The sequence below is a fragment of the Cryptomeria japonica genome, chromosome 4 (assembly GCF_030272615.1).
Source record: "Cryptomeria japonica chromosome 4, Sugi_1.0, whole genome shotgun sequence".
Taxonomy (NCBI): Eukaryota; Viridiplantae; Streptophyta; class Pinopsida; order Cupressales; family Cupressaceae; genus Cryptomeria; species Cryptomeria japonica.
Window position 1 is genome coordinate 768,521,975 of NC_081408.1, and position 72,089 is coordinate 768,594,063.

A 72,089-nucleotide genomic window follows, 5' to 3' on the forward strand; every position below is an offset into this window, starting at 1 on the left:
ACAATTTCCAATTCTCTTTCCAAAAGGATGAAAAAGAAGAGAAAGGAACTTATTAATGTTGGGACAGAATTTAGAAGACCTATGTTTTGTGTCTGAAAGCTACTAGCCTAGAGAGCATGGAAACAATTTGAAGTCATGGGAGAGAGTTTCAATTCTATCTCCAGAAATTATGTCTAGTACTCTTGTATTGAATTTTTAAATCCTTCTAAGTTTAAATGTTCACGAGGAAACTCTAAAATTTTAATAAAATACATAAATAAAAACCAATTTTGTTTTCGTCGGAATACTTTTGAAAATCACATCATTTTGTAGCTGCTTGTAGTAAGGCAACCTACTGAATTGTCTGGGATAAATTTTTAGTCCCTTTCGAAGGTGGTCATCCATGCCTTGATGACCTTCAGTATCATCAATTACATCATCAGTAAACAAAACACAATAGAAAAATTCAAATTCCAAACATAAACCATTAGATGGAATGACATTACCTTGACGATTAATTCTATTATATTCCAACTTCCATAAGTGAGGAGTCATTCTTCATGGCTTTGATGTAGTTTCTTCTTTCCCATTGAAAAGATGTTTTTCAGTATTCTGATACTTATGATTTTTGTGAAGGAAGTGTCTATACTCATCAAACACTTGCTTTCCTAAACTTTTTGAATGACGGGATTTCATCTGTGGACCACAAACTGGACATGCAAATTTTCCCTTTGTTTGAAGACCTACAAGATAATGCATAATTCTATTAAATCTGTTAATTTTTATAATTATAATTATCATGCGCAACTTGAACACTATAACGTACCACAAAAATGTGTTAGCCCTGCGGCATCATGTATTGTCCATACAAGCATTGCATTGAATTGAAATTGTCTTTGTCCTATTGGTCTAGAGATGTCATACATGGTCACACCATTCCATAACTCTAGCAACTCATCGATAAGAGGCTCAATATATGCATTCATATCTTTAACTTTGTCCTTGCCTAGTGGAATGAACAAAAACATTACATAATTATTATGACCATTTTATTGCAATATTTATAATTAAATGTAGATGGCTATTAAATGATAAAATACTTGGAACAATCATTTCCAACATTATGTGCTCCCTCTTTGTTGACATCCATGGAGGAATATTATTGTTGATAACAAAAATAGGCCACACCGAGTAAACAGATCTCAACTCTCCAAATGGATTGACATCGTCCGCTGCCAATGAAAGCCTGAGATTACGAGGTTCTTCTTTAAAGTGTGGCCACTTTTCCTCTATGTCCATAAATGCTGAACCATCCACAGGCATTTGAATAATGTCATCTCGACTTCTATTGCATGCATGGTAATCCATAAATTGTGCCAAGCTAGTGCACCTGAATAATTGTTGCATACGTGGAATAATGGGAATATAACGAAGAACCTTGCGAGGAACCTTTTTTGTTATTTGATCTGTTCAATATCTACTAATATGACATTCAAGGCATTCTATTCCAAATTCATGTTGTTTATGATATATAATATGATCATTGGGACAAGCATCTATTGTTTGATACTCCATTCCAATATCTTTCATAATGGCAGATAATTCTCAGTATGAGCGAGGTAGAAAATTTGATGGTTGTAAGAAAAACTCACCTATCAATCTACAGCAAAAAAAAGAAGTTTGAGGTGTTAATATAAAGAATATTAATGGTACATGATTCACCATTTATTAACTATAATGACATGTATGACAAACCTTAACATACGTGAGATTATTATGTTGGATAAACCATTCATAACCTTCAAGTTCACAACCAACAATACAGTAGAGAGAAGAGTTGTTTGGGAGCCTTTGTAAGGGGGCTCATATGCCTTCTCAAGAAGAGGTAAATCATGAACATCAAGGTCATCCTAATCATCATGATCAGTTGTGCCAGTACTAAATGTGTCATGGATCAATGTATTTGTACCATCATCTTCAATTGTGTTTTCCGGTGCATGATCGTCATCTTCCATGGGATCATTATCTTTAGCTTCGATATTCACACCTCCATGTTCCTCCACTTCGAAAACCATATTCTTTGGGTTGTGTTGGTCCATATCATGTGCCCTGGGGTGCTCGACCTATATAAAAATAATCAACATAAATAAACCATGATCATGATCTCATTATCAAGTGATTTCTTATGTATATAAATTGTTAAAATGATATAATGAACAACTTACCAGTGGATGATAATCATGTCCCCCTTCAATGTGACCATGTTGCCTACAATGTTTCTTAGCTATTTTGATTAGAAGTCTTCTAGTCTTTAAGCCCTTACAAATTTTGCAGGGACAATAACATTTCCCATCACCTTTTCTTTTCAAGTTAGACCATAATCTAGCAATTGTCTCCTTATTTTGTTCTTCGCTGATATTATCTGACATGGTCTTTCTTCACAGGCAAAAAAATCAGGCTATGGAAACTTCAATGCAAAAGCTTCACAAAAATTGCAAATCAAACCAAAACCATTTAACTCTTCTTTTTCATCTTAAAACATTGAACTTAATAGAGAACATATTTAATGTAGCTAAATGTGTGAATTTCTAAGCATTGTGTCTGCAAATTCTTACTAAAAGTTTGCTTGTTGCAGACTTTCTAAGAGACATTTTTGAGTATTCTAAGCCTTGGTTCTTGTATTTTCACTGGTGATAAGTTGAAAACTTTATGGCAGACCTGTAGCCAATCGATCTAATTTTGACAAGTTATACACCAAGAAAACATGCATCTAGAACTAGCATTGTTTGCAGGTCACCCCTACCCTATGCCATGGGTATATGACTACCCAGAACTCCAGTTTAAGAATCAATCTTGGAAATGATCGGTATATGACTACCCAAAACTCCAATTTAAGCATCAAGTTACATCATTATTGACCTTACTTTGGGATGCTATGTATGAGATTGGAACCTTTTGTAAGGTGTGGTCAATGTGCTATCATAAATGCAAAGCCAAAACCATTTTGATGGGATCATGATCCCACTAATACTATTTTTCCTTGTTAATTTTGCACCCACAAAAATGATAGAACCAGATATAATATGCCATCAATGCCCATATACCGACAATGCTCAAGATGAGCCACTTAGAGGTAGAGTTTAACCACTTTCCATATAGGTAGATTATCTCTAACCTCATTTTCCCTATAGGTAACTGATTAGGTTCATTTCAGAGTCTTATTTCCAAATATGTACCTCTATGTTAGCTTTTTGCTTTATTATTTGCCTGTTTATGCTTAATCTTGTCAATTTTGCATAATTTTACTTAGTTCTTGCATCTTCAATGAAATTATATCTAATCATATCCAGTCACATCAAAATGGAACAATTAATCATATTGCTAGCCTCTCCTAGAGGAATTAAATTGAACCAAATTGACTATTCCCCAATAAAATGTTTTGAAATGGTGAATGTATAAGTTTGTAGTTTACTTTCCTAGACTAGGACCCCATTTCATCAACATTTCACTATGAAAGCATAAATATTTTTTCTTGAAGAGAACATCTTACAGATTATGCTTCAATGTATAACACATTTTCATAATCAATCATTTGACTTCACATGGATAAAAGAATTCACATATTCTAAATCATGATCTAATGATTTGAACAACTCATATGCAACTATATGGCATGCAAAGTATTTATTTTAACATACACTTATTCATCCACATTGCAAGGATAACAATACAAGGCTCACATATTGGTCTAAGAGGATGCCATGGTCTCACAAAGTAACCAAGAACCATATGAAATGATGGTCTTGAATCCACACACAACTAGGGAGGATCCATACGATTATGTATGACTTCCCCCTTGTTTGTTTAATGGGATTAGCCTCCAAGACATAGCCATCAATAATCACTAAGAATGTACAAGTGGATCGTAGCTACCCATACAACAAACACTTACCCCTATCCTCAAATTTTCCCAATGTTTGATTCCTTATATACACTCATCCAAGGTTATCTACGTCGATCTTCGTGAGGAATCACATCACAACAAAGAAGGCAACATTTAAAAATAGCAAGAGTTTCACTAAACTACCAAAGATCATAAATATTGAAAGAAAGAAAGAATAGTACCAATAATAAGTCAAATAAATGTGTTCAATTCCAATAGCAAATCAAACATAGCCACAATAACTACACAATAGAGAAAACTCACAATAGTGATTAAACTAATTCAAACAAGATAAAATAAAATTGTTGGCCCATGCAACAAAGATGAGAGATCATCAATAATTGAAGGAAACTTCACAATCCTTAAAAGTGCACATTACATAACTATACGACTAGAAATTGTGGCTAAATAGAGTGCAGATTCATCATGACTCCAATAATAGTCCCCCATGTGTGCATTTGTGGCATGAACACAAAAACTCCCACATGGCATGGTCATGTACCTAATGGAGAAGACATGCCTAGGCTACATGCCCAAAAAACATGACTATAATAATAGTCCCTCATGCATGCATTTGTGGCCTGCACACTACAAATCCTAACATATCATGGCAATACACCTCATAGAGAAGACACACCTAGGGCCACATTGCACATAGCAACGTGCCTCACAAAGAAGACATGCATAGGGCACATGCCACATAGCAATGTGTCTTATGGAAAAATGTGCATGCATGTTGCACACCAAAGCTATATGTATACATCATGAGGCACATTCATATGTTATCAAACACAACCTATTGTATCTAACATGAGTTCCTCTCTACATGTGTGCAAATCTTCCAACACTAATCGCCACTAAGAATGAATAATATAAAATGCATCTTCAAATATTTGTGTGTGTGTGTGTGGAATTGTGTCTTTGAACCCAAATCGCTACCATCAACAACACGTAACCATCACCTACACTATATCAAAACATAAGTATGGTGTGACATCATATCTATTTGCATAATGTCAAAACACATGCAAACATGAAAATCATCATAGCATGACAAAAATCAATCTCCACATGTTGGAACAAAGATATAAATAAGATAATAGGGTAAGAGGAAACCCGTACCAAGAACCACATACCAACTATCGGCAATGCCATCAAGACAAATGTAGGATAGGATACCACTATGAGCCATCCAATGGTCCATTCTATGAGGAGAACTAGGGGATACTATCTTTGAAAGGTGTGGTCAATAGAGATAATCCCTACTAATGCCACAATATGTCACCATAGCTTCTTTAGTTTTCCATTCTTCTACTTAATACCACATTTATTGAGTTCCTCAACAGCGAGGTTGGTTCTCAATAGGATGCACAAACATGTAAACACACAAGCATGGTTTCATCATACTTGTACAACAATACAAATTCATTTTTCTAGTTAATTACTTAGTGTAAAAATAACTCTATTACATAACATAGGGCAATAATCACCATAAGTTTTCAAATAAACTGCCCAAACACCAATTGGAGTTACCCTTTCTAAGGTACAAACATAGTTTATTTATAACTTCAAAATTAAAATAATCACAATACATCCAAATAAGTTCAATAGTGCATGGAAATAGACAACATGATCCATAATTAAACCCATAAATTACCCTAATTGGATATGCTAATAAAATGGTGTCTCAAATAATAGAGATTATGTTGGACCTATAATAGAGATCTAGACTTTGTTTCATCATACACAAGCATGGTTTCATCATACTTGTATCCAAATACACCATCCATAGATAGGTACTCAGTACCACAATCTCATGGGTACCCTTTTAGCTGAATTTACCCTATATTTAGGTGAATCTACCCTTGTATCATTCCTTGATCTAGTATGTCATTCCACCAATCAATAATATTTCCATATTCTTGGGAGAATACACTATCCCTTAGGTGAATATGCCATATCCTTAAATGAATCCTCCTTGTCATCATTCTAAGTCCTCTTTTTGTTAAGTCTTATCCCTTCATCTTTAGGAAAATCCACCTATCCTTATGTGAATCCACTTTCTCTTAGGTGAATCTATTTCACATAAATCATTTATCTTATCCATCTTTCTTACGCAAATGGTATATTTTTCCTATCCTTAGATGACTACACTCCCATTTAGGTGAATCTATCTAGTTTTAGTCTCCTTCCATTATTTTGTCCAAATTTGTATCCTCTAGTTTACATGAATCTACTTGTTCTTAGGAAAATCAACCCTATCATTCTAAGGAAAATTCACCTTGTCATCATCCTTAATCATCTACCTTTCAAGTGTATAGTCCCTCCATCCTTGGGAGAATCTAACATATTATTGGGAAAATCCACTCCCTCTTAGGTGAATCCACCTTTTCCACCTTCTCATTAATCTATTATTTGTTCTAAGAAGGACACAAAAGTGGATAGAAAACAATAGAGGAGATAGTACTCAAACAAGTACTAAGGAATTGCATTAGTGACATGTCACAAATGTGAGTTATACATGTTCCAAATTGATTGATTCTCATGAAGGAACTAAGTTATCTACAATAAACAACCACCCAAGAAACCCATTTGCTTTAGGCAAACTATCTTCTTAGTAGTAGCTTAATTCTTGAGACACTTGATTTAGATATTATCTTGTCAATGGTGTTAAAAAGAGTAATTAGTCACAAACCAACCACACTCTTCATTTGTATATTTAAGAATTAGTTTGGTCAAACCTTGATTGTAACAAACATAACCAAATCCTCCATGATAAAGTTAACAACAAATATATTATTGCATAACCAAATCTTTGTGGTGGGTGTGTTCAACAAATATATTATTTTGTGAATTGCTTTTGTCCAAAATGTAGGAACTTTATCTACATATCCATGAAGGTATGATTAGGTCTCTATACAACACTATTTTGTTGATGCATATATGTAGTGGTTAGTTGTTTTCTTTTAGTTGTGGATAAACCATTTTGAGTGAATTTCTAATTTACTTGAGCATTTTGCATTTAGAGAACAACTGGATGACCATTCAACAAGGGGTTTAAACTCTTTGAACTTCACAAATGCTTGAGATTTTCTTGTCAAGCAATGTACCCACATCTTAAAGACATCAAATTATGAAAGATAATAGTCCCAAATCTGTAAATGACTGTAACAACATAGTGAATAAGGGAAATCCATAGATACATTAATGAGTAGCCCTAGATCAATACAAAGAGAGCACATGCATGCTAAGGGAGCATTGAACAAGCCTTTTTCAGGATAATATAATGGTAGTAAAAGAAATCAATAAAGAGCATAAGTTCATCAAGAACAATTCTTAGCCACAAAGATCTAAGGTAATCATAGAGGAGCTGATAATAAGTGAGTTCAAGAAGACACACTCAAGCCTTCATCACATTCCATAAAAAGAAAATCATTATTCCATATAATTGGAAGGAAATGATATATTGCAAAGATTACTATGAAGGTCTAAAATAGTAAAAGAGATGAGACTAATCTTTTATTTCTACTTACAACAGTGAATTGGTTGAGATATACTCATAGACAAAGTGAATGACATGTATGAGAACAACCTCAATAAAGGTAAAAAGGACAATAAATAGTAGTGATAGATGACAATGCATTGAATGTGCCAAGAAAAAGACAGTGGAAGCCATGGAGAAATCACTATCAAAACAAAGCCATTAAATAAAACTATGTTGGTGCAGCTTGAGAAGCACAGTAGAACAATGAAAAAAGAACACTACTTGGTCCTTGAAAAGCATGTAGTCGCAATGATTGAAAACCATAATGACAACATAGAGGGCATGAATGTTTGGAGTATTTCCATTCTTAAGAATCTCATGATAGTCCATTATTAGGATAGGTGAAGTGCACTATGAAAGTGTCTTAAAAAGCTAATATAGCCATAAGTGATAGTTCCAATGCTTTGAGTTCAAATCCTCATGAAATATAGTCATGTTTATCTCAATGCAACATTTGCTAGCATCCTCCCTGCATGTGCCAAAATAGGAGCTTTGGAACAAGGTATGGACATCCATCAAAGCATAATCGAAGGGGGTTTTTTGTCAGAAATTAGTTGCAAATGCTCCAATAACAAAAATCGCAAAATGGGGTAGCATACACACGGCATGTGAACTGTATGACAGAATACCTCAAAGAGATGTCATTTCATGGAATTTTAAGATCGCAGGATATGCACAAAATGGATTAATTCGCAAAAAAAAACCATTTGCCCTTGATTGTGAAAAAAAATTAGTTGCCCTTCATTGAAAAACAAAGAGTTCCTTTGATTGCAAAAAAAACCTTACCTTGCTTGTGCAGAGATCGCTCCGGTGGGGGGGGCAAGGAGGCAAGATGGTCGCCACTTGCTTCGGTTTGCTTTCAAAATGAAAATGCGTTGTGTTTTTTTTTATAAATAAAATGCCTGAGGTCATCAGAATTCCAATGAACACGAGCATTTTTTTTAAAAAAAATCAAATTTTCACACAATGCTCCTTGTCCGTCAGAATTTGACCCCAAATGTATTAGTGTGATGATGCACATTTACATGCTATATGTGAGCTTACATGCTTACATATACTTTGAACAACATATTTTTATTGTATCATTATTCATTTTCTCCATCCTCTGATTCATTTCATACTATGTATGCAACCAATTGAGGGGAAGTGCACATATTGTTACTAATTCTTTTTATGGTTGAGATCTCACATAATGACTTGCACTTGACAAAGACTCATCTTGAACTTGTACTAGATAAAGAGTCATCATTACATCCATATGGAAATTGATCTCATTGTCCACTCACATCATATAAATATTTGTTGCATTTTCATATTACTTAGTGGTTGATCACATTACATATTCATATTATTTGGAAATGTATCACACTATCACATTGCATAAAAATTGATCAAAACGCCACATTGCATTGCATAGAATGTTCATCACATTGCTTACATCATATAGAAGACTATTATAGTACCACGTAGATGAAATTTCTATTGCACAAACATACACAAATTCATATCATATTGCCACATCACACAATATATTTTTATCACTTTTCATACAAGACAATTTTTAACCTACCTTCTCATTTTTATTGATATTTTTGTCAAAAACAAAATTTTAATTAATATAAAGAACAAAGAATAGAGATCAAACATTCCAAAATAGGGAATATGAAATGATATGATTGCATAATGAAAAAACAATTAGGGTCACCAAGTAATTACACACTAATGTTTAATTATTATTTACTTGATGTTTTTAAACTATTAAATCCATGGTGATTTTTATCATTCTTGATAGCAATATTCTTGAATGGATTTTATTTCTTCATTCATATTCTAACTTTTAACTTGTTTGTTAATGACAGGAAATGCTAAGGCATCTTCGTCTACCACTAGATTACATTTTAACTAGGTGCTTCATTTTTATCTATACCGTCAACTGTTAATACATGAGATTAAACCTCTTTAAAAAATATTGAATCTTCATCGTAGAAGTAGTACATAGAGAATACAATAGGGAAAACTCACTGACATGACATGCAGGCACATATTTTAAAGGCAATAGCTATTCTGGATCCAAAACGACATGCCATGCCATGATGCAGCTCCAAAATCACATGCCCTTCCATGATGCCATGAGACATGTTCTCGGACCTACCATCGGGATGGCGTGGAGGTATGTTGCAATTTTGCGGTTGACGAAAAATATTTGAACATAGCTAATTTGAAAATGCCCTCACCGATTTGAAACACCCGCGCTAATTTGGAACGCCCACCTCAATTTGTAAATGTGTCCAAAAATTTGAAATGCCCACCTCAATGATCATTTTTCCAAAATAGTTGCGTTCAACGAGAGATAGAGAAATAATATGGAGGTGGAGGTTTTGGTTGAATGAAATTGAAGTTATGTGCCAGTGGAAGACGTTGAGCTTGTTGTAGCTCATGGCCCTGATGGTCCTCATAATTTATTCTGTCAAAAAGATTAAAATCGGTATTTAAACTATAGGTCATGAGTATCATAGGAAGAAACCCATTATCTGGATTGTGTGAACGTTTCCAGTACTGAGAGCAGATCTCTTTTTTCGATAGCGAGCTACCTATTCATCATGGCTTGTAGGATCTTATTGAGCTATTTTAACGGTGTGGAAGAAACAGGCATGGATTGTGTAGCATCGAATGAGTGGATGGGATACCAAGGGATTTTCTAGATGATGGTTTTGTAGTAGGAGACTATGTTTGCAAGGCTTGTATGATTGGGAAATAAGATTTGAAATGCCAAAGACAATGGAATCATTAATTGGCCTTTATTTTTCATTTTAGAGAGATGGGCTTTGGCCATACGTAGATATTATCAAATGCCGCAGTCATGCATGCAACGAGAGAGGAGCTCTTCAACATTTTTACTAAAATAATGAAGGTATGTCAATAATGTATTCAAAGAGGACTTAAGAGAATAATATGTTCAAAGAGTACTTCGAGCCTATTTTTTGATTTTTTTTTCTAAATGTGATAAAGCCATTTTGGCATTTTATGTTGTTGGCGGAAAGAATAGTCATGCATTAGATCATTGCACATAAATTAAATCATCACAAAAATCATGTATGAGCTAATTCTGGGCAACTCTTATGAGGAAAGGGCTACAAAACATCATTAATATGAGCACAACATTAATGTTGGTAGTCTTCTGATAACATATCCTTGTATAGGATATTGAAACATTAGAGCTATACTACGTTATTCTCTTAAGTTTCCAGTATTGAGAGTAGATCAAAATCCTCACCAATGATTCAGTCAACCAAGTTGCAGAGCAGTTCTAGAAAAATAATTTATCCCCAATTCAAGTAATATGCCTAAAATCTCATTTTTATAATTGACATTGTAACTATGCAGAATTTGATTTCGGCCTCTATTAGAGTTGTGATATGTTTCTGTACTAATAACATGGGAAATTTGAACTGAATATTGCAAACCGGTCCTTGCAAGCCTCCAACGTCGTGCGGCTTTGTGTATGTGAACCCCACTTATTGGACTTACCATCAACCCACCATAAATGTCTTACACTAGCACATAAACCACTATTGTAAACAGCTGGTTAGTTTCCCATATATACATATCAAACATTAATGGTGGGTCTCTATATAAGTTCTTCTTGTCTAAAAAGTTTGTACTAGATCATAACTTCTTTAATAATTGTTATAGTTTGGACTAAAGTAATTGTTTTAAATGCAGATTCAGAAACACTATGGATCTCTTAAACTAACCCTTACATGGGCTTGGGCTCTACCTATATGTAAATATTCTAGAGTTCTTTGTTCTATTCCAAGTGAGAAGGTCCACATTGAAAAGAAAATAAGGGTTATTTTCAGAGCGAGTTGAAAATGGAGGGCAGTCCCAGACTGAAAGTAGGGAACAGGTGGAATATCGTGATGAGCTGATCACTGAAATACTTTTGAGGGTTTCAACTAGAGATGTGTTGAATATTTCCACAGTGCATAAGAGATGGTGCACACTCATTTTTGACCCATCATTTGCACATACCCATTACAAGAATTCTCCCCCAGAATCAATGTTTTATGTCATTCACAAACCAACTAGAAAATAGTTGACAGAAACCTAGCAGTTCCACTCTTACAATTCTGAAACGGGTAATCTTTCTATTGTTACTTTATCTTGGGAGGGCTTAGACATTAAATTTCTACATGAGAATTTTTAGTTATTTACCACATAAAATGGGTTGATGTGCTTGTCGATCTCCGTGAGTTGTGGGCGTACAACCTTGTGACAAAGTTTTTGAGAAAATTATCAATGCATTCTGAAGGGGATGTAGGCTTCATAATAGTAAGTCAAATTTGTTATAAGAAGAACACACTAAGATTTGTAATGGTAGGCCTTTTGTTCGGTGATGATAACCTATATACCTTGGTGTTTGATTTTCAATCAAATTTGTATAATATGGATTTGAGAAAAAAGACAACATTACTATTCTATGCTAGGTGTCAATTTTAGTATGTGCAAGACTTCATTGACAAAGAGCAACATGAATCTCATAGCCATGGTTGCTGCTTTCATTAAGGATAATGAATCCTTATCTGTCACCCAATTGGAGATGATGGCAAAGTTACATAGTATTGTTAATGCATTTAAGTGGTATAACATCCTTTAGGCTTAAAAGTTTTATAGCCCCTATTCTAGAGTGGCTTTCATTATTTTTTACTATTGTGAAATACAAGATTATTACGAATATTATCGTGTTATAATCACCTTTGGATATTTTCTTGTTTTATATTCTTGCTATGGATTATGCTTAGGCTATGTTTCACAATTGATGTCAAGTTTTATAATCCAAGAGGCTCTATTATTAGTATGCTTTATGATCAGGTTGAGTTGGATCATTATGCTTGATTATAATTAAATTCATGATCCATTATTAGAAAGTAGAGAATAAGAGAAGCGAAGAAAATTATGGAGTTTGATTTCAGATAGTGTTAGGAAAAAAACTTATAGTCAAAACTAAAAGTTGTGTATAGGGAAGAGAAAATAATCATGGAGTTTGATCTAAAATGTTGTAGAGGAAAAATATTTACAGTATCAATTCTAGAACTTATGTAAAAATATGCTATGTAATGTGAATATCATGTGTAAAGTTTTTCTATTACAACCCCTAGGGATCCACCCTCTCCTCTCTGCTACTGCATACCACTAGCTGGTACCCTGCTGCTGCTAACACCAGGATCACCACCTTCCCACCTCAGAGCCTCGGCTCTCTATCCTTGCCTCTGTCCATGTCCCTATCCCTATGTGGGGGAATCAACCTCTACCTCCTCTATGCGAGGTGCCTGCTCTGCTGGATCCATAAATCTCGGGAATAGATGCTGCTGGAACCAATCATTGTACTAGGGCAACACCCCTGCATCTGCAATATCATCTAAATAATCCCATCCGAGCCACTTTAACCTAGTCACCTCCTGCATGCTCAAGGCATATGATAGCCTAGGTCCCCATCCCCGCCTCTCCTCATCTGCATAATGCGTGTATGTAGTAAACTCCTAGAAGATCCCCTGTGATCTACCATATTGCCTCATCACGCGAGTAACAACAAAACGCTCGACCACTGGCGCTGATCTACTGATAAGAGGCCTAGTCATGAATAGGTCTTTGCGCACAACTCTCCAATCATCCCAAGTCTCCAAACCCCTGTAGGGTCTCCATATGACAACTATAAGATCGTCCAGCTATCACCTCCAGTAATTGGGCTTGCCCAGATGAGGCTGCGTAATATATCCATAATATCTGTAAACGATGGGTTGTTGTGGATCCCTCGCATCATCGACAATCAGTTTGCATACTAGGAGATGCTCCCAAGTCCATACCTATAAAATCAACACCCCGACAGCCATACTCTTCCCCTCCTGGTAGAAGATCTCATGCATCTCACGATACATGTGTGCTAGTATACATGAACCCCATCCTAATCTCTGGGGGTGGTCAACAAGTCTCTCCAACATCCTGCCCCATCCACATAAAAACCCCTGATGTCCTCTGTCTGGCATAAGAAAACAGTCAATGAAACCTACCAAGATGCAAGCCAGTGGAAAGTCCTCATCATGAAATACCTGCCTTAGAGCTAGAAGGTCAGGACACTGTGCTGAATCATAATCTACCTTATCCCCAACAAAAGGGATATGAAGAATCCTATATACATCCTCGGGAGTGATGGTCATCTCCCTAACTGGCAAATGAAATGTATTATGCTCTGAATGAAACCTCTCAACTAATGCAGTGAGCATACCATGATTCACATGGATATCAGGCAACCCGAGAAGATGAGTCTGCATGCATCAATATGTGCCCGGTCTACATCTGATAACTGATGAACTAATGTCATCGTAGGTGGATATACACATCAGAATAATACATGGGGAAATTGAACTTGCAAAAATCAAACAATGACGCACCAGAAAACATTTCAAATTAGACTATAAAGGAAGCAAAACATCATGCAAATCTAACTACATCAACTGCAAAATCAAAATTTCAAGTTTGCACCTTCAAAAATGCTCATTTTTTTTCAAACGACAAAACATCACAGAGGCAGCAACTCGTACGAGTCAAGAATTGGTCTTATATGACAAAACAGTCTGATATGACACAAGACTAGCCCTAAAATGACAAAATGGGCTCTTTTGAAGGTTCTCATATGACAGAAGGGTGTATGCAGGATGACAAAATTAGTGACTTTAAATGATAAAACAAACTTCATCAGTTTGTTGTACGAGATAAGATCCTACCTCACACGACAAAATGAGAAATCTCGACTTCAACATGCCAAAAAATGAAAAATTCAACAAAAAAATTCAATTTTGAAATAAATAATAGGCTCAAGATTGATCACTTACCGTTGGCTCATAGTTTCACAGTTGATTACATCATCTTTGGCACTCGAATTGATGCTCATGTGTGGGAACCACCATTTTTCTTCACAGATGGCTTTTTGAATTTTCAAACTTGGAGGTTTAAAATGAATTTAAATTGACACCTTTACCCCATATATAGCCAAAAACCTAATTTTTTAACTTGCTCCGATGGACATGAAAATTGTACCCTTAGCTAATTTGCTCATCCTGATTCCATTTTTGGGATCGAAATCAAAATCCGAGATCATTTTGCTAGTCAATTTCCAAATTTGGAACACTTAGTGCTTTTCATTAAAGCTCACTCTTTCTCCAATTTGTGCTCAATTTCTAATGAATCAACGCTCAATCTCAATTTTATTTCTCTGAATCACTTTCGTGCTCAAATCAATATCATTGCTAAAGCAATTGCCTATAATCATGTACCCTCACCATCTTTCGATTTCGCTCCCGAGGGGGCATACTTATGACCTCAAAGTCAAGAATTTCTTTCAATCTTCAAGTCGAGTAGCTAACCTTCATCAAATCAATCGCTAGGGGCATATCAATTTTATTGCTTCATATCAAGCTAACATTGTCTTTGTCTGAATCAGTCTCTTAACATCATAGTTTTCATCAAGATGATTATTCACTTAAACTCAATCAAGGGTTTAAAGAGTATCTTTGATCACACACTCAATATAAGAAGGTGTTCAGTTTCATCGCATTGAATCAAGCTGGACAATTTATCTTCGCTCATCGTATCTTGATCAATCAAGTTCAAGATCAGTTTTTCTCTTCACTCACTATGTCTAGTTCAATCAAGTTCTAGATCAGAAAGATTTGCTTCTTGATCAATCAAGTTCAAGTTCAGTATCTTTGCTCTCTATCATTCCTAGTTCAATCAAGTTCGGGATCGGTTTCGCTTTAATTAGCTCTATTCAATTTCATCACTTCAAAACAAGCTAAACACCTCGCTCTTCATCTAGTTCATGATCAATCAAGTTCAGAACTAGTATCTCCTAGACATCAACTATTCTTTGAACCAACGCACTGCTCGCACATTAATTCAAAAAGGGGCAAATGCAATACCCTAAAAATGGTCATCTAAACCATGGGCCCCTAATCTCGACAACATCACCATGGTCATAACCAAAGGCAATTAAATCAATCTTGAGCACACAATTAATTTCTAAAATCATCAATGTCACATGGCAAATTAATCAATAACTCAATATTAATTAAATATTTATTTAATTAATTAAATCATTCCAAGTAAATCATTTTTAAACAATTATCCTATTTATTTTATTGAATATCCTAGCATATTTAATTAAATAAATCAATTTTCCATTAAATCTTCAAAAAAAGAAACAAATCAAGAAAGAGGAATTGGAAATTATGAGCACAAATCTTCAAAAAAGGAAACAAATCAAAAAAGAAATTAATTGACAAAAATGAATTAAAAATTGAGAAAAGAAATCAATTGGAGATAATCTTGAAAAACAAATTAAAAATTGATAAATAAAGAAATCAATTAAAACAATTAAATATTAAAAATGAATGAAATAGAGAATAAACTAGTTGTTTCCTGATTTTATCTTAATTTTAGTTCAATTTCCTTTAAAACTGAGAAAAGCATCCAATCACACAAATTCACCTAGAGAAAGGCATCGATCTTAGCCTTTGGTTTCTTTCTGAATTTTCTATAAATTCAGGCTCTCATCTCTCATTCAAAGATCCTAGAGAATATATTGTTATTATGTTGTTTTTGCTCTAGGTTCATTGAGATATTGCATATTAATTATTTCATATTGCTTGAATCATTTAGCTTAAATATTTACATATTTCTTAAACCATGTTAGATTAATCTTGCATATCTAGCTTAAATATTGTATCCATTTAGCTCAAATTCATGCTCATATAGATTTAAAAATCCTTTGTTTAGGTGTTGTCTAGTCACTGGATAGGCTAGCAATCTGAGAGCAATCTAAACTTGCATCTACTAGAAGGCAATTGGTCGCTTTGTAATGGTTTATTATTCATTGATTATTGATTTACTAACCATGCATCTAATGACTTAATTGAAGTGTTGTGTCTTGCACCTTATAGGCTTATTCCACTTTTCACACACACAATATGTTTGGAAGGTGTTACATACTTCCTTTAGTAGATATCGCAAGATTCAAGTTTTAGAAATTGCACATTTCAAAGCTATTTGAAATTTTAATGAAGGAAATTAATAACCTTGCTGAATTTGATGATAAAATGAAGAGTTTCAAGTAGATGAGATCTGAAAAAAATGCAAATCTTTTAACTTTCAGAAGTTCCTAAATTTTGAGTTTTCTTCCAAACATTGCTGGAAAAATTATTCTTTTTGTTGACTTGATAGACCATTTTGTAATAAGCCAGTCATGAACTCGAAAAATGAACTCAAAAAGTAAATAAGCACATAATTAGCTCACCTAAACATACTAAATCTACTCAGAAAATGAACTCAAAATATGAACTCAGAAAGTAAATAAGCATATAATGAACTTTATTGAGATTTGTTATTTTTGACTTACCTTCGTGTTATGCATGCATTCTTCTTTCTCATGCGGACTTCATCATAATTTAGATCTTGGATATATTGTAGTCTTCGAACATTATAGGTTATTGACAGGATGTCGTATAACATGAGGGTAACCACAAGATAACATTGCAGATTATTGACTATATTTCGTATAACATGAAAGTTATTACATGATAACCTAATAGATTATTGACTGTATTTCATATAACACGAAGGTACATGAAGGTTTTTTACATGATAATAGGACATATTTTTTACAAGATTTCGTAATACATGAACGTTATTAGGAAATAATATGACTCCAAAAAGTGGTCATAAAATTCATGTTATTGACTTTCGATATTTTTTTGAAAAATCAAAGTCGCAGCTAGTTCTGGTGATCACGATCAACGATATGTCTTTTTTGAGTGATCTCAATTGCGGAAATTTTTGCTCATCCCTCCAACCTGCAACGTCATTGTCTTTCCTTCTTTTAACCCATGAGGTGGCGGGGAAGTCACTTTTGCACATGCCCTATTATATACTAGATTTACATATAACATGATGGTTATAACAAGATAACCTAATAGATTATTGACAGGATGTCGCATAACATGAAGGTAACCACAAGATAATGTTGTAGATTATTGAATGAATTTCATATAACACGAAGGTTATTACTGGATAACATGATAGATTATTGACCATATTTTGTATAACATGAAGGTTATTACCGGACAAACATGATAGATTATTGACCATATTTTGTATAACATGAAGGTTTTTTACATGATAACATGACAGATTATTGACCATATTTCGTATAACATGAAGGTTATTACCAAACAAACATGATAGATTATTGACCATATTTCATGTATAATAAGAAGGTTTTTTACATGATAACATGATAGAGAGGGGGAGGCATGTTTAGAGATAGAGAGATAGATGAAGATTGAGATAGAAACAAAGATAGAGGGAGAGAGGAAGAGGGACAAAATAGATGCAGAGAGGCATTGGGAGAGATAAATATAGAGAGTGAGAGAGAGAGAGTGAGAGAGAGAGAGAGAGAGAGAGAGAGAGAGAGAGAGAGAGGAGTAAGAGGGAGATAATGAGAGTAATAGAGATATAAATATATAAAGCAAGAGAGATGGGGAAAATGAGAGAGAGAGAGAGAGATATAGATAGAGGGAGCAATAATGAGAGAGAAAGGTGACGAAGACAAGTAACAAAGAGAGGAACAAAAAGATAGAGAGAGGTGGAAAGGAGATTTATAGAGAGATAGAATGGTTATTGTTGGCAATTTTTGTGCCAACCCTTGCAAGGATCAATACTGATATTTTAGTGTGACTAACATTTCCTATTAGTCAATACTCGAGGCACCCTTGTCTGTATAGGGGTGCCCAGGGCATCCTTTCCTTCCTTAACAAAGACATAATTAAATATGTCAATGCACTTCACCCTAATTGGTAAATTACATTCGGAACCCTATATAGGAGCATCCTTTCAATTTATTTTCACATCACATCATCCATACTCATCCATTCCATATCCATCCAGAAGCAACAACAAGCATCTTAAATCATTCAAGGAAGCATTTGATACCACCATATCCTTCCAATATTTCCAAGCATCATGGAGCAGTAAACTACATCAATCTTTATGCAAGCATGTATTTATGATTGAGTCTCTTATGTTTTGTCATGTTATTGCATCATCAACCATTATCAATTGCAACATATTTGAGGTATATCATTCCACATTTACTTTAGTATTTCCATTTACAATTTTAATTCAGTTTAAGGGTCAATTTAAACTTGGGGTTTGACTTAGGCAAACCCCTATCAACAACACCATTTCCCCTCTTTTTGTGTGCAAGCAACAAATCCAGAAGCTACAAATGAAGATTCTGACTAACGTGATTGTGACTAACATGGTGTGTTATGTGCATTCGTTGTTTCGACACTTCACAGAATAGCTCATTCTGAGGCTCCGTGAAACTATGATTGAGACTAACACGATGTGTTATGGGCATTCGCAGTTTTGCCATTTGACTGGTCATTTCATTCTCTTGCACTGTGAAACCACGATTGTGACTAACACGGTCTATTATGTGCGTTAACAGTTTCGACACTTCATAGGTCAACTCATTCTTGGGCTCCGCAAAACTGCAATTTTGACTAACACGATGTGTTATGGGCGTTCACAATTTCGCCACTTGACTAGTCAGTTCATTCTCTCGCACCATGAAAATGGGATTGTGACTAACACGGTGTGTTATGCACGTTCACAGTTTCAACACTTCACAAGTTAGCTCATTCTCGGGCTCCACGAAACAACAATTGCAACTAACATGATGTGTTATGGGTGTTCGCAGTTTTGCCACTTGACTGGTCAGTTCATTCTCTTGCATCGCAAAACTATGATTGCGACTAACATGGTGTGTTATGCACATTCGTTGTTTTGACACTTCATAGGTCAACTCATTCTCGAGCTCCATGAAATTGCGATTGAGACTAACACGATGTGTTATGGGCATTCGCAGTTTCGCCACTTGACTAGTCAGTTCATTCTCTCACACTGTAAAAATGTGATTGCGACTAAAATGGTGTGTTATGCACATTAACAGTTTTGATACTTCACAGGTCAGCTCATTCTTGGGCTTCACAAAACTGTGGTCGCGACTAACATGATGTGTTATGGGCGTTCGCAGTTTTGCCACTTGACTAGTTAGTTCATTCTCTCGCAGCGCGAAATTGCGATTGCGACTAACACGGTGTGTTATGCGTGTTCATGGTTTCAACACTTCATAGGTCTCGGGCTCCATGAAACTGCAATTGCGACTAACATGATGTGTTATGGGTGTTCGTAGTTTCGCCACTTGAATGGTCAGTTCATTCTCTCGCATTGCGAAACTACACTTGCGACTAACACAATGTGTTATGCACATTTGCTGTTTGGACACTTTACAAGTCAGCTCATTTTCAGGCTCCATGAAACTGTGATTCAGACTAACATGATGTGTTATGGGCATTTGCAATTTCACAACTTGACTGGTCAATTCATTCTCTCACAACACAAAATTGCGGTTGCGACTAACATGGTGTGTTATGTGCATTCGCAATTTTGACACTTCACAGGTCAGCTCATTCTTGGGCTCCGTGAAACTGTGATTGAGACTAACACGATGTGTTATGGGCATTCACAGTTTTGCCACTTGACTGGTCAATTCATTCTCTCGCACCACGCAACTACGATTGTGAATAACACGGTGTGTTATGCATGTTCGCAGTCTCAACACTTCACAGGTCAACTCATTCTCGGGCTCCATGAAACTGTGATTAATTATGTTGATAGGTTTAAATTAATTAAATATTGATTTAATTAATTTTAGTTGTCTACAATTAGTTTTTTTTCTCATTTTCCTTTCTTTGAATATCATTCATGAAACTTAAAATAAATCATAATCTACAAAATCATCCTAAATCATAGTCTTTAGTAGTACTAAACTATGAAGTTGGTATATTTTTAGAGTTAGACTTAAAAGAATTTTTTTCTAAAGATTAAATTTTAAAATTATTCAAATATATTAAAAATCCTTGAAGTAGAGTAAAGAACCAAATCTTAGCAATATCTATTGATCATGATCAACGATCTCTAATTTTTAAAAATTTCATGTTATTTGACGAACGGTCAATAATCTGTCATTAGTGGTATGATAAATTTCATGTTATATTAATAGGGTCAATAATCTGCTATGTTTCCATGTTAAAACCTGCGTGTTATATGTCATTGTCTTTCCTTCTTTTAACCCACAGGGTGGCAGGGAAGTCACTTTTGAACATGCCCCATTACATACTAGATCTAGGTATAACATGATGGTTATAACGAGATAACATGATAGGTTATTGATAGGGTGTCATATAACATGAAGGTAATCACAAGATAACATTGTATATTATTGATCAGATTTTGTATAACACGAAGGTTTTTATAGGATAACGTGTTAGATTATCAGGATAAGTTCTTATTAGGGATTGCAACAAGCTTGAATTTCACATCCCTTTTGATTCTAGTTATTGGGACTGTTGACACTTTTGTGCCAACCTTAGCAGTTATCAGATCAAGGATTTCAATGTGGCTAACACGTCATGTTAGTTAAATATCAATAACACATCGTGTTATTAATCTCAACAAAACGAAGTTGCTTCATCATATTCTTACCAGAAAGTCATATAACATGAGGGTTATATGATGTGTCAATAACACGTCATTTTATTGATTGAGATGTGTTATTGACCATATTAATATAACATAAAAGTTATCATACCACTAAACGACAGATTATTGATTGTTCGTCGAATAGCCGAAAAAGTCAATAACACAAAATTTTGAAAAATTACAGATCCTTGATCTTGATCAAAAAATATTGTTAAGACTTGGTTATTTACTCTACTTAAAGGATTTTTAATATATTTGAATAATTTTAAAATTTAATCTTTAGAAACAAATTTAATACTTAGGGATTAACTAAGAAAGAAAACACAAACAAGAGGAGGATAACGAGGACCCAAATCAAACTTTGTTACCACAAAACTAATGCCTTATATCAAAATAATTATGGTCTCTCCCTCCCTCTTTGTCTCCCCCTTCCTTACCCTCATATATATCTTCCTCCCCTACTCTCTCATACTCTGTCATACTCTCTCTCTCCCCTCTCTCCATTGTCTAGGTCATCACCTCTTCCTCCTAGCCTCTCTCTCCCTCTCTTGCCTTTCTAGGTACTTTATCATTTCTTTCCCCATGATTTCACTCCCTACTATATCTTTATCTTTATCTTTATCATGGAATTAGGTGGAGAGAAACCTAGAAAGGAAAGAGGGAGAGAGAGAGGCTAGGAGGAAGAGGTGGTGACCTAGACAATGGAGAGAGGGGAGAGAGAGAGTATGGGAGAGTAGGAGAGGAAGATATATATGAGGGAAAGGAAGGGGGAGATAAAGAGGGAGGGAGATACCATGGTTCATGGAGAGAGAGGTGAGAGAGAGGGAGAGAGAGAGGAAGATGGAGAGATAGAGGGAGGAATCAATACAACCACTACCCTCAACCCTATGTTCCCTAAACTATGTACCATCAATCTTGTACCTTATACCATAAATCTTATATCCTACAGCCTATTATCTAAAGACTATATCAAGGAGGGAGAGGCAATTACCTAGATATGAGAGGGAGAGAGAAGAGGAGAGAGGGAAGAATAAAGAGAAAGAGATATCTAAGAAGAGAGGGAGAGGTGGGTAGGGAGTGACTGAGAGACCTAGAGAGAGGTGAGTTAGATAGGTGAGGGAGAGAGAGAAGAAAATAAGAGAGAAAAATAGGTATGGAGAGAGGTTGGGAAGGATAGGTAATGATCAAGAGAACAAAGAGAGAGTGGAGAGAAACAATAGGAGGAGAAGAGAGATGGAGGGAAGGAGGTAGTGGTCTATGTGTTGACATCAATGCCAAAGGGGGAGATTGTTGGAATTATTGATTTCACTTTTCCCATGTGATCCAAAGAAGAAAATTGACTAATATTCTGCTGGAAACATGCATTCTCCACCTAAGCTATTGTAGAGCTAAGAAAGATGAACCATTATTACAATATAAAAAGCAGTGCCAATACTGCTTACAAAAATTTCAGAACTCCCCTTGAGACAAACATTTATGTTCAATGAAGAAAAAAAATAAAACAGTATGCTCCCCTTGATCCATAGACATAAAAATATTGAGATTCAATCATAAATAACAGAGGCATAACTAGCACACATTTGAATTGAGGTTCCTTTTGGAGGGACTAGGGTCTTGGGCACCCTAGTCCACTCAAACTAGGGTTTTGGACACCCTAGTCCACTCAAACTAGGGTTTTGGGCACCATAGTCCTCTCAAACATCGACAAGAGAAAGGGATGGTATAGTATCAAGATCCAGAACATAGGATCTAGTCTCAAAATTAGTATATGACAATAGTAGGATAGGATTGTTGGCAGTGAGCCAGCGTCCCTCACAGGATTTGTGACATGGTTTAATCACCTCCTATGGATTCTACAAGTCTAGTGGTTGTATCGGGCATTGAAAGGTCGATCTTTTGGTACAACGACAACCACACTTGTAATGTAAGTGGTATCGGAGCTTGGTCATAGGTTCAAATCCCCTCTGTGAGTGACACGGGCCTACGACAAGTGATGCTGGGGGGATTGTTGGCAATGAGCCAGCATCCCTCGTTGGATTCATGACATGGTTTAACCGCCTCCTATGGATTCTACAAGTCTAGCGGTTGTATTGGGCATTGAAAGGTCGACCTTTTGGTGCAACGGAAACCACACTTGTAACAAGGATATGGCCCAAATATACTTAAAATGATCCAAGAGAATGCATACTAAAGTAGGGACCCAAATAGAGTGCGGATCTTGTAAAGGATTACAGTTTACAACACTACAGAATGATAGTAACATAACATAAAGAAGTCTAATTAAACACTCAAATCAAGAATTCTAATGATAGTAACTTAGGGATTAGCTAAGAAAGAAAACACAAACAAGAGGAGGATAATGAGGACCCCAGTCAATCTTTGTTACCACAAAACTAATGCCTTACATCAAAATAATTATAAAATTTAGATCTCACAATCTAATTGACTCATCAAGAACCAAGGAAAACTAGAACATTTAAATATAAGATAACATTTGACAATAGATTTGAGTAGAAATAACTTGGGATTCATCATTCTTTTTGGAAATATGGGGCGTGTATGCAAGGAATACCATGTTTGTTTTGAGTAGTATATGGTGAGCTTGAAAAGTGAATAGAATAACATTGTTATCTTATTAATTTTGATAAGGAAAATACTAGCTAGAGAAAGTCCACATAGAAGAATAAGAACTTGATGAATTCAACCAAAATTAATACTGATACTTAAAATATGTTCAATCAAGCACTTTAATGAATTATGTACTAGAAAAGTTATAATAGAAATATGGTTTGTGAATAAGACTTGTACTTGTAAAAGCATATAAAATATATAAAATGTGTCTCAATGTTTTATCAAGTACAAGGTTATATTAGAAACATTCTCTATTCAAAACCTTATTGATGGGTGTTCAGGGTCACTCTTAAGTTACAAATAAATTATAGGCCTAAGAGGAGAAAATTTATTAAGTTACAATTGGATGTGTTTGTCCCTAATAACATTTGTTGGGTGATAATGATTGGATATGTTTATTCTTAATCATATTTGTTTAATATGATTGGATGTGTTTGTGTCAATCATAATTACTATGAATAGAAGTGTGTCCTATTCAAAAGTAATGATAGATAGAAGTGTTTGCTCCCATCCAAAATTTGTGTATGACCTCAAATAGATGTGTTTATCCCTATGCTAGGTTATATGATTATATGTGTTATTCCCTATCCTTGGATGAATTCCAATAAGGTCAATCCTATTAAGGAAGCGTAGTGAGGGTAGATGCACTATTGCTTGTCACTAGTAGTGTATTTTTTATGAACTAATGGATGTTTCATCAAGCATTGTTAGTCCACTTATCCCCATTGGAGAATGATGTAATAAGGGAGGTATTGGGAATATCACATCATTTCCATTGGTTTGTTGGTTTGTCATAAAAATATTTTTTGAGGAGTGCTTTCTTGTATTATGATTTTTTAAACAACTCATCTATTTTCTTATAGTATAGGAGATAACAATTGAATAATTGAATAGAAGTACAAGATTATTTTATGTATAAAAAATTATTTTTGACTTCTATAAACTCAACCCAAAATCTTAAACATACTAGCTTTTAAAGTTTATATTCCACAAAATTATTAGTTTGAATATCAAAACCTCATAACAGAAAATCAATTAGTTTAAATCAATCATAATATAACCTAATTGATTTAACCTAGTTGATATTATCCTAATTGATATTAACCTTATTGATTTAACTGAATTGATTTTAACTTAATTGATATTAACTTAATATCAATCATATTAAGTTAATATCAATTTAATTAAGTCAATATCAATTAAGTTTTATCAATTAGGTTAAATCAATTAGGTTAATAACAACTAGGTTAAATCAATTAGATTAAATATATAAGTTTGATCTATAGAATAATTGATTATTATTCAAATTGATATCAATTATTTTGTTCATCACGATTGGATGCAAAAAAATTATTGTGGAAAGTTAATGTGTATGAAGAGTTGTTTTTTTAATTATTAAGTTAATATCAATTAGGTCAAATCAATCATATATAACCTAATTGATTTATTTTTAACTAACCTAATTGATTTTAACTTAATTGATATTAGATTAATTGATATTAACTTCACATCAATTCCGTTAATTAATTGATATTACAAACAATGCAGGAACATTGGATCACAGTGTTGTTTTAGAACCAGAATAGACGTGTCCTATTTTAAAGGCTGAAAGTTGAACCAAAGTGCTTTAAGAAAAGATGACTTTCTTTGTCTGTCCTATTTTCATGATGTAGTTGAGGACCATTTTGGCCTTTCTGACCTGCTCTTCCATGCAATTTCCATGGTGTGCGGAACTTTGTGGTATGTACAATAATTTAATAGGAGAAATCTTTAAATAGAATAGACTCTGATGTGAACGTCGGAATGGCTCATAATAATTTTTAGCCTGCCATTCCATGCATTTTCCATGATGTGGGACATTTATGCATGCTAAGTACAATCATTTGATTGGAGAAATAAATCTTTAAACAGAATAGACTGTGATATGAACGTCCACAATGGAAAAGCTTTAAATAGTTATGTGAAGGTACACAATAGCTCATAATAGTCAAAGTTTGTGGAAAATGCTAGTTACAGACAAGTGACATACATCTGGGAAAATGCTAGTTACAGACAAGTGACATACATCTTGCCATGTGAGTACAGGAAAAGAAAAATAAAGTCTTTGGCCTTTTTTGTCTGTCTAATTTTCAGCAATGGCTATGCAGCGGACAGAATGGCCCGCCCCATGCCATGCATCCCACCATCACCCGTACGGTGACTTCTGCGAAAAGGATGGATCCCCGTGCGTTATTTCCTTCAATCCTACGGGAACTATGCCCTTCCCCACTCTCGTGACATTTTTCATTTTTTTGACTCTCTTTTTTTTATTAAGTCTTTTTTTGACCAAGTCCGTGGGGGTGGATGAAAGTTTTTTTTTTAAATGTATGATTATATTTTAAATTGAAATCATTTATTTATAATTTTTTATTTATTATATTTTTTCTATTTTTTAAGTTATATTTGTAAAATAATAAATATAATAAATTTATATTTAATTATATATTTATTTATTAATGCATTCTACTTTTATTACTTAATTAGTAAATTTGAACAAAAATGTTATAGTTTGAATTTAAGTTTTTATGTGTTTTCTTTTATGTTTGATTTTATTTAAAAACTTTAAATACATTATTAATTATTAATTTATTATAAGTTATTATTTCAAACAAATTAATAAATAAAAAATTATTAAAAATATTAAAAAAAATTATTTTAATTTAAAAAAACTAGATATATAATTAACTATTAATTTATTATATTTATTATTTTACAAATATAACTTAAAAAATAGATAAAATCTAATAAATAAAAACTCTAAATACATTATTAATTATTAATTTATTATAACTTATTATTTAAAACAAATTTAAACATATAGCTTATTATTTTTTAAAAATAGATATATAATTAACTATTAATTTATTATATTTATTATTATTCTACTTTTATTACTTATTTAGCAAATTTGAACAAAAAAGCTATAATTTGAATTTAAGTTTTTATGTGTTTTCTTTTATGTTTGATTTTATTTAAAAACTTTAAATACATTATTAATTATTAATTTATTATAACTTATTATTTCAAACAAATTTAAACATATAGTTTATTATTTAAAAAAATTAGATATATAATTAACTATTAACTTATTATATTTATTATTATTCTACTTTTATTATTTATTTAGCAAATTTGAACAAAAATGCTATAGTTTGAATTTAAGTTTTTATTTATTTTCTTCTATGTTTGATTTTATTTAAAAAATTTAAATACATTATTAATTATTAATTTAATTATAACATTATTTCAAACAAATTAATAAATAAAAAATAGAAAAAAATTAAAATAAATATAGATTAAATATTAAAATAATAGATTTTATTTAAAAACTTTAAATAGAATTAGGATTATTTATAAAATTAAATAAATTGAGAGCTAGCGAACTTTCGGCGGTCTGTCCTTCTTCGCTGATGTGGATTAAAGTTCCCCTGAGGTGGCGGTCATTAGAGGAGGTCTCCCTCCTCCGCAGGGTTTGAGTTTTTCTTCCTTGCATTTCTTTCTTTCGCTGCATTTATTTCTGCTTGTTGCTTGCATTTAATTTCCTCCTTGGCCGAACGTGCATAGCCTTTATGGAGGTTGAAACAGATGGCTCGCCCCAATTTTCTCCCCTGCCGCTTGGTCCCCTGCCTTCCACTCCGCCCAAACAGTCTTTCTGCGAGGTTGCTGGTGGGGGCGCTACTTCGGTGGCGCAAGATGCGAGGTTCGTGGCAATGGACGGGAGCGATGGAGCCAATCCAGAAGGTAAGAACCCTGGGGATGGCTCCACTTCTTTCTCCATTTCTCCGAACGAATCTATGGCTAGTGCTATTGCTAGTGAGAAATCTAGGCTCAAGGACACTGCAATCTTCTTTGCCTGCATTGACATTGATAAATGCCCACCAAGAAAATTTATGGATGACTAGTTTTACAATTTCTGGAATATTAAACTAGGTTTTCATATTTCCTTTTGTAGACAATTGCAGAAAGGTTTCATTATATTTTTCAATTTGCATGATACCCAGGTCGAAATTCTGAAAAAGGTCTATTGGAACATGGGTAAAACCTCATTCTGTGCCCTAGGTTGGTCCCCTGAAGCTAATGCTAAAGAAATATTAGCTCTGTCTTGCCCCAGGTGGCTTGTGTTGAAGAACGTCCCTCCCTTCTTATGGAAATTTATCCTGCAAATGGTTGAACTGCTGGGTAGATTCATCTGGATGGATGACTCACCTCGGCTTGTGCCGCACCTAGATGCTAGGATTCTCCTATCTGTTAAGCCTGGGATCGATCTGCCCAATATCCTTAGATTTAATATTGAGGACGAATCCTTCCCGTGCCCTCTGGAATTCCTAGGAGGCGTAAACGCGTGCTTTCTATGCAAGAAGGATGGCCATATCCCGAAAAATTGCCCCATTATTTCTAAGAGATCTACAAACACGAAAAAAAACCAAGCTAATGGATCTAACCCCAAGCCCCCTAATGTGGACTCCTCCTTCGCTCCTGAACAGGGAATACCCATTTCAGTGGCATGCCTCTCTGCCCCTCCCCCCCCCCCTTGTTCCTCCTATTGCTTCCGCTAACCCAACCCTGGAGGAGTATATAGAAGAGGGCTTCCATATGGTCTCCTCCAGAATCAAGAAGTGCAGACGGTATGTGAAATCATCTATCTTTGATGGACCTATAGTAGATCATGTTCACTCTAAACAGCAGGACCCCACTTCGACTCCCACCTCTACCTCTAAGGATCGCTCTTCTGACTTTAAAAACTGCTTTGATGCCCTTGCTATGATCAGTAATGACACTGTGATAGTCGATGAAGCTGTGCCCTCCCTGAGGGATAACCCTCTCTACGTTGACCTTGGAGCCTCAGCTCTCACTGGCTCCCATAGCATCACTACTGATCATTGTGAGAGCACTCCCTCGATTGTACTCAGGGAGCTTGGCAGTGATGATGTGCTCCATGTTATCGCTGCCGACTCTGGTGTTGATCAAAACTCTTCTTTTGTTCCCACACATGTGCCCTAGATCGACATGAATGCTGCCCCCCCACTATCTTAGCCCCCAATGACACTCCCATTGGGATTACTGCATAGGGTGAGAATGAATCTGGGGATGACATTGATGCCCCAAATAGTAACAACACTAAAGCTAACAGGCGGGGTCGACCCGTGGGTTCCAAAATAAATCCACCTCGAGTAAGAAAAAAGATGGCAAGGTGACGCCTGCCAATGGTAGTAGCCTTCATGCTGCTAAGGATATGTAACTCCCCACCATTGTTAGCCATGAAGTGCATCTCATGGAATGTAAGAGGGTTGGAAGCCCCTGACAGAAAATATGTTGTTAAACGTTTCCTTGACTCTCATAAGGAGATTGATCTTCTAATGTTGCAAGAAATAAAATCTATTAACTTCACTCTTGAAATGAACCTAAACTACATTTGGAAAAATTCTATAAAGGTTTGCTCAAAGCACTGCAAAGGTAGGGGTGGTGTTGGGCTGCTTATCAGTTCTAGATTAGGCAATCGGATCATTGATAAAGGTTGTTCCCCTTGCAACAGGGCTGTCTGGGCCACCCTTAGCATTGACAACACCCTCTTTGGAGTCTGTTCTATATATGCTTTGAATGACTATAAAGATAGAATTACCTTATGGGAATGGCTCACTTCCTTACCTGACATTCCTTGGATCCTAGGAGGGGACTTTAACATGGTTGAAGATTGTGAAGATAAAATGGGGGGCAACCCCTTCGAGTGGAAAGGCCTAGAGAAGTCTTCCTGGGACAGAATGAAAGCCTCTAAAAACCTACTTGATCCCTTGCTTGGAAATAAGGCTGAATCCAAAGGTCTTTGGAACACATGGTGCAACTACCAAAAAGGTGGGCATAGGATTTACTGTTGGCTTGACTACTTTTATGCTGATAAAGATACCTTCTCCTTTACCCCTTCCGACCAATGCAACCCTATTGTTGTCTGCCCCTTCACCCTTTCTGACCACCATCCCATTTCTGTTGAAATCAAACTTTCTGGCTCCCTCCCTGTTGTGAAGAGGAGGAAATTCATCCTTAACTGTGATTTGCTTCGTGACTCCGATACCCTCATGGCTATTAGACTCATCAGCCTTTTTAATAAAACCCATAATCACTCGGCCTCTCAGATTGACAAATGGAATCTTAATGTTAGCTCCTGGCAAAAGCTCCTTCAAACTATTGGACAACAAAGGGCCAAGGATTATAGATTTGAAGAAAAATCTCTCATCTCTGAGCTGACCCGAATGGAGAATGACCTCCAAGCTAACCCCTCCTGCCCATCTCTTGCCACTCTGGTGGCCAATGCCAGAATTGCTCTCCGCTCCCACCAACATGTCAAAATCAAAGGTGCTAAGATCAGAGCCCGTACCCATTGGCTACAACATGGGGACAAGGGCTCCAAGTTTTTCTTTAATCTCCTAAAGTTTAAGCATGCGAGAGAGAGGATTGGTAGACTTAACATTAATGGGATTGAAGTTACTAACCCTGGGGATATTATGGAGGCCTTTACCCACTTTTACCAATCCCTCTTCACCTCTGAAGATTCTGCTTTTGCTAGAGAGAACAGGTGTAAGTGTAGAGCTATCATCCCTAATATGATCTCTGAAGAAGAATCCACCTAGATTAAATGTCCTCTTACCCTTGAGGATATTCAATCTGCTATCAATTCTCTTCTCCCCGACAAGGCCCCGGGGCCTAATGGGCTCCCCATCGAGTTCTACAAGGCTAATAGTGAGTGGATCTCCCGTGATCTGCTGGACTTGTACAAAGAGGCTATCTCTAAGGGCTCCCTAGGTTCCTGTATTAATAGGGGCATCATAAAACTCATCCCTAAGGATGGGGACAAGGCTCTCATTAAAAATTGGCGCCCTATTACTCTCCTCAATGTCTCCTATAAAATGTTGGCTAAAATTCTTGCTACTCGGCTGGAAAAACTACTTCCGAGGTTTATCTACCCTACCCAAACTGGGTTTATCAAGGGAAGATACATCCTTGAGAATCTCATCACTAGTTGGGAAGCCATGGAGTGGGCTAGGACATCTAACCAGGATGCTGCCATGTTCCTCTTCGATTATGAGAAGGCCTACGATAGGGTGGAGTGGGAGTTTATCATCATGATGCTTGAATCCTTCGGCTTCCTGGGTGAATTTTGTCAAATTGTTAAAGTGCTTCTACATGATGCCTCTGCTCAAATCGATATTAATGGATCCCTTTCTACCCCTATCGTGTTATCCCGATCCATTAGGCAAGGGTGTCCCCTTGCTCCCTCCCTGTTCGTCATTGCTTCCGATGCCCTCTTTTAGCTTCTCAGAGATAACACTATCTCCCCTAAGGTGGAAGGTATTAGGCTCCCTGATAACAATGAGCTTCTAAACATTCTGTTCGCTGATGACACTGCTCTCTTCCTCAATCTTTCCAAGCTTAACTTGGATAATCTGAACTTGAAGACTCAGTTCTTTAGCTCCATCTCTGGAGCCAAGATCTCCCAGACCAAGTCCACCTTCCTTAGCTAGAGCACTCAACCTCCTGACTGGTTTGATAGGTCTAACTACCAATGGGGAGGTCCCAGCAAAATTGTTCGATACCTTAGTGCTCCCTTCTCTATCTCCTCGTCGCTCAAAGATATGTGGCTCTGGGTCAAAGGGAAAATCAACCAAAAGCTCAATAAATGGAACAATAGGTTCCTCTCGCTGGCTGGTAGAATGCAAGTCTGCCAAAAAATCCTCTCTACCTATAGTATTTACTACTCTTCCACCTAGATGTTTAGCAACTACCAGATCCTGGAAATCCAAAAGGGCATCAGACAATTCCTCTAGTCTGATGGCAAAGGAAATAGTAAGGCCCATTCTGTTAAATGGAATTGGTGCCATGTTAAAAAGGAGCTTGGGGGCCTAGGCCTTAAAGATCTCAAAACTCAGGGCATTGCCCTTGCGACTAAATGGATTTTTCATGCCCTTGACGGGCATGAACCTTGGAAAGTGCTTGTCAGGAATAATATCGAGAGGGTTGTCCCTCAGAAGGCTAAGTCTTGGAAAGGTCTGCCTCTTACTGACCTGGTGGCTGGAAGCTTCCCCGTGTCCGTCCAGGGCTCATGTGTGTTCAGATCCATCTGGAAGGCTTGGGAACATGTCAGAGGGTTCTTGGTCAACACCAGTGTCAACAACGTTGATCATATTCATGGTGAAAGATCCCTTTGGTGGAACTTGACCCATGCTGGTAAACCCCTGGCTTTGATCAGGGGGTGCTCGGCTAGATCTTGGGCCAGCAAAGGGATCAAACTCCTGGCCGATATTCTTGAGCATGGTTCCCTTATATCATGGGAGGATCTCAGTGCTAAGTTCAATATCCCCCCCGCCCAAAAAAGAACGTATTACCTAATCATGCATGCCTGTACATTGCTCGGCCTCCCTAAGGATTGTGATATAGACTCTCATAGGTTCCTGGCTTTTGGATGGGCGGATGGCACTCTTCTAACCAAAATCAAAGCCCAAAATATCTACTCTCTCCTGGCTTCTGATACTTCTATTATTTCTCATGTGAATAAGATCTGGTATACTAACCTCTCTGTTTTGCAGTGGAAGAAAAACTTTAGCAGGTTATGGAAAAACGCTATTGATCCCAAAGTCAAGTGCTTTAAATGGTTGCTCACTCTTAACAGGCTCCCTATAAGGAGGAACTACGACTCACATGATATTTGCTCCATATGTAAGATGCCTAAGACTGGCAAGCATATCCTCTTTGAGTGCTCTATTGCTAGGGAAGTATGGCTGATGTTTGGTGTTTCCTCTCCCCACTTGATTAATATTATGGAAATTATTTCTGGTTATATTCAGGGACTGAAGAAAGATGCTAATATTTTCTGGTTTATTTTATCTGCATACATCCTATGGTTCATCTGGAAAATTAGAAATGCTGATAGATTTTGTGGCCAGTCCAGGGCTCTTACTGAGTCTTTTCGAAGACTCACATTTCATAATATTGCCACGCAGGTCTCGATCGTGCTGAATGTGGAAAGGAACAAACTCAGAAGATTCCTGTGGGATGATCATGCTACCATGTTTGTCTTTGAGCTTAAATGCAGCCTTGACTGGAGGTGCAATCTTGATGACCTTTCCTCTTTTGAGCATGCTTTGCGAATGTTGAACAATGAAATCAGGGAAAACGGGCAGCCGTCCTTTGAGCAATTGGAGATGTTGAGTCAGATCTAGAGCCATAAGAACATCGTTTGGATGGAGGGACCCCAGGGATGGACCACCTGGGTGGATTACTATGATAACATTCTCAACTAGTGCCTTTCTCTATAGTTTATCTTCTGTGGTTCCTTTTTGCTTTACTATCCGCTACTAATTATTTTTGGTTTTAAATAAACTCGGGGCAAGCCCGTGGTGGTGTCTGCTGTTCCTTTTTTGCTGGTGAGGCTCTGCCTCTGTATTTTTGCTCCCTCTATCTTTAATATAAAAAAAAAAACTTTAAATACATTATTAATTATTAATTTATTATAACTTATCATTTCAAACAAATTAATAAATTAAAATAGAAAAAATATTAAAACAAATATAACTTAAATATTAAAATAATAAGTTATTAAATATAAATTTATTATATTTATTATTTTACAAATATAACTTAAAAAATAGGAAAAATATAATAAATAAAAAACTTTAAATACATTATTAATTATTAATTTATTATTTTACAAATATAAAAAAACAAATAAATAATAAATAAATATTAAAATAAATTATTTCAATTTAAAAATATATTCATACATTTAAAAAATGTCATGGAAGTGGGGAAGGAAATTTGGGCACAGTTCCCGTAAGATTGAAGGAAATAATGACATGGGGATCCGTCCTTTTCGCAGAAGTCACCGTACGAGGATGGTGGGATGCATGGTATGGGGCGGGCCATTCTGTCCGCTGCATAGCCATTGCCTGAGGAACTTGTGGTAAGTACAATAATTTAATAGGGGAAAGCTTTAAATAGAATAGACTGTAATGTGAACGTCAACGATGGCTCATTATAGTTTTTAACCTGCCATTCCATGTATTTAATATGGTGCTGGACATTTAAGCTAAGTACAATAATTTTATAGAAGAAAGCTTTAAATAGTAATTTGAACGTCCACAATGCTGAATAATAGTCCAAGCTCGTGGAAAAGACAAGTGACATACAGCTTGCACTAAGAAGGAACTGCCATGTGACACGCAAGTTGTAGACTTATTATTTGCTGCTCATCTTTTGACGTGTAACGGGGGAGAGTGAAATGTTAACAAAATTTGTTCAGAAAAATAGATTTGATTTGGCTGAAGACTGTTTGATAGGTACGCAAATTATTATAAATTTGCAACTTTAATCACTAATTATTCTTCTGCAGCCTGTTTGACTGTGCAGCTGTAATCCATTATCGAAGTCAGGTTTTTATATTTTATTAACAAGGTTTCTGTGCTCACCTTTGCACGCCCTGAAGAAGCAATTATTATAAATTGCAACTTTATTCAATATTAAAAAATTACTAAAAAGTTATTGGCATAAAAGTGGTCGAGTATCAAATATACCGTTGAACCGCAAGCACAATGTAGGCCACCCTTAAACATCACACACTAAGGTGTGGGCCCATCCCCTTTGCCACCATCCGTTCCTATTTGTTCCGTTTCCGTTAGCATTCAAGTTCAAATATTGCTCCCGCACAGTAAGTACGGTTGCTTTCGGTACGTGTTTGGTGACAGTCTGGGGCAGCTTTTATTTCCCAGCTTGTACCAAAATGGGAGCTCTGGCATCAAGGAAAGGCGATTGTGGTGAGCTGTTACAGTTGGAAATGCTCTGGTAAACGTATGTAAAATGTGGAAGCATAGACAACACACTTAACTATATATTTCCATTTTCATATTATTGATGATTTCTCACCTTTTATTTAGATAAATATTATTTTTTAACTAAACAAATAAATATGATGTTCTAGAAAAGAGAATATATCTTGAGAGGGTGTCATATTTTGAATTTTTTAATTATTAAAGAAAAGTGTCATTTTTTAAAATATAACTTAATATTTTTATTTAAAATTTAAATAAAAACATAAAATGCATTAAAAAATTATGCCACTTTCATGTGCTTCAAGTTTAAAAGTGAGATCAAAAGCTAGTGCTATTCATTTTCTTTATCACGATGTGCCTCGAATTTCACCTAGTTGTATGTCCTTAATTTTATATCAAGTTTTAGTTAATGTAACTCTAGTTCCTTAAATGATAACAATTGAGGTATTATACATTTTTAACATACTAATTTATAAAAAATAACAAATTCCCTTACTCGTATAAAGGGCTTGTTGCAATTGAATAGTTGGTTAAATAAATAATTTTATTGGTCACATCACATGTCAAATTAAAGATAATAAATGCCTAATGCATGCTAATTTTATGTAATTAAGTTTATGGAGCCTAATCACCCTTAATTGTGCACTATATTGAACCATTTAATAAACTAGTTTAATGAAACATAAATGTAGGGATGATAGAAACATAATGTGTGCAACTTTGATTTAATTGGGTTTATGATTGACCTGGCATATTTATTATGAAAATATTCCTAGTAAGCTTTATAACCAGTTATAGATTGTCTCTAAGTTGATGAAAAATGATTTTATAAACTTATAAATAATAATAGTGATCAACTATAGTGACTATAACATGTTAATATGTAATGCATTCTTAAGATACTTCATTTAACTATACAAATAATTTAAATATTCCATAAGAAATAGCGAGAAGTCACATGTGAGTGAATTGGAACAACAAATTATGAACCAATTTTGAGGGTTTGGTAAATCATTATTAGCATAATCACCATGAATTTAATCAAAATTTTAATTGAGAAATAAACTAGCAATTGTTAGGGAAAATTCCAAGAAAAGGTGCACAAAAAGGCAAGAAGAATCTTTCTAATTTGAACGGCTCCAAAGGAAGAACAACACTTATATAAAAAGAATACATGAATATCATGAGTGGCAAATAGGAAAGAAAAGAATGTCCATATTTTTTTAATAATGTCCATGAAAATAGTTCTTGAAATAGGACTAAGGAATCTTTCATCTTTTGAGAAAGGAAATCAACGTTAAGAGGAGCAAGTGAGGCTAAGAAAAATTATCAATAATTCTATTCCATCAATCAAGATCTTCATCTAATAATTTGTGCCTAGAGAATGAAATTCATCTTTCAATTGGGTTGCTCAAATTATAAATTTTATTGGCTCCTATCTTGCAAAAGAAAAATGAAAAATTAAATTGAAAATCAAATAGGGGATTCTTATACACTAAAATTCCTCTCAAGAGGATTCTTTCTAGAAGATTTCCCTAATAAAATGAAAAGGGACAATGCCCTTAATGGAGAACCAAGGATGTCAACTGGTGTAGGCCTCTTCTTGAAAAATGGTCAATTGTTTTGATTTGTTAGATCTTAAAATCCAATAAATTTCAATATATTTAGAATTTAGAGTCTTCTTCAAGAATAGTGGTAATACACAATCTTGGAGTAGATTGACATTTCACTTAACAAAATTGAAATCTTAGATGAATTAATTGTGTAGGGAGATTCAAATATTTATGCAAGGGTATGTATAAGGAGAGATTTTGTCCAAAAGCTAATCAAATGTAGAATGTAATATAGGTAGCTATAATTAGTTTATAGGAATTTAGGTAAAACCAATCTTTTGTAGGCATTATAAATTAAAAATTCATTACACTTAAAAGGATAGATAGAATATCCAATGATTTTTTTTTATGAAATGATATAGAAAAGAATTAGCCAAGCCTAAGGAATCAAAAATCAACACAACACAAATATTAAAGGAAATGATGAGATCACAAATACCCTACAAAAACTATTCGATCCATGAAATAGTGTCATCAAATCAAGTAGAATTGGGATTGTTAAAAGTTGGTTTCCTATTCTTCTTTGGATAATAAAGATGAAAATTTCCCTTTTTTCATATATATGGAAGAATGAAATTGTTTTTCTCTTTCTTTATTGGTGGAGAACAAGAGTTATCATAAGAGCCAAGGACTGAGGGGTATCCATTGTGCCAGATTCACCCAAGGAACGATCTTTGACCTCATCCCTTTTCAAGACGTAGGAGCCATGCACTTAGCAAGACTTGATTCTTGTTGGGTTCATTAAGAACCATTCAAATTCACCAATAGATCAAGGAGCCATTGACTATAGCTAATAAATTCAATCCTTATTTTCATAAGAAACATCTATTTAATGTAATCGAGTCGGAGTTGCAAGGATAGCGTCCACTTTCTTCTTAAGTTGATCAAATTGCTTCACTAGTATATTGAAGATTTAGAAGCATGAGGGGAATATTTATGTTTACTTGATGCATGTAAATTGTTCGTTTTGGAAGCCTTGTAATTTAATTAATTTGTGTTTTTGCTACCATCCCATTCTTCAAGATTTTTTATGAAGGATTTATAAGAAAACCAAATTGAAGTTGTGGAAACCCCACAAAGGAAAGTTCAATTTAATTTCTGAGCGAAATTTGAACTATAATATTGTTTGATTGTTGTGAAATAGTAATTTAGGTTATATATGACTGGGTTGAGTGGTAAAAAACAATCCTTATGATAAGAAAGAGAACGTGCATTGTTATTTACAAATGAACAAAATTGTCCTTTAGAGCTATTGGGCAGGTGATGATGGAAGCACATGAGAGAGTGTGTGTTTTGCACAAGAAGTAATGGAGCAAGTGGGTATTCAGGTTTTTAAGAAAATCTCCATGGTCTCATTTAGAAATGTGGATAATACACTATTGTTTTAAGAGTATCTTTCAAAATTGTAAAGTATTGCAAAGCTATTGATAACCTCAAAAACTATATGCCATTGAACTTGATATTAGAACTCAGTTGTTGGAACTTCCCATGGCTTGTCCAATGCAATCTTTTATAGAACTTGGTAAACATAAATGAAATCGTTTGTTAATATTCCGTTCAGGGCATTCCATGAGAAGATTTTTCTTAGAGGCATTTTGTCAAACAGTTCAGGTGCCTTTCCTATGCTTTTAGATTTTGCATATCCTGCAATCATGGCCTTCTGTCAAACAGTTCATCTGCCTTGTCTATGCTTGCACATTCTGCATGGATGTTTAAAAGGGCAGCTACAAGATCTGAAAAAATTCCTTTGATGGATGTCCATCCCCTGTTCCAAAGCTCCCATTTTCGCGGAGGCTGAGAAGATGCTGGCAAAGGTTGCGGTGTCTAGCTTTACACCTGCCCATCACATTTGGTTGAAATCGTCTAATTCCTTTTCAAGGAAGGAATCTTCTCGATACCCTGCAATCACAGCATTCCATGAGACCATATTTTTTCGAGGCATTCGGTAAAACCGTTCACGTACCTCGTCTATGCTTCCACATTTTGATTGAATCTCTACCATAGCGTTTCCAACTATGATATCTGACAATCATCGGGCTGTGCTATGCTGGGCTGTAGAAATCCTTAGGCGGGAAATAATGTTTGAATTCAAACATTAACGGTGCTGAACGGGAATAGACGGAACGGATTTGGGAGAAGGTATGGGCCCACACCAGCCACCTAAGCAGTCAAAGCTTAGTGTGTGCTGGTTAAGCCATCCCCACAAGGTACACCGATAACACGGTTTGTTGTTGATGTTAAGGCATCCAATCCATTAAATGTGGGTGATAAAGCTCCGGGCCCCGACGGTTTTCCAGCTTTCTTTTATTAGACCTTTTGGAGTGTCATTGGCAAGGATGTGTGGGAGGAGTCTAGAGAAGATGCTTATGTTCTGAAGGAAGTGAATCGTACTTTAATTGTTCTGATTTTTAATTTTTTTTAAGAGAACAGTCCAATCTTTTGAGGATTTTAGATTTTCTTTTTGGTGTATTTCTTTGTATAAGATTATTGCAAAGGTGATGATCGGATAAATGAAACAGATTAAATTGTGCAATCTTATTTCTGAAGAATAGAGTGGATTTGTGCCACAAAGATCTATTCTTGAAGGCATCATTATCGCCAATGAAGCTGTTCATACAATCCGGATTGCCAATGTTTGAGAGAATGCTTAGTTAAGTTAGATATAAAAAAGCTTATGACATGATGAATAGGAATTTGCTTTTGCAAGTGATGGGACAAATTTGGATTTTGTTCAGACTGTGTGGCTTGGGTCAAAAGTTGTATTTCTTCCCCATATTCTCGTGCTAGTCAATAGCAACCCGTAGGGTTACTTTCATTCTTTATTTTGGGTAGATTCATTTTAGAAGATGAATCAGAGGATAAATGGAAGGGAGTGAAGATTGCAATAGGCATGGATGTCACTACTCATCAACAATTTGTAGATGATATAATTCTCTTTGGGGAAGGATATCTCGAGGCAGCAAGTTAATTGGATCTTTTTCTTTAAGACCAACTTATGTAAGCAAAAGGAGATACCCAGAGTATTGGGTATTAAATCGAGTATTCTTTTGGGAGATTTCTTGGTACCCCCTTTTTTAGGGCTTGTAGATCAAATCTCTAGAGAAAACTGGTAGATAGTTGCGTGGGGAAGTTGGAAGACTGGAAAAGCAAGTGGTTGATGGTTGCAGACAAGCTTTTGATGCCCAAAACTGTGTTTCATGATTGATTAATTGTATGGAAGTTTGTCTTGTACTTATGCATCTTGAACAGTTTGTGAATATTGATTTGTTTCTATTTTTTAATTGAAGCAAAGATAAAAGCACAAATCAAAGAGCAGCAAACAAGCTGCCAAGGAAAGAAAAATATCAAATAACCAGTCCCAGAAACTAACTACAAAGAGCAGATTAGAATCTGCTAACCACGCCCCCAAAAAAAGAATATATGATATAATTTTGAGGCTGTTGTAATGCTACAATATTGATTTGCTTCTTGATTGCTAGAGTAGTATCTTTTGTTGATTACTAGCAAGCTATTTGGGCATAATACTGATTTTGATTGTCCACTTCCACATTGTTCTGATTGTTATATAGATAACAATTTCGGCTAGATAGCCAAGTGAATATGGCCTTGAGAAAGCATCCAAGGAGATTGGCAACCGTGAAGGAAGCGAAAGACAATCTGCGCGAGGCTTCGCAAATGGGCAATGAGGATCTCGTTGAAAATCTGCTGAATGATGGAGCCGATCCTTTTGACCCAGACCGTGAAGGAAAGACAGCCCTACACTACGCTGCCGAGGGCGCAGACGACGATATTGCTTGCCGAATTATTGAAAAATTACTGTTTGATAAAAAGAAAGGAAGAATCAACTGGGAGAACGCATCAGCAGCTGATAAGTACGGAAGAAACGTGCTTCATGTTGCAGCTTTGCTTGGACGGAAAGAGCTTTGTAGATTGATCTTGGAGAATAACACAAATATAGACACCGAGGATCGTGATGGACAGAGTGCTATATATTATGCAGTTGCTGGGCCTCATGACGATCCCGATGTTTTGGACACCATTTTAGGAGAGCAAGCTACAAATCAAGTTCTTCTCGAAGATTTCAGCAAAACAACCCCTTTGCACGTGGCTGCTGGTATAGGCAACTTAAAAATGGTGGAAAAGCTTCTTTCAGTGATTCCAGAGCAAAAGCGTAAGAAGGACTATGTTGTGGCAGCAGACGTGCTGGGTCAAACAGCACTGCACAAAGCAGCAAGTGGAGGCCATTGTAAAGTTGTTGAAATGCTTCTCGAAAGTGGAGCCCATCCGTTAAAAGAATGCGACTATGACGGCAAAAGAGCTCTGCATTTTGCGGCTGAAGCAGATGGCGAAGATGCCGTGAAAATAGCTCAATTACTTCTGGACAAGTGTGAATCGATCGATCAGAGAAACCTGCTTTTTTTTGCTTCTACAGATGGAATTGGTTTACGCTCCAATTCTTCGCTTGACGAATATCTTAAGCAGGAAATGGATAAAATAAAAGAAAGACCAATGTACTACCACGTCCTAACATTGGCGGACAATATGCTTAGCGTAGCGGCAAGATTAGGCGATATTGATATGACACTGGAGTGCCTCACCAGGGGCGCAAGTATTGATTTCATTCGCGGTAGGAAATTGACAGAAGAAGAAGAAAGAAATGTCCAAGATGGTATGTTTGCATATACCTTTTCCTTTTCCTTTTGCTTCTTTTCCCAAATATTAAACAAAGGAGCGCGTAACTGTGAATAATTTTTTTTATTATTATTTTTTTTTCACAGTTCTTCGGCGTATTGCCTTATCGTTTGGTGTTGAAGTAGAGGCGGACATACCGGCTGGGCACGATACTCTTGGTAGGTGTATTTATCTCGATTTCAGTAATTATCAGAAGACAAACACGAATTCATAGGTAATATTTCTTAACATTTTCCGTTATAACATTGGGCAGGACGAATGCCCTTTGCCATTGGTCTGGCTGCATTATTTTCCAATCCTTTAGTGCAATCTCCAATTAATGTGGGAATCTTGGGAGAATGGGGAACGGGAAAGTCTAGTGTAATGCTTCAGGTATTCATCCTTCCTAAAGATTAATTTAGCACGTTTGGCTCAAATTATTAGACCTCACATTAATCTGAATAGCTGTGTTTTCAGACAGAGATCATTCTTCTAAAGACAGCGGCACACTTAGCATTCACAGGTTCATTTCAAAAAGAAGGCTTTTCCAGATTATCCGTAACTGGAAGAGCCAGGCGTAGGAAAATAGCAAATACGATAGAGAGGTTAGAAGCTAAAAGATGGATTGGCCTCAATATTATTCACAATATCTTTTACTCTATCAAACGAGTAAAGAACTTCATAGCAGAGGTAGACACGCATATCCTTCCTTCGCATATTACATGTCCTTATTTACAGTTACATAATCGATCTGTAGATAATGTTTACGGTATGTGCTAGCTTAAAATTTTAAATTGAGACATATATTTAGATTAAATGTTTTCTTTAATAACCAGTTTATGAGTTTTGAGATTTTAAAGAAAATTAGGTTGTTTCAAAATTTATTGATTAAATAATATATTTTCAAAATTATGTGATCTATAATTTGGGGTATATATATAAAATGAGTAAGATGAAATTAAAAAAATGACATTTAATAGAAATTTGCCATTTTTGTATATAAAACAATAAAATCAATCTTTTGTTATATAATATTGTATCTAAATCTTTGATGGTTCAAGTCAATTTTTTATTCAATGTTCATAATGCATCTTACATATGCAAAGATGCCCTTTGGACATAATTGTACCCATGACCTTGTCCCCTTAATTCAAGCAACTTTTGAATAATTAGACTATCATTTACTATCTTGTATGCCACATATTTGGAATTTAATAACCAAGGTCTTTTATTTAAGGACAACCCTTAGTACAGTAGATAAAAATATCATTACAACATATACAAAATATATATTATAAAAAAATTATCTACATTTATGCATCAACACAAAAATTCATAAATGCTAAACTAAACACTTGCATTTTCTATTTAGATGTCTTCAATATTATCACTTCAATATATAGGTCTCAAGACTACCATGAACAAGGTCCAACACCTTTCTCTTTTATCATCTTTGGCTCCCAAAGTAATTCATCACTACAATGTTTAAGAAGCAAGTACAAGTACAAGTGAACACATCTCAAAGAGAATATTAGTAAAGGACAAGATAATGTAGTGACAAAGCACCCCAAGACTAAATTATAGGCTTGTGAAGGTTTTGAAAGTTAGACCTTGTAGCAAGAAGAGAAATAACGTTGATAGTAGTCGAGTAAGAGAAATAAATCTTTAATTCCCAGCTACATAAAAATTTAGTGTCCAACACATAATAAAAACATTGTATTATTTTAAAATCGAAGTGGTTACAAATAACTCAAAACATTGTTTGAATAAAATAGAAATATGTATAGAATTTACAATATCCAAAGGCAAAACATTCATCACATGAAAAATAAGAAAAAACTAATAAATTTTATTTGCTTTACATGCATTCTCTTTTTTAATTTCTGTAGCTTGACAACCTTGAATAGATCACTACATTAGTAATATTGTTCTAGATCTTCTCGAGGTCCTCTTGAGAATTCTTTTATTAGCCTCCTTAATCGCTCTATGATTGGCTTTAAGATTATTTCAATTAGTTATCTCTACATAACCTATTTTTACAATATCTCGTGTTAATTTTTCTATCAAAAATATTATAACAGGTATAAATTTGGAAATAAGGGTTTCAAATGATAAAACCACAAGAAATCCCAAATTGACCAAAGCATTGAAATAAGGAAGTAAATCCAATAGATATAGCCTCAAATTGATGAGAAAGATGGCTAAGAGTGCTGATCAGATTTACCCAATTGTGGGTTGATGTGAATTTTCTTCTTTCTAAGTTGAATTATGATGATTATAAAACTAGGACAAAATAGGTGATTATTGAAGTGATTTGATGGAAACAGTAAGCTACTAATGCCCCATGGAGCCAACAACCTGGATCTAGGTAGAATAAGAGGAGTCGGATCTATTCCCAAAAATTCAGCCTATTTTTTTAGGACTAGGTAGTATCAATTGCCATGATCCTCTGATTTTTTTTATCATTGAAAGCTGAACTTGTTCATCTTTGTTAACCCTGTTGATCCTCCTGAGTGCAACTCTATACCTATTTCATGCACAGAGAAATAAATGGAAAGATGTTGGGATTAGGGGTTTACCTAAGTCAAACCCTGATTTAGGAATTAACTTTGGATGAAATAATGCAAATACTGAAATAAATGCCATATAGGTATACCTCATATCTACAATTGTTGATGATGATGCAATTCTCTCTGAATTTAATCACAAATGTTGAATGTAATGGCATTACAAACACATGAACATGAAAAAACTTAATCACATACACATACTTGCATAAGATTGATGTAACTTTTCTCCACAATGCTTGAATGATGAATATACAACCTTGAAGATCTCTAAATATTATTGATTATGAATGCTTCACGAATGAACGAATAATATGGATGTCCAGAGTCTTAGATTTCTTAGATTGTTTGATGAAAATCTATTGATAAAATGTCTTTATATAGGGTTCCCTAGGTAATTTACCGGTTAGGCCGACTTCCAATGATCATGTGTAGCCATGAGGATCAATTCCTGGTGGGGAGATACAACACCTACCCCAATTGAAATTTAGGCCCCATTGAGAGGGAGACATCATGGTCTAGACCAAGGAGCTCCATGCCCTGGTCCCTCTACAAATAGGACCAAGATAAGTTTCTAGGTGGAAGGGGACCTCACCATGGGACCCACCAATGGGTGTTCATGGCTTCAAAGCTAAAGGATGGGGTCAAATCGAACCTAGAAATGGGATGGAGATAACACATGCTAAACTAGGAGCACAAACATGAGGTATAATTTAGGATGCTACATTTAACCCCCACTTTAATGGGAGCATGAGCCAACACAAACACTCGTGGTAAAGTAGATGAAAGCCGAGAGAGAGGAGCAATTAGGAGTGAAAACACAAGGAGTATAAGACATCACTAATTTTTAGGAACCCGACCCCCAATCTTAGGATCTTAACTCACACAATCCTATGCAAGGACACAAAATCCTATGCAAGGACACACAAAACAAGACAAAGAAAAAAAGGAAAACAAATTCAAACAAAGGCAAAAGACAAAAGACACACAACACAAAATATAAAAACCAAAACAAGACCACAAGTCAAAGTGCCAAAGAGACCTCAATAATCAAAATGTCTCAACCACTAATATCATTCTTGAAATTCGATCGCAAGATCACAAACGATCACATTAAAAGAGCAAGAGGATATATCAAAGCATGAATCACAAATAGAAAAGCTATGAGATCATGGAGAGATGAAAGGAGGAAACATCGATGTCACGAGCTAACTATGTTTTGCTAGGTGAAACATGAGAGGAAGAGAAAGAGAGGAGATAGATACCATGGGCTAATTGTGCTTTGCTAGGTGATCCATATTGGGGAGGAGAGTTGGAATAGTCTAGTTGTGTTTTTCTAGTTCCACTCGTCCTGCTATGTATTCAACTTTTTGGTTTTAGGAGTTGAGCACCCCGCATAAGAGTTTTTTTTCTCTGGTTTCAAGTATGCAATAACCTATATATGACATGAAATGAAAGTACAAATGTGTCTAGTTTCAGGCATGAAGCATCTCATATATTAGTTTGTTTTCTTTAGTTTCTATTTTGAACACCCTATGTAAGACAAATATATGCCTTGTTTCAAGAACATCTCATGTTTAAGACTTTGTTTTTTCTAGTTTTGAGAATTTCTAACCCTGTCTAAGACATATATGAATGTTGCATATGGTATCGAGCATGAAGTATCTTGTATAAGACTTTGATTTTTCTTGTTTCTAAAATGAACTCCTCGTTTAAGACATTTAAAAAATATATAGTATAATATATAGGACAAAGAGGGTGATATGTATGCCCCCCTTAAGATATCAGCATAGTCCTATGCTGATGTCTTAAGGAAGCTAGAAATAAGGATACATACCTTTAACACCAAAGAGATATCCTTTTAGGAAACAATGTTCATAAATCCAAGCTAAAGAGGCCATAGTCTTACAAGAAAGGTCAAGATAGTTAAAAAAGAGATATCTTGCAACAAGTATAAAGGGGATCCTTGAAGGGGAAGATATCTTTTCTCATATGACATCTACCTTCAAGAGGATTTCTCAGACAAAAATATCATCAACAACCAAAAGAGTGGAAAGAAAGAAAGAATGCATACCTTCCCCCTATTGGTAAGTGAAAGGGATTCTTGATGAAGGATTACACTCTTTTGACCCAAAGTGAAGGGTTTGTTTATAATAGATATACATTGCAAAGTGTAAAGAGGTTGTAGTCAAGGATACACACCTCTTGCATAAGAGAGAATCCTCAAGAAATAATACTAAGAAAAAGATCAATTTCCCCCAAGCATAGGGACAATGAGAAGGATTACACAACCTCTATAGAGAGAATTATAGATAATAAAATGCACTATTCCAAGCAAAGAAAGGTACTAAAAAAGGAATGCACATGTACTTGTATGAAGGAATATCCAATGCAAGAAAAGGCATCAAGATTATGCAAAATGTTACTCTAAAGAAGTGGTAATCTTCAAAGAGAAAGAGAGAATTAGATTTGCATTGTCCTTGCTCCTCAATAAATGAAACAAGAAGGATCATGCTGCTGCCCTGAGATGTTTGTTATAGAAATAACATCACCACTCATGACAAAGAGCCCCCAATGAAGTTAAATACTAGTGGCATAGGGTGAGGAGAAACATCAAGAGCGAATTGAGTGCTCAGGTGCTACCTCTCCACCAAGAAAAAGTGAAAGATCAATTGTAAGAGTTATGTGAGCTCTATCATATTGGTCTTGAACAAATACTTTAAAGGTTTTACAATTTCCAGGAGAATGAGAATAACTATGATTAAAAAGACAATGTTCATATCCTTCTCTATGCTTATAATTATAAATAAATTTAATAAAAGGAAAGGCAATATTCTTATCATACGTCAACCTCCAAAAGATTCTAGTAGCTAATTTTTGTTGGTCATCAATAGGAGTAGGTCTTGTCTCTTGAGAAGTAGTGAAACAATAGAAGGAGATGGATTGTTTTCTATTATTTTAACTATACCATTTTTAATGAGTGCCTTAATTCCATTTTGAAAATATGGACAATCATTGGTATCATGATCATTAGTTGGATGATGTGAGCAAAAAGGAGTATTTGATGAAGAAACACATTGAGATGGACAATCTAGTTTATGTCTTGCAAAGTACTCATTAATCTTTTGTACATGTAATATCCACCCTATACTAGCCAAATTTTTTAAAACACAAAGATGTTGAAATTTCACATGTTTTTGGGTGCATGTCATTTCATCTAATAATTGGTATGCAATTCTATTTGATGAATTTTCTGATTGCAAATGTTCATTATAGATTTGTCTACAGTGTTTGGAGCACATTTGCATGGCAAGGAAATCACCAATAATGAAGGCATCATATCAAACATTTAGCATTAAAACATTTTGACATAAATTAACCAACAAGCTATTGTAGCAATGATTTATAAATTGAAATTTCATCAGCAAAATGCTTTAAAGCTGATAATAATTAAAATTTACTAACCCTTAAAACTGCTGCATACTTCACCAGATGATAACCTAGATCCAAATTGAATGTGTTGAAGTTAGACTTGCTATAGCTGAATGATAGTCAAAGCATTGGAATGAGTTTGTTCCTTTATAGCAATATAGTCTTATTATTTTAGTTTTTTCTTTGACTGCCTATTAATTTGAAGGCATTGTAATTTGTCGGTAAAATAGTCTTTATTAAAAATCGATAATAAACTTGTGTTTTCCTGAGGCAGCCTTTGGGTTCCACCAGAGTTATAACATGCATTTCTTTACAACAAACAAGGCTTTAGCATGTCAAAAATTGTTCCCAAATAAAATATTTTATGAGAATCTTTAAACAAATATCCTTAGAGGCTGCGATGCACATATAATATTTTGTAGCCTTTGAACTCCATGTTTTCAGCAGACAACCAGTATAAGATGTCATAAATATTGTCAGGTTTGGTTCCCTAGCATATTGTTTTCCAACCATACGATGGTAGTCATCTTTATATGTTTGAAAATACATCAATTTGTAGATCCCAAATCTTGAATCGATTCTTTTCTCTTTGTTTTTTTTTTTAAAACCTTTGTTGACACCCTTTGACTTCATTGTCAGCTTCATCAGAATTTTAAAAATCTTTATCAATTGTTCTCCTTATTTTCACATTTCCTCAAAGGCAAAATTGAATTTAAAATTTCAACGACACATGATAAGATAGACCCATTAGCAAAGCGATGCCAAATAATAGTCAAAACCCTTTCACCACGTGAGCCAAAATGGGGTCATAAATTAATTTCTTAAATGCATTGAAATCTGATTGATTTGTCTTTGGCACAAAACCAATTCTAAAAACCACACCACCTCATTAAATCTTATATTTGTAATAAGGTTCAAACGTGAGTTCAAAACTCAAAGAATTCAAGCAAATATTTGAATATTCTTCAATGAAGCACACAACAACATAGCTTCACAAAAAAATCTTCCAAGAATCTGAATTGACAAACCTGGAAAAACTTAACATGAAATAAAATTTGTATCATAAACAAGGGTTTATGTCCTCACTTTCAACTTACAACATTTTGATTATTCCTGTGTAGAACCGTACTGTGAAGCAAAAGGGTTTCAGTCCTCAGGTCCAAAATCCTTTTAGGTTTTCATCTCATAGGCAAGGTTTAGCTTCAAGCTCAAACCTAAGATCTTCTCTCCCCCTCAAAATGAGAACCCAACTCCCTTTTATAATATGCTTGGGAAACTTTGCAAAGGGAAGAATTAAAAAACACTTTTTATTTAATGCATCCTTATAACTTCCAAAAGTGACTTTATTTTGAAATATTAAATATATTATCACTTAAATCAGTTAATAAATAATTAATTTTAAGTTGTTTGTTTTTTTAGTAACTCATCGGGACAACTTAAAAATTAATTAATTGTTTCTTTCTCCCAAAAATGGGGACATTACAATACGCTAGGGAGATCATCCATAGGTGAATGATGAGGATGTCCTAGACCTTTGGTACTAGCTTGTGTAAGAATATTTTAAAAGGACTTTGATTCCTTGTTCATATTTTCCAAGTCCTTCTCCTCTAAAACCTTGTTTTGATATTATGTTATAGCCACTCCTATAAGAATGTTGTAATTAAGGAGTATTATAATGAATTTCTTTGAAAAAATTAGTGTAATTACATCTAGATGGAACAAAGGGAAAATTAGATGAAGAAGGAATATCCTTGGTAGGGAGATTCTCATTTCTATCATCATGCATATCCTCTTTGGTAGGTTGAGAAGGAAGATCCTTATCATATAAGGCCTCATTTTTACTTAATGTTATGTGGGTAGATAGATCATGAATAAAATGCATAACATCATCTTCTCTACAAATTTTTTGATGACTAAGATAAGCCCTAGGATAATAAGGGGGATCTAGAGAGATTGAAACATGATGATATTTGGAAGTTGCCCTCTTTGTGCTAGTGTATGTGCATGTTACTAATTATGCAACCTACAAATCAAATTAACAAAAATAAATGAGGGTTTTTATGAATTTAACCTCTAAATTTATGAATTTTTTTATTAAAAATATAAATTATGAGTGCAAAATTGAAAATTAAAATATCCGCAAATCAGATTTGAGAACACAAATAAGAAATAATGGTGTAAGAAGTCAAGTTCACCCAACTGTAATGGTGTAAATTTGGAAATTAGGATTTTAAATGATAAAACCAAAAGCAATCCCAAATTGACCAAAACATTTCAAGAAGGGGGTAGATTCAATAGATTTAGCCTCAACTTGATTAGAAAGAGGAACAAGAATGTTGATCAGATTTACCCAATTGTGAGTTGGTGTGAATTTCCTTCTTTCTAAGTTAATTTGTGATGATTAAAGAATTAGGGAAAAATAGGTGATTATTGAAGTGATCTGATGGAAACAGTAAGCTACCAATGTCCCACAGAGCCACCAACCTGGATCTGGGAAGAATAAGAGATGTTGAATCTGCTTCCAGAAAATTGGCTTATTTTTTTGAGACCAGGTAGTATCAATTCGCCATGGTACTCTAAATATTTCATCATCAAAAGTTGACCCCATTTGTCTCTGTAAACCTTGTCAATCCTCCTGAGTGCAACTGTGTACATTTTTCCTGCACATAGGAAGAAAGGGAAAGATGTTGGGAATAGGGGTTTGCCTAAGTCAAATCTTAGTTTAGGAATTAACCTTTGATCTACAATTTTTGATAATGATACAATACTCTTTGAAAGTAATCACAAATATTGAATGTAATGGTATGAAAAACACTAATCACACACACACATGCTTGCACAAGATTAATGTAACATTTCTCCACAATGATTGAATGATGAATATGCATCCTTGAAGATATTTGAAAATGCTTGATTACGAATGCTTCACGGATGCACAAATGATATGGATGGATTCTTAGATTGCTTAGCTTATTTGATGAAAATAGGTTGATAAAATATTTTTATATAGGGTTACCTAGGTAATTTACCGATTAGGTCAACCTCTAATGGTCATGTGTATCCATGGGGATCAATTCCTAGCAGATTGATACAACACCTACCCCAATTCAAATTTGGGCCCCATTGAGAGGGACCATGGTGTTTCGAGGTATCCTAGTCCAGACTAGGGTATGCTACGTTCTAGTCCCTCTATAAATAGGAATAAGATAAGATGCTATTGGACAGGGTACCTCACCATGGGACCTACCAATGGTTGTTCATGGCCTCAAATCTAGAAAATGAGACCAAATCAGACCTAGAGATGGGATGGGGATAGGACACGTTAAAGTGGGAGCACAAATATGAGGTGTAAATTGAACCGATGACAATTTACAATGCTACAAATGTCATCATCTTGATGCACCGATAATTATAATCACTTCCATTAAATTCTGGATTGGGTAGATAGTTAGAATTTGACATGGTGAATTTTTTGGGAGATCTCAACCACTAAATCTTTAACCAAAAAAAAAACATCGATTCTAATATCAAATGAATATTTTGAAAACTAAACCTACTTATAATAGATATAAAATAATTACTAACTATGAAAAAGTGAAAAATAAATTTCATTCTCAACTACACAATTTTTAAAACTATTTATTATTTTAAGATTAAAGTGGTTATATAACATTGCTCAAAATATTGTTTAAATAGCATAGAAATATACACAAAATTCATAGTCTCTAAAGACAAAATGTTCATTGTATCAAAAATAAGAAAAATGAATTATACTTTATTTTCTTTTAAATGTCTATGTCCAAACTACACCCTTCTAAAAATTTATAAACTATGCATGAGTGAAGGCATGCAATATGACAAATTCCAAATCATTTATCAACAACTTGACCTAGTTTTAAATTCATCACAATTTGATAAGAGCAACTAAAACTCTAAACCTAATTGTTTATTGTCAATGTACATAATACAACATAACACTATTCATAAAAACATTAAATCTATATAGAGATAATCATAATTTGAATATTTTCTTTCATTTTCTCTATTGCTTATTTGATTTAGGTCTACCAGTTGCGTTTGACTTGTCATAAATTAGATTTTAATATAGTGTACAATGTGAATTTATTTTTTCTATATTATGATGATATCTCAAATTCAAAATCTAAATTTTATTCTAACATTTTATTTGTGTTTCTTTGATTAATTTTAAATATTCAAATTTCTATTTGCTCAATTTACCTATCTTGTAATCAAATATTGAAGTTACTTTTTTTCAAATGAATCCCTTTGTCCTTTCCCCTAGTGGATCAACAATGATACCCTTTGTTATGTATGAACCATTATGAAAATAGAGATCTAAAAAAATTAATAAATATAAATTGTATATTTGTATTTTTAGTCCTTTCAATGCCTCTTCCTATTTTAAATTTCTATTTATTCTTTAAAGCTCTATTGTCAATATAATATTAGATTAATTTTTTTAATACTAGTTCAATATTTCATTTATATATTTTTTTCTTAATTAAATAATAAATATTTTTAATATATAATTAACTCTTTAATTTTTTTATTGAAAGAATGCAAAATTGCAGTTGAAGAGTGCAAGAGTAAAACAAAAAATCAAGACATGACCAGCAAGAAGAGAAATTATAGCAGCCAATATGACAAAGAGGCATTACAGTGTATATGTTGCTACAACAGCCCAAACAAACAAAACACAACACAACAATGTACATGCTGCTATGTTCATGACAACATCATAAAAGAAACATCAACAATCATAATTATTGACACATTTTAAACTTTTGTCTCCTCATGCTTATTCTTGATATGTTTCATAGTGAAAATACAAAATATATGAATATTCAAATCTGAATTGTTCATGCTTTCTCTTTTAAAATTGTTAAGTGTTATATAAATCTTAATAAGAAATATTATGAATAGTCTTTTGATCATATTATTTTTGAATTGTTGAGAATTTTCTCATTTTTTTTATCACAAAAAACAGATTTCAAAAACAATATTAAAAAACAAGAAGCAAGCAACTGAGAAAAAAATTCTCCAAATGAATAATTTATGTTATCTAATTATTATGTTTTTAACTTTAATTCATCATTATTCTTTATTGATTTATTTTTGAATTGTTGAGAATTTTCTCATTTTTTTAATCACAAAAAACAGATTTCAAAAACAATATTAAAAAACAAGAAGCAAGCAACTGAGAAAAATTTTCTCCAAATGAATAATTTATGTTATCTAAATATTATGTTTTTAACTTTAATTCATCATTATTCTTTATTGATTTTTATGAAAGTCAAGTTTATAAAGAATATTAGAATATTTTGTATCCTCTTTGACTGCATCCTATATATGTGGATCTATCTCTAATCTCTAGAAAAGACATCTCGAAGGTTAGGAAAATATATATCTTTTAATTTTTTTGTTATTTTACATCAATTTGAAATTAATGATAGATAAATGTTAGGTACAATGAAAATTAATTGAAGTCAGTCAAATTAAAATGTTTGATGGTCTTTGAACTAAACTTTCTTCATTGATATCCTAAATTAATATTGCTGCAGGCATATCTCCTAATTCACCATATGCACTACTTTTTGTGGGAGCTCCGATATTATTGGGAGAAATCTGCACCTTTCGATTTGCCCAAGTTCAATGACTTCTTAAAATATTATCAACCTAAATATCATCAAATTTTCGAGTCCCTGGCCGTCATGGACAGGCGTGATATGGTAAGCAAGACTTGCAATAATTGTATATGTTGTTGATTTTTTTGCCCCCTCCCATATTCCAACCCATCCACGCAACTGGGCTATGTGCATTCTGATGATTTTATATTATGTTGCAGTTTTTAAAAAGCTTGATATGGTACTAATTAAGAGTGCGACAACAAAACCAAGTAGCAGAAAGTTTGGCCTCATTTACGTGGATATTCTAATATATTTTCTATATTAGACATTTAAATTTATAAATTCCTTAAGAAATTATCGGAACTTTTTTCATTTCTATGCAATTTTGAACTTAACGATTCGTATTTTTCCTGGGTCTGGTAAGTTTGACTTTACAGAAGAGGAAAAGTCGTCGCAAGGGACTACGCCTTCCATTTTGACTGTACAATACAATGCGTGGCATTATAGGAATGAAACCCAAGCATGGGCGGGTCTCGCTGTCGAAATCACAAAAGAACTGGAAGCAACCATGACGGTGGCGCACAAGCTCAGGACTAGCTGGATGTATAATTGGACAAACCACAAGAACAGCATCTGTTTGAAAGTCATCTTCCCATTCTTTCTCGCACTGCTGGTGGCCATCTTTCTCAGCATCATTCTATGGTTGGTACTTGGTACAGCCCATAATAAAGATATAAGGATACTTAAATATGGAGGTGTACCAGCATCCATGATTGTAGCTGCTTGGGGTTTGGGAAAGTCAGTCATGTCTTTTGTCAAACCAATAAGTTCTCAAATCGAGAACTATATAACTCTGCCAGACCATAGCCAAAACCTTGGTTATCATAACAAAGTTATTTCTGATATTAATTTTTTGATAAAACAACTCTCCTATAGACCCTCCTGGATGTTGAAGGCGTTTGCTTTTATATGGTGCTACATTACATTCAGTTGGGATGAGAACTATGTTCCAGGAACAAAGATTCCAAAGATGCACCCTGCTTGTAGTGACAATCTTAGGATAATAGTCTTCGTCGACGATCTCGATCGTTGTGAGGAGAATGTTATTCTGCAGGTATAATCTTAAAAAACCCATCTAGTTGCAGATTTTATAGTTATCAAATATTGATCTCTGGCTTTCTAACTTTCTTTAGTATTATTAACTGGCAGGTATTATCAGCAGTGCATCTGGCTTTGGCTGCTTGCAAGATCAACGTGATTATGAGCATGGAAAAGAACATAATCAAAAGAGCAATTATAAGAAAGTACGGGAGCATGAAAAGCATAGATAATAAGTCCAACGAGGACTTAGCTGACAGATTTTTAAGGAAGATAGTTCAGGTGCCGCTACACCTAGCGGCCCCTAGTGACAAAGACTCCGTTAACCTTTTGTACAAACAGCTAGATATGTGGGACAGTAGACAAGGGTCGGATCCAGCAGCAAAAAAGGAAAGATACAGTAGGAAAGGCAATCCAAAGTTCCAAATTGGAACTTCAATTCCAGAGAAACCTCAACTAGGTGAATATCTCTAATTGTCACATTTTATATTTGCAGCAAGGTACAGCACCATTTTAACAGATGAATTCTTTTTCTTTCACTTTAATATTGTTGTAGGAAAAGGAGAAATACAAGAAGGTTTGGTAGAATCTGAAGCTACAAAGCAAAAAACCCTCAGCATTTCAGGTGAAAATATTTGAGATGCAATCCTTTTAAGCTGAACAGAATATAGGAGACTAATGGTCTAAGCATTACTGTAGCGATGATTTTAATATGGCCCTTAACTTGAGAATGTTGCTTCCCTGAACAGATACGACTCAACAAGAATTAAGACTAGCGCAAGAGCAAGAAACAATTGAGGAAGAAGGTGAATATATAATTCATATACACCGAGCATTTTGAGTGATGATTTGTGCAATGTACAATCACACTATTCACAATCCCTTTTCGTTCAAAATGTTTTCTTGCAGAAGGCTCTGAAGTTGAGGAAAGAACGATTGAGATGCCTGACATTGAGAAAGCAGGTGAAAATATAATTCAAATACACAGCATTTTAGGTGATGATTTGTGCAATGTGGGATCACATAATTCAGAATACATTTTCATTCAAAATGTCTGTTAACACTTAACAGAGAGGGCATCTCTGATCACACAAATATTCAGCTATGTTTGTGCATTACCGTGTTTGTGCAATGTACGATCACACAAGGAGATAGATGAGACAACCAAAGGAGATGAACAAGGTGCAGGTTTCAAGTTTAATAAGTTGGCTATATTGTATTAATTTTATTTTCTATAATTTTTCCAATCTAGATTACTTATAATTTTCCAAGTTATAAAATATAAGTGAACTGTATTTTAATTTATATCTCCATTTTAAAAAACTACACTAAAATTAACGAGTAGACTAATAAATTTCTTCTGCCCGACATAAAAGATTTATAATAATAGCTTGACGTATGTTGCAGCTGATAAAAAAAACCAAGAAGATGTTAATAGTGAGCGAAGTCTTATGGATGATTTAAATTTCAAAATAATGAGTAAAGTGCTCCGCGTTCAGTACAGCCAAGGAGAAAAAAATGCTCTTCACATTTTTTATACTCAATCCGCACGCAGTAAAAAGCTTCCACGAGAGTGGAAATGTTTGAAGGCATACCATCGGCTAGTATTTTATATTTTGTCTCTAAGCCCCGATGTTGACCCAGTGCAAGGATGGCGGGTTCAACTTATTGCATGGATTTTCGTCTGCTGGGAATGGAGGGACCTCATTACAACTCTTATACAAGTAAGATAACCTCATAAATGTGTTCACCTGAACGAATGGTGGTAGTTAATTTATTTCCTTAGGCATAAAATTTTACATCTTATAACCAGAAATAAAAATTCTCTTTATGTAATGATGCAGAAATGGACCAAGCTTGAGGTTTTGAGAAATTGGAAAGCTCAACACGGGCCTTCTCTGAGAGAGATCGTTGAGCATTATATTGATGAGAGGTGGCCAGCTCACAGGAAGAGAGCCACAAAAAAGAAGAATGACGCCATTGACAGCCTCAGCAACATGCCAGAGAAAAACATTACTACAATTTCCAGCGAGGAGGATACAAAAGAAGATGATAATCTAAAGGAAGTTCTAAAAAAGGTTTTGAAAGAACAGGAGGAGATGAGGTCTATGCTGAAAATGATCATCAAGCAAGTTTTCAAAGAGGAAGAAGACAAGAAAGGAGAAAGCTCTGCGCAACAGGGCACAACGGTTAAGGAGGATCAACCAATAATCATCAAGAAATTTTTTATAGAGGATGAAGACAAGGAAGGAGAAAACTCAATGCAACAGTACACAATGACTGATGAGGAGGAGCTAGAAGAGTGGAATAAGCTAAGACTTACATTGCGCCTCTTCAATGTTTCAATGGATGGAATTCAAGCCTTCAAAAGATTTATGTTTAACTGCGAGCCTGGATATCTTCCATGGCCATTGCCCAAATAAGTCTACACCTCAACAAATATTCGTATACATTATGGATTTGGGCAACCACTCATCTTGTGTGTTGTGCTCGTTACAAAGAAGTTATTCTCTTTCTCTAATTTAACTATCTATTAATTTTCTGCTGAAATAAAGTGGCTTGTTGGAATATTTGCTTGCTTCACTGATAGCATAGATTAGATAGAGTCAGTCAATAGGGATTTGATGTTAGGCGTTAAATTAATAGGAGATCAATCTTGTTCTAGTCAGTAAAACCTTAACTTGTAGTAATTTTTCAATTAAAAAATCAATAAATTATCTTATAATGAATGAAATCTATTTCTGTATATATTTATTTTAGAGGCAACAAATTTCTTTGTTGATATTGTTATCTTGTTTTTGAAAGCAAACAAAAATATTTTTTCACAGTTAAAAAAAGAAAATACAAGCTGTGAGACTAGGGCAAAAAAAGACAAAAATAGAGGAAACTAACAACCAATAACAGCAGAAAAACAGGGGAAACCAACGTGAGACTAGGGTCCATGTTGAGAAACTCCAGCTTTTCTTCAAACATCATCTCCCAGGACAGGGGCTCATACTAGCCACTGCAAACAAAGGGGGACAGGGGCGTGGATTGTCCTTTTAGTGGCCTTTCCTTCTGAAACCGGAATGGTGAAAGATGTGGTGAGACTAAACTTCTTGTAGCTTCCGTTTTTTCTTCTCATTTATGCAGTTCCTATTGGAAGACATGAATCATGGTGGTAGTGTTCTTGATAGATTCCTTGCAATAATTAATTGATTTTCCTTTAATTTGGTGACCTCTTCTTCTATGTTCTTCTTTTGTTCAATAGAGCCCACCTCCAGCTTTGTGTCCTAGACAACTTTATCGAGCCTCTCTTAGTCATCAAATGTAGATGAAAAATTCTTCTTATCATTCCAACCATCTTCGTCCAGATTTTTTGAACACCAGGAATTCTAAAAAGTGGTTTTTTTGTTTAGCCATGTGCAATTGAGCTATTTGCCACTTGGAAATGTTAGGGAGGAGGTTATAGTCCTAATAAGTTTCCTCCACCTTTTCACGGAGCTGAATACAGAGGATGCATTAATGCTAGTTTGGTGAGAAAACAAGAACCAAATCTGAATTTTCATCTTGGGCATTCTACTTAGGAGGGGAAGGGGGAGGAGCGTAGCGTACCAGCCAGGCTAGGGAAGGTTTGAGAATGTTCATCACTGAAGCCAATAGAGAAGTTTCAATCATTACATCTATTTGGCCAAAAATACAATGATAAACTACATAGACCGCAGCTTGCAACCCCCAAAATGAGGGACGATGGATTTATTTATCAGAACTATGGCTGGACATGTTTTTGGAAGATTTATTTATCTTCATATATGGTTGCAAGATTGGCTGGAGCAAACATGGACACAAGTTAAGCACGTTCACATCAAATCGTCACTGTCATTAATTGAAGACAAAACACAAAATAGGTGTGTATTTGCTGAAGATACAATCAAAGAATAGGAAAAGCCATATTAAACATATTTATAATGATGCCAACACAAATGCAATTATAACTGCAGATACATCTGCCAGTGACTGAGCTACTCTACAAGCTGAGTGATGAGATTACAGTCTCGTGCATTTGATTTATAGAGAGAAACAATACCCTACTTTTATTTAAGTTGTATATAAACATATTCTTATGAAAACGTATGAACCCCAATAAAAGTACATGACTTATCCCAAAGGTTGCGAGTCCCCACGAGTATTTGAACCATGTAAATCAGATATAAATATATATGCAGTCATGTTGATTTTAAGACAAGTGGGTATTGAAAATTTGCATCCTAACGTAATTTAGTGATTGGCTGTGAATAACATATAGGAATTGAAGTACCCCAAGTGTGAAGCAAATGTGACTCCCTTGGTGAATGTGGATGCATGGAAGCTCTATCAATTGAATTTAGTGACTATTTTATAATATGAAATTGTGTATTGGAACAGGAGTTCCCAACCTATCAGAGCTGCTTCAACAAAATGTCCCTGTAAGTGTTCTTAGAAACAGAGCTTCTGAGGCTTACAGAAAAGACCTGCACAGAAGGATTTCAATTATAGAGTATTTCGAACCATCTTCTACTGCCTTTTCTTTCCTTTACAAATGGCGGTGAACTTTCGGGGCGAGCGAAGTTTGGAGACCGATGCAACTGGCAGGCAGAGGGCTCAGCGTTGGGTGGATGAGGCAATGTCTGATCCACTCCCTCCAAAGGATCCATTTGGCGCCCGAGCTGGACATGTGTCGCAATGGGTTTTTCAGGAGGTCAGATGGGTGGATGTGTTGGCTTCGCCTGCTTGCTTTTCGGAGGAGAAAAGATTTCAGATTGTCCCTTCTTCCGCATACTTCAAAGGGTTTTTCCGGCGACGTCAAAATCGGGCTCAAAATCTAGGGACATTGCACAAGGGCAAACAAAATTGGAGGATTTCTAAAAATAAGGCTTTGAGTCATATGGCGAATGCCTCTGCGAAATTGTTAAAGGATTTGGGGGGTCATTCACAGATTTCGGTTTTACCCTCGCAGCCTGCTCTGATTCCAATTCTATTGATTGATGCCTCAGATGCTGTTCTGGGGAAGAAAGCCTTGGATCTTCAAGTTTTAGCAGTTGTGATTCAGGTTTGGGGTGATCCTATTTCTCTGTCCAACCTTCACTATAAAATTCATGCTCATTGGTATGGCACTTTGTTCTTTCATGTTCTTTCTGTAAGCTCGTTTATTGTTGTGTTCGATTCAACATCTGCTAGGGATAAGGCTCTAAGTTCTCCATTTTTTTGGCTTGGAAAAAACCTAATTTTTGTGGAAAGTTGGAAACCCTTTCTGGCAGCTTCTAGGGTTGGCCCAAAACAGGTCCCTATGTGGTTTAAACTTCTGCTTCTACCATCTGAATTTATTGAATCTGACATATTAACAAAAATTGGGGATTCGTTGGGTAAATTCTTGATGTCTTGTTCATTGCTTGAGGATGGGGCACTGGTTGTTAAAATTTGTGTTTTAACTTGCCCTAAAACTCCTCCACCTAAGTTTTGCAATATTAGGTCTCCCTTTGGTTTATGGCGGCAAAATTTGGTTAAGGATTTGGGGGTTTTTGGTCGTTCTGCTGTAGTTATGGATTCTCCAATGTTTTTTCACATGAAATCCATTCGTTTTGGTTTGGGGGAAGCTGAATCTCCGTTTGTTGAAAATGTGGAAGCTCATACTTGGGAAAAAATACAATTGTCTGGTCCTACTATCAATCCTCTTTTCCTTGTGAACAAACACTTCTCTACTATGGATTTTGCAGTGGTTTTCAATAATTTTGTTCCTCCCTCGAGGATTGGATGGTTAGATGCTCTTCCTTTGAAAAAACCTAATGTCTCTAATATGGGTCCATCTTCTGAGCCTGTGGTTGATCTGGGCATCTGTGAGCCTGTGGTTGACTTGGGCAATGTGTTAGGGGCTGAATCACATGTCTCTGGTGTCCTTCATAAAGATATAGGTGTTGTAACTACCTCAGTTGGGGGGACTTTATTAGATCATGCTTCGCAAGTACCTGAGGGTTTATTAGAAAATGTTAATTCTGTGGACATTGTTCCAGATGACCTTCTCATTGCTTAGGTTCAGGATTTAGTTAATACTAACAAGGCTCTTCTGGATTCTCCCTTAGCTAACAAGGTACTCTCTTCAATTTCGGTTGACTTAGGCATTTTGGAGAATGACTTGGCTGCTTTTCCCATCAATAACCCTTTTGAACTTCTTGATAGGGATAAGGCGTTGGTGGCTCCAGGATTTGTGTCACCACTAGTCCCTGTGGTCTCAGACAAGGAGGAGAGTGGGGTAGATAAGGCCATTGTGGCGGTTGCTTTAGGGCTTCCTTTGGTACATACTCCTCTTCTCCCTTCCTCACCCTTGTCTACTCCAGGGAAAAGGGGGTACAAGCCTAAGCATGTCAAAACAAAATTAGAAATTGATGCGGGGATCCAATCTCCTATTTTGTCTTCCTTAGAAACTTTGAAAAAGAAAAGATCGAAGAAACCCTTTAGTCCTCCTCTTACAAGAGCCCTAGCTACTAAACGTAGTCTTCATAAGGTTTTTTCGGTTGGGGTGATTTCCCCAGTCTCGTTGAATGCTTTGAGGGGAGCTGAGGCCTCCCCTCAGGATCAATGAGGTTAATATTCTGGAATGTTAGGGGCTTAAACGCCCCTAACAAACGACACATGATTAAGTCACAATTGGACTTAGTGAAGTGTGATTTGGTGCTGTTACAAGAAACTAAGCTTAATTTGCAGTCGGCGGATAGGTTATTTTCCTCTTGGAAAGTTTGGAATTTTTGTTCATCTCCCTCTTTAGGGGTATCAGGTGGGTTGGCAGTTATTTGAAGAGATTCTCTTGTTCACTTCTCGTTAGTTGCCTCATCATCTAATTGGATGCTTGGTATAGTTAAGAGTGGATCATCAAACCTAAAGTTCTGGCTATTTAATGTTTATGGTCCTTCTGGGGTTCTAGAGAAAATAATGCTTTGGAATTTCTTGGTTTCTCTTGCTACTCCTCTGCGGAGTGTTTTTCTGATTTTTTGGGGTGATTTCAATGCAATTACTAGTTTGGATGATAAGGTTGGGGGAATTATCCCTAATAAGCACGCTATTTTAGACTTTTGTAATTTCATTCATTCCTTGAGTCTAGTTGATTTTAAGCCTCTTAATGGCTCTTTTACATGGACTAATATGCGAAGGGACTTTTGTCAAATTTTGGAAAGGTTGGATCAGTTCATGGTTTCAGATAATTGGTTTAGTTCAGGACGGGATTTTGTATCCTCAATTCTTCCCTTTACCAGCTCTGATCATTTCCCTATTTAGTTCGATATTTTTGAGGATAGGGCTCCTAAAATGTTACAATTCAAGCTTGAGCCAATGTGGTTTAGGGACCAATCTTTTTTGCCTTCCTTAAAAGTTTGGTGGAATTCAGCCCCTTTTTTTCCTGGGTCTAGGATGTTTCAGCTAGTTAAAAAGTTGGGGTTCTTGAAGACAAGAATAAAGGATTGGAATGTGTAGCATTTTAAGAATGTCTTTGGTGAAAAGGCCAGGATTCAGGAAGAAATTGAGCAACTTAATAAAAAAAGTGTTGTTTCAGGAATGTCTTCTGTAATGTATGACGAGCTTAAAACACTGAACATTCAGTTGAGTGAGATTCTGGCTAGGGAAGAATCTTATCGGAGGCAGAAATCCAGGGATCTCTAGCTTTCTGAAGGTGATCGAAATACCAAATTCTTTCATTCCTCCTCTAAGCTCAAGAGACTTCGTAATCAAATCACTTGTATTATTTATTCTAATGGTAATACTCTGCTAGATGAAGATGAAATAGCCTCTGAAGCTGTTAGGTTTTTTAAGTCTCTTCTCTCAGTAGAGCCAGTGGTGGTTGATAATGAGTTTGTAAATTCAATCCCTCCCTTAGTCTCTCAAGAAGATAATAAGATGCTGATGGCCCCATTTTCGTTAACTGAATTGAAAGAGATAGTCTTTTCCATGCACTCGGAAAAGGCGCAAGGACCGGATGGATTTACGACATTATTCTTCCAAAAATGTTGGGACTTTATAGGGAAAGATGTGCTGTTAGCCTTGGAGGAGTCTAGAAGGAATAGGATGATTCTAAGGGAAATTAATACTACTCTTATTGCTATTATCTCGAAGGTAGATAACCCTACCTCTTTTTCAGATGTTCATCCAATTACCTTGTGTACCACCTTATACAAAATCTTTACTAAGGAAATTTCAGTTAGATTATCTAAACTCCTTCCTCGGATAATTTCGTTAGAGCAGGGTGGGTTTGCGCCTAGACGGGAAACTCCTTAAGGTGCCATTGTAGCTCACAAAATCTTGCACTCTATTTCTCAGCAAAAGGTGTCAGCAGTAATCCTCAAATTAGACATGCTTAAAGCGTATGATCATGTCAATTGACAGTCCTTGCTTGCTGTTTTGTGCTGGTTTGGGTTCTCAAGGGGTTGGGTTAAGTGGATCTATTCATGTATATCCTCTGCCCGCTTCTCAGTACTGATTAATGGGTCTCCCTTGGTTTTTTTTGCCTCCTCCCGGGGTATTAGGCAAGGAGATCCCCTATCTCCTTTTTTGTTTATCATTCTGGTGGAAGCGTTAAGTAGGGCTATATCTAATGCTACGGCCTTGGGTCTATGGTCAGGTATCAGAATAGATGGGCTCCCTTCTTCACAATCTCATTGCTTATTTGCTAATGATACGCTTTTGTTTGGGAAGACCACTATGAGAGAAGCTCAAGCTATTGAGAAAATCATCTCTGACTATACAACCTTTTCTGGCCAAAAGGTTAACAAGCAAAAGTCCAACATCTTTTTTGTCAATGTCCCCACTATAGTTTGGGACAATCTTACCTGCTTTTGGAATTTTCAAGTTGGGTCTTTCCCCTGTATGTATTTAGGCATTCCTTTCTTTTCGGGGGCAGATAAGAACTCTTTTTGGGATAAAATTGTCCATTCCATCTCCTCCAGAATTTCCTCCTAGAATCACAAGTGGTTAACAATGGCAGGCAAGATTCTTCTAATCAAATCAGTTTTGAGTGCTATACCTACATATCTCATGTCTATCTTACAGGCTCCCTCTCAAGTTGTTAAGAGGATAAAGGTATCCCTCAGGTCCTTCCTTTGGAATGATAATTTAGGAGGGAAGCATAAGATTCCTCTTCTAGCTTGGGATAATGTTTGTCGTCCCAAGGAGCTGGGGGGGGCGGGTATTCATGATTTGGCTGTTCAAAATAAGGCATTGGGAGCTAAGTTGATTTGGAAATTATACACAGCCCCTTGTAGTAAATGGGCCTTCGTAGTGCTTGCTAAATATTTAAGGGGAACAACCAAAGAAAGGATTTTTACAGCAACATCCCTTCCGAAGGGCTCTGCATTCTGGAATTTCCTGATTTCTTGTAGGGAGGTGATTTTGCCACATTTATCCTAGGTTGTTCATAATGGGAGGAAAGCCCGTTTTTGGGATGAAGTTTGGAATGGGCATCTTGCTCTCTCAACTATCCGCGATTGGTCCCCTTTGCTAGATATCCTCTTGACTCTTTGGGGACCTTTTGTTGCAGACTATTTTACCATTAACACCTCAGGGCCATGTGTAGTGGTCAAATGGAAGGATATCCCTCCCCTGGCTATTAACATTAATATCATTTTAGATTTTATAGAAGAACTTTGTAAGAGACCTGTAGTTTTTCAAAATAAAGAGGATTCTTTGGTTTGGATTAAAAATGCGCCAGGCTCCTATTCGGTAAAAGAGGGGTACAATTCTTTGATCCATTCCCCTGTATCTGTCCGCTGGCCTACTAAGCTATTATGGCACTCTTCTTGTCTTCCAAAAGTAGGGGCTTTTGCCTGGCTGGCAGTCCAAGATAGAATCCTCACTGGAATGCGATTGGATAGGCTTGGGATTATGATAGTGTTTCCTTGTGTTTTTTGTGGTTATTGCATGGAATCAGTGGATCACCTCTTCCTGCTTTGTCCCTTTTCCTCTGAGTGTTGGTATTGGTTGTTTGGTATGTTAGGGTGGCCTTCTACTCTTTGCTCAAATCTACTTTCACAATTTCGATCCTGGCTCTTGTTGTTTCACTCTTTGTTCTATTCATCTCTGTGGATAGTTGCTCCATCTCTGGTGATTTGGAATCTTTGGCTTGAAAGGAATTCAAGAATTTTTAACCATAAGTCTTCATCTTTGACAAACATCATAGGTAAAATCCAAGCCTCCATTAGTGAAGTGGTGCTTTCTTTCATTCACAAAAATTTAGGGTATCTCACAACCTTTTCCCATTGGGATAACTGGGTTACTTGGAGATGCCCCTCTCTGCATTTAATGCCTTCTCATGGGGCTACATCAGATGCTTTTTTTTCACATCTTAAGCGAAGATGGCTAAGTGGAGTTCTCCCCCTTTTCCTTCTTTCAAACTTCAGTTTGATGGGTCCTCTAAGGGTAATCCGGGGAAGTCTAGGATTGCGGTAATTATCTTTGACCACTCTTCAAAAATTGTCAAGGCAGTTGGTAAATATATTGGTTATGGCACTAACAACATGGCTGAATTTTAGGCTCTATCCTTTGGACTTGATCTGGCTCATTCTCTAAATATCAAGGATATTGTTATCGAAGGTGATTCAATGCATGTCTGTCAGGCGGTTGCTGCGAAAAAGTGTGTCTCTTGGCATTTGCAGTACCTTTTGGAGCACATTCTTCTCCAACTTAATGGCTTTTCCACTTTCTCGATTTCACACTGCTTTAGAGAAATTAATGTGTTTGCGGATTTTCTTGCAAATAAGGTTGTTAGTGAAGGTGCAGACTGCATAGAACTTGCACCCTTAGACTTTCCTATCTCATGCATGAAAATTCTATCTTAATATTCCTTCTTGATGTGGCTGTTCTTTCGTAAGTGCCTATAATGAGGGTGTTTGCCTTTGGGACAATACCATTGTTATTGACATTTATTGGGAGAATCTCCTCATTTTGAAGGGAGGTTTTGGTGTTATCTTTGGAAATTTTCCTCACCTCATGGGGAGTTTACTCCTTTGAATGTCTATAAGGGGGGTGCTACCTTGCCTTATGGCAGCACCTTAGTTATAGTCATTTCTGGTAGTTGGGCCTTTTTGTAAGGGTGGTGGGTGGTGGTTTTTCTCTGGGGCCAGCCGACACTATTTTGTTAGTTTTTAGGGGCTGGGCTCTTTCTCATGATTTGTTTATAATTTCAGGGATAGGGTTGGATACTTCGGTTAAGGGATTTGTTGCTCTTCTTCTGGGTTTGGTAATTGCCCTTTGGCTTTATCTCTTTTTTCAGACTGTGGTATATAGATTGGCATTTAGGGTGGTGGGATTGTTTGAGTTGGGTGTCATTTTGTTCCCGATTGGACAATGAGGCAATGCTCCATGTACGACTGGCAGATTTGGCAATTATTAGTTCTTCCATCATGACAGTTGATTGCCTTGTTTTCTTCTCGGTCATTTTGGGACTAGTTTTGTATTGCTTTCTATGCTACTCATTAGATGTCGTGGTTGAGCTTGAATACTTAAGCTTACTTCGATGCTCTGCCTTTTTGTGCCAATCATGTTTTCTTGCGGGCAGAGGTGGGTGATTGTGTCATGAGTTTTTGGTTTCACGTTCTGTGCATTGGCCCATTGAATGAATCATTATGCTTTGCGGGTATAATATTGATTAGACATTTGCTTCACTGATTGGGTCTACTATAAGTTAAGCGAAGTTTTCATAATTTGGAGGTGTTCTTTGGCTGGGCATTTTTTCTTATGATGGCCTGATAATCATACCATGATTATCCCCTCTCTCTTATATATCTTGGATGGGTGCTCAGGTATGGCACATATTTGTCTGTTTGTTTTTATTGGAGTATGAAATGCTTAACAGGATGTGGAATTTCTTGGGCAAAATTGGTGGGTGGTGGTTTCTTCTGAGAAATTGGAAAATGCAATTTATAGGGTGGGGTAAATGGCCCCTTGTCATGTTGTTATTGGTTTGGCTATTCCTATGGATCATTGTATGGATTGGTTTCACTCTGTTTCCTGAAGGTTGTCTCCATATTCCTCTACTTCTTATATGGATAGGTCTATGTATGCTAACCATTTTCATGTTGTCAGGTTTACTTCTCCTTGGTTCCCTCTTGGCTATGTTTTTTGTTCTCTATAGGTCTTTGGACTCATGTGGTGCATAAGTGGATGGATGTTTTGGTGCTGGCACTGATCTTGGTTGCATTTTTGGGATGATATCCTCTCCACAGGATTATTAGTATAAGCTTTCTTAAAAGCTTCCTTTATATCTAATGTAATTGAAAATGTAATCAGGGTATATTGGGCTGCATATGGGTTATTGTAATGGGTAGGTAGGCTGATGTTTCTGAGCAATACTGAGGGGTTTTCTTACTAGTTCTTTCCCCTCAGTGCTCTTTGAACCAGACACCATGTAAAAAATATATATAATTAATATAATTTTAGTGGTCTCATCCACTTTTATAAAAAAAAAGAAAATTATAGAGTATTTCACTAATGATGTTTCTATCTATGTTACTTGTTTGTTTGTGGGCAGATATCTATCCCAATTCTCAAATTCCAATTCTAAATAGAGTAGAAACAGAAGGACAATTCCTGTAGAGGATTCAATAACTGCATTAAGGAATTTGAAAACCAAAGTTTTAATTAAGGGTAGAGAATACTTGTGTTCTGTATGCCAGGAGAAAATGTTGGAAGGGGAATTAATGAAGAAGATGCCATGCAAACATGAATACCATGAGGAGTCTACTGATAAGTGGTTGGCTTCCTCAAACTTCAGCCCACTCTGCAAACATGAATTGCCCAGTGATGATTCAGATTATGAGCAGAATAGGGAGCAGAGAAAGAAGTAGAGAAGAGAATGAGATTGTATCTTTTAAATTTGGGATAACAATTTGCTTGTATTAATATGATAAACTTAATTTGTTTTATAGAAAATGGGCACCAAAAGAGCTATACATGAGTTTGATAATGTGGATGAACAAGTCTAAATAAATATTAAAATATTTTTTATAAATTTTTATGGGAATAAGAGTAGTTATAGCACTTTCCTTCTGATTAAAATTGTTACAAATATTAAGACAAATATCTTTATTCTACTAGAAAATATTGAGTGTTTATAATCACAAATTAATATTTTAATGTATTTAAAGATCAATGAAATTGCTGTAAAGGAAGGACTTTCTAATTAATGTATAGAAATGCATTATACTTTATAAATATTTCAAAGTAAATAATTAAATAATAAACATTTAAACAAGATTGTCTCGTTTGGAAGTTTTGTTAAATTAAAATATTTCTTATAAGTAATACATTAATTTTAAAATAATTTATTTTGATAATTTAAATAAATTATTAAAAATGTAATTAGAATATTATCTTGATTGAGTTTATATAATATCATGATTACGAATTAAATTGATTTTATTTGTTAAATTATCAATATTTATTATAGTTAATACATTGATTTGAAAATAATTTAATTTGATACTTTAAAAAATTATTAAAAACAATTAGAGTATTATATTGATTGATATCATAATTATGAGTTAAATTGATTTTATTATTTTTAATAATTTTTAAGTGGAGAATGAGATACTACTACTACTACTACTACCATCACCACCACCACCACTACTACTACTATTACGTTTGTGTAGCACATTTTATTATTGGTTTGTCATCTTATTATTGGTAGACTTTTTTTTTTTTCGTATAGTTATGAACTGTCTATTTTTTTTAAGTCTCCTTGATTTTTATTCACTTTAGCTTTAACGATTTTAATAACTTTAAGTAATATAATAATATTATAATATAATAACAACATGATAATAATATTCTAATATCATATAATATAATTTAATAATTAATAACATGTAGGAAGGGAAGGATGCAGCCGTTGAGGAACTCTACAACGTCTAGGGTTTCTACAGGTTTAAGCTATTGTGGTGTGGTTTGGGAAAAATGTCAATCTCCCTCTTTGAATGCAAGGTCCACAACTTGTGTTGGTGGAGACAGACGGACTGGGAATGTTGTGGAAGGGTTTGAAGCCAGTGATGGACGTGTGAAGTGGGTGGTGTTTATTGTGACCATAGATACAATGTTGGTTTTGTGGATGGGAGGAAGGGACAAAGCAATTCAACAATGCATCTGGATCATGGGAGATGAGTGGATGGAGAGTGCAAAAGTCTATGGGAATAGGGGCTTTACGACATAGTTGCACCTATTTGTTGGGGTGAGCAAATGACAGTTAGGCCAACAATAAATTTCGATGAGGAGACTACCAATGAAGTTTTCAAGAATGAATAGTTTTTTGTGGATATGGGATAGATAAGGAGGTTTCAAGGTTTTTGGCTAAGCCTTGGAGAGATTCACAAGTGGGTCACTAAGATCTAGGGCCATATTTTGGAGGGGGGTGTGCAAATTTATCTGTGAGCTTGAGACTTTTTTGTGGTGATTTTTGACAACCTAAAGGACATGAATAAAATCTTCTAAAAATCCTTCTGTAGTTGGGAGGAGAAGCATACTTTTCTACTCAAACCATGTTATCCATCTTTTAATCCAACTAGATTAGATTTTTCTATGAATAAGACTTCCAAACTTGTCATTGAAGTTTTAGTTCGAATTTTGTTTTAAAGTTGTAGGTGATATGTTCGAGAAATTTTTAGGGGTGGATGAGAGTTCTCTAGATTATTTTCATACCACTTACACACGCACCTTAGTAGAAATGGATTTGACTAAGGCTCCACATGCAAATTTAGCTCTATAATTTGAGAAATAGATTTTGGTGCAGACATTAGATTATGAAGGTATCCCTTTTAGGTGTATAAAATGCTACCAAACTAGGCATTTGGCAACCAAATGTGATAGACAACATACAAATAAAAAGACTAATTGGTAAAGGGATGTGTCACCTCAGCATTATTTGGTTGAGAAGGAAGTGGTGGACATCTAGAAAGAGAGCACATGAAAGAACAATGCAATAAGTGACAAGAATTTAAGAAATATTTGGAGGATTTGATAAAGGAGATTATGAAAGTTAGGAAGGATAAGAAAAGTGCAGATCTTTCATCATCAAAACCTGGGGAGGCAGGAGAGAGAAATAGAAAGGGGATATTTCACTCAGGGATTAGTACTGAGATTAAAACTATCAATAGGCACGTGTAGATACTTACAAGGGAGGGAGGAGGAGCAAGGGAAATCCAAGGGAACCCATGATGGAGACATAAGGGGTTTCTTTGTAGGAGGAAGGATGGCAAGAAGTAAGAGGAAACAAGGATAAGAGCACAACGAAGGAGGGCATTATCAATCTGGAATTAGATTTCAAGCGACTGAGGGGTCCTTAATTTATGGATAGTAGTTTGGGGAGGTGGCTCCCTAGTTGTAGTCCTAGCTGGTTTAGACCAGTTATAAAACCCAAATTTAATAAATTCAAAACTTTTACTGATTCAAAAAATAAAATAATAATAATAACATATAATAGTATTATTATTATTATTATATTAATACATATTTAATATATATTTTTATCTAATGTATAATTAAAATAAGAATAAAAATAATGTTAAAATATAATAGAACAATATATTAATTGATTTTTCTATATCTACCTAGGTAAGTAACTTTTTGAAATGGCTCTCGATGGTTTGTTGATGGTGTATATACCCCTGTTGTGGATGGATCTCCCCCCCTCCGTGGATGCCCTTCTGAAAAGAGTTGCGACTATTTCTACTCCTCATTCTGGTATTGCGGCTTCTGTTGGTGAACATGTTGCTAATCTGGGGGGTCATTCTTCTAGTGTTGTTGGTGCCATGATCCTTGTTGTGGGTGATCCTATTCCTCCGAAACCTCCTTCCTCTGCTATTAGGAAAAAATTGCTCACGTGGCTAGATCTACTGCTCATCCTCACAAGGGAATTCATCCTCTTCCTTGTGCCAAGACCTTCCGTGTTGTGGTCTATGGCCAATAGGTTGTGGAAAATGTTAATTTTTACCAATGTTGTGCTCTTGTTTGCAGATTTGTTGGGTTTTGGCCTTCTCTTCTAGACCTTCATTGTTGGGTGAGTGATTCTTGGAAGCCTTTTGTTGCTCATGGAATTGATCTTTTTCCTTGTGCTAAAGTATTTTTCATTTCTTCCTTTACTTCTGCTCTTGATCGTGATTTGATTAAGTGTAAGTTGTGGGCTTGGGGAGATCACTCTCTCTTTATTAAGCCCATGAGGGCTTCCTTCAACCCCCTTACTAAACCACTTACTGTTCACCTAGTTTGGGTCTGTCTTCCTAATCTTCCCCTTCATTTCTGGGAGCCTTCTTATTTCAAGGCCATCAATAACTCCTTTGGCAACTTCTTGAAGGTTGATGATACCATGACTTCCATGGGTCATTCTCCCTTTACCATCCTATTAATTGATATTGACATATCTCTTCCCCTTCCTAGGGATGTGGTTCTAATGGTTGGGGATAGGCCATCAACTCAATAATTAGATTATGAGGGCCCCCTCTTTCATTTCCAAATATGCTTCTCAACAGGTCACTTAACTTTAGATTTTTCTCTCTCTCGCCACAAAGGTGCTACTACCTGGTGGAAGGATGCTACTGAAGATTACTTAATGTTTAATTATTTTAAGTATGATTTTGTCGACTCCTCTTTAGAGGAAGTTGTCTCATCCCAGGATGAGGTTCTCCTTACTGCTGATGAAGCCTCTACCAACCCTCTTGTTACTGTTGTCATGGCCCACTCCCATGGCTCCTACTTGTTTTTCTCTTGCTCCACAACTCTGCTCTACTCTTGGAAATTTTTCTCTTGTTTTTGTTCTTAAGTAATAGCCTATTGTTGTTTTATAATAGTGGCTTGACAGTAACTCAGCGAGGTCCTCCTTGCCTAATTTTTCTTTGAATGTTCCTAATGATAGTGTTGCCTGGATGGTTGTTTGTCGCTGGTGGAAGGAGAACTCTATCCCCTTTCCCAAACCTCTCTTTGTCAAGTTTTGGGTGTTTCTCTCCACTCTGGAGTTGAGTTTTGAGTTGTTACAAATTTGACAGGTTTGTTTGACTTGTCTGACCTTGTTTGTTTGGGGTTTGTATTAGTTCTTAGTTTGTCTCTCTTTTACTACCTATGGGATGTTGTATGCTATTTAATAGCCATTTGGCTATATTAATAGCCATTTAATACCCCTCTCTCCTCTTCTCTCTCCTCTCCTCCACTGTCCTCTAAACCTATCACCCTGCTACTGATCTGGACCTCATCCAAATCATGCACTCTACCACTATCTCAGTTGATCATCTGGCTGGCTAATAGTGTCCAATCCTACTTAACTTGGCTAGTGCCTATGCCCTCCTCTTTGTGAGCAGTGCCAATCTCGATCTCCCGACTGGCCTTGGTCTAGCCTCTGCCCACCAGTCTCTGTAAGCTATTGTGATCCCTGCATTTGCCGGTCCCCTTCATGGATCCCATGTAACTGGAGCCATCTGAGTCCACCTATCAATGATACCTGCTATGTCCTATACTGAGGGCCCAAACTTTACCACCCTCTCTTGGGTGGTATGTCAAAATTTGTGTGGTGTTGCAGGAACATTTTGTACATGCTCAAACTATCGCTGCACCCAGTCCAAACGATATATCTCAATCAACCACTCCGGTCTCCCAATGATGTATCCTCCAGTCATCATGCACAACATGTACCATTGATCCTCTGGCCATGGAGGGATCCCCATATATGGTCTCTATGTGATAGTGTTCGTTGTCAATCTATCAAGCATCTCCCTCCAGTGGTCGATGTCATAAATAACCTCATATCTCAGTGCTCCCCACCAACTGAATGCCACTGGCTCGATTGCATCTCTATCCAGTCTAGGAACTGGTCACATAGCAACAATATGCTCCCATGCTCGTATCTATAAGAGTGATGAATCTAAATCCTCTGCTTGGATGATATGGGCTATCCCACATTAATTGTTCCAACTTTTTCTAACAAAGAAAATTTGTGGAGGTGGAGAATTATTTTGGGAGGGGGTTCGAACAAACTAGGGGGTTCGAGCAAGCCCCCATAGGGTTCGATCAAACCCTAGATGGGTTTCGAGGTTCGATCGAACTTGTTAAAAATAAATATTTTAACAGGTTTGATTGAACCCTCTGTTTGATCAAAATTTAAAATTGTTTTTTCTCAAAATTCTATAAAATCCGAAAATGATAGTTAAACTATCATTTTCAAACTTGTATTTTTCTATGTGTAGAGGAGGTTAGAGCAAACCCGACGTCAACACCATGTCACCTTTCCCTATCTGCACTAGCTAGTGCATCTCACCTTTCAGCTTTCGACCTACATTATTTCAAGTGAACAAAATAACCTATTTTTTGTTTAATAATGTCTTTTTTTATTAAATTTATTTAAAAATTAATAAATAATTTGTTTGTTAATTTATTTTTTTAATTAAATAATTGTATATTTATTATTTTTCAGCATTTT

At 35.5% G+C, this 72,089-nt stretch overlaps 2 protein-coding genes across 3 annotated transcripts; both read left to right on the top strand.

Moving 5' to 3' along the window:
* The first annotated feature begins 30,694 nt into the window (after positions 1-30,694).
* On the top strand, positions 30,695-31,099 carry LOC131875386 (secreted RxLR effector protein 78-like). The gene has a single exon (XM_059219494.1). The coding sequence runs from the start codon at positions 30,695-30,697 to the stop codon at positions 31,097-31,099; it is 405 nt and encodes a 134-aa protein (XP_059075477.1).
* Positions 31,100-38,538: 7,439 nt separating this feature from the next.
* On the top strand, positions 38,539-56,208 carry LOC131033446 (uncharacterized). 2 transcript variants are annotated; one of them, XM_059220147.1, is made up of 14 exons: positions 38,539-39,433; positions 39,792-40,891; positions 41,001-41,072; positions 41,168-41,286; positions 41,371-41,583; positions 52,475-52,642; positions 52,965-53,654; positions 53,750-54,098; positions 54,195-54,263; positions 54,388-54,444; positions 54,548-54,601; positions 54,710-54,820; positions 55,046-55,362; positions 55,483-56,208. In XM_059220147.1, exons 2-14 carry the CDS (start codon positions 39,823-39,825, stop codon positions 56,059-56,061), a joined length of 3,867 nt encoding a protein of 1,288 aa, XP_059076130.1. In that variant the 5' UTR covers positions 38,539-39,433; positions 39,792-39,822; the 3' UTR covers positions 56,062-56,208. The 2 variants fall into 2 exon arrangements, with proteins under 2 accessions (XP_059076130.1, XP_059076131.1); XM_059220148.1 differs by having other exon boundaries at positions 54,551-54,601.
* The last annotated feature ends 15,881 nt before the right edge of the window (positions 56,209-72,089 follow it).

Coding starts and splice junctions, on each gene's coding strand:
- LOC131875386 (XM_059219494.1), top strand. CDS start 30,695: ATGTTGGCTAAAATTCTTGCTACTCGGCTGGAAAAACTACTTCCGAGG.
- LOC131033446 (XM_059220147.1), top strand. CDS start 39,823: ATGGCCTTGAGAAAGCATCCAAGGAGATTGGCAACCGTGAAGGAAGCG. Junction 54,099..54,194: donor TCCAGAGAAACCTCAACTAG/GTGAATATCTCT, acceptor ATATTGTTGTAG/GAAAAGGAGAAATACAAGAA. Junction 54,602..54,709: donor GCCTGACATTGAGAAAGCAG/GTGAAAATATAA, acceptor AACACTTAACAG/AGAGGGCATCTCTGATCACA.